This window comes from Ursus maritimus, unplaced genomic scaffold (genome assembly GCF_017311325.1).
Source record: "Ursus maritimus isolate PB19 unplaced genomic scaffold, ASM1731132v1 scaffold_2, whole genome shotgun sequence".
Lineage (NCBI taxonomy): Eukaryota > Metazoa > Chordata > Mammalia > Carnivora > Ursidae > Ursus > Ursus maritimus.
In genome coordinates this window covers 42,811,795-42,875,878 of record NW_024424452.1, presented here as the reverse complement: position 1 = coordinate 42,875,878, position 64,084 = coordinate 42,811,795, and the positions used below count along the sequence as shown (strand labels likewise).

The 64,084-nt window shown below is 41.1% G+C and overlaps 5 protein-coding genes across 5 annotated transcripts; 2 read left to right on the top strand and 3 right to left on the bottom strand.

Annotated features, from left to right (window-relative positions):
• Window positions 1-2,338: 2,338 nt before the first annotated feature.
• LOC103672134 (olfactory receptor 10R2-like) lies at window positions 2,339-6,304 on the bottom strand. The gene is made up of 3 exons (XM_008700802.1): window positions 6,301-6,304; window positions 5,724-5,742; window positions 2,339-3,281 (listed from the first exon to the last, which is right to left on the bottom strand). The coding sequence occupies exons 1-3, from the start codon at window positions 6,302-6,304 to the stop codon at window positions 2,339-2,341; spliced, it is 966 nt and encodes a 321-aa protein (XP_008699024.1).
• Window positions 6,305-18,148: 11,844 nt separating this feature from the next.
• Window positions 18,149-19,159, bottom strand: LOC103672135 (olfactory receptor 10R2-like). The gene has a single exon (XM_008700803.1). It carries the CDS (start codon window positions 19,088-19,090, stop codon window positions 18,149-18,151), a length of 942 nt encoding a protein of 313 aa, XP_008699025.1. The 5' UTR covers window positions 19,091-19,159.
• A 7,580-nt stretch (window positions 19,160-26,739) lies between these two features.
• Window positions 26,740-27,761, bottom strand: LOC103672136 (olfactory receptor 10K1). The gene has a single exon (XM_008700804.2). It carries the CDS (start codon window positions 27,759-27,761, stop codon window positions 26,820-26,822), a length of 942 nt encoding a protein of 313 aa, XP_008699026.2. The 3' UTR covers window positions 26,740-26,819.
• Window positions 27,762-40,007: 12,246 nt separating this feature from the next.
• On the top strand, window positions 40,008-40,994 carry LOC103672076 (olfactory receptor 10T2-like). The gene has a single exon (XM_008700739.1). It carries the CDS (start codon window positions 40,050-40,052, stop codon window positions 40,992-40,994), a length of 945 nt encoding a protein of 314 aa, XP_008698961.1. The 5' UTR covers window positions 40,008-40,049.
• Window positions 40,995-55,309: 14,315 nt separating this feature from the next.
• On the top strand, window positions 55,310-56,589 carry LOC121103684 (olfactory receptor 10K2-like). Its single transcript, XM_040634570.1, has one exon. The coding sequence runs from the start codon at window positions 55,446-55,448 to the stop codon at window positions 56,388-56,390; it is 945 nt and encodes a 314-aa protein (XP_040490504.1). The 5' UTR covers window positions 55,310-55,445; the 3' UTR covers window positions 56,391-56,589.
• The last annotated feature ends 7,495 nt before the right edge of the window (window positions 56,590-64,084 follow it).

Here is a 64,084-nt window from a genome sequence, read left to right as displayed (position 1 = left end):
TTTTGCAAAGAATAGGCTGATATTTTTTCAGAAAAAAAAAATGTAAAAATTTTACATTTGAAGATGTTGGTTATCAGCTTATTGCAATAATCCGATTTATTATAAAATTTTCTCCAGCCGCGTTTAACTTCAAAGGGAATGAGGGAGAAGTTAGATCGCTGGGGTTTTAAGGTTGAGGTGTTGCCCTACAACACTTATCTCTTCTTTTATTATATAAACAACCATTTTAAAAGGACAAGTGAAACTCTGAGGAGAGTCATCGGGAGGGCTGGCTTGACGTTCTGACCGCAGAGTCAGGAAAAGTAGTGTGAGAAGCGAGGGGAGTCTCGTAGGGGAGAGACTGTCTTCTCTAGATCATCTCTGGATCTGGAAACCTGACCCTCTGCACCCTTCCTGCCCACTTAGTCTCGTCATAGTGGGGCTTTGTTGGACGCGAGGAGAAAGCGAAGTCCTGAACAACAAAGCACAGAACATGACCTTTAAGAGCGGTTACCAAGAACGCCATTGTTATGGGGCATCATGACCACGACAGTGACTTGGAAGGTCTATGAGGGGGGAACAGTGAGGGACTGGACAGGGAACAAACTGTGGCACCGGACTCTGTGACAATAGAGAGGACTTCTCAAGCGCCTCAAAAGATTCCCTGACACACTTCAGAAAGCCATGCCCAATTTCCCTCAGGCTCCCGCTCCCACTGTCTGACCACCAGGAGATTGCCGGAGCCCCGTGGCAGCCCGGGGAATCCCTACCGTGTCACAAATCATCTTGTCTTCTTGCCCACCGACCTGACCTCGTCTCCCAGGGTGTACTTGTGGAAGGGAGGGGCTATTTCTTTCTAGAACTCACAGATGCTGGGGAAGGGCACGCCCTCTGTGATTTTGGGGGAGCAGATGTCAAATGGGAGTGGTCCTCAACAGAACTTCTGGAGATGGAGAAAGTGACTCTGTTTTGTAGAGCACTCGAGATGAAGGTGGAAAACCTCTGAGCACGTGAACCATCACAACGGGCACTTGGCAGGCACGTGGGTCCAGCCCAGTGCTCTTTGCCAGTGAGCATAGATCAGTATTGGAATCCACGTAGCCACTGTTCATTGTGTTTCTACGTGATACATATACTGTTTAGCCTCCAGTTCTAGAAGAAGGAACAGAGCGCAGTTACTAGAGATAACCAGGAGGCTCAAGGTCGTAAGTGAAGTATGAACAGAGCTGGATATTCTAGCCTCAAGTCAAAGGCAGAGACTTAAGGGGAAAAATACCAAAAATGAGATCGCCTTAGAGAATAATACAACGAAACTAAACTAACCAAAATAGGCTTCGTAAGATTAGGACTGTGGATATACAACATAAAATCCTTTAGTCTAAGGGACATAGAAGTTAGGGAAGAGCATGCATGTGACAGAAATTACCAGGCAATAGGAGGGAAAAAAATCGAAGCTGTATTAACAAAAAATTGACTTCCAGCACAACATAGATGACTATCTTGTCACCTGGAATGTTGCACCCATTTCCTGGTGACCCATTTGAAGAATACTATTAACAAAATGGGAAATATCTTGAAAATAATTCAGAGAATGATGACCAGGATTTTGAGGGGTCTATGGACTCTGAGTTATCATGAAGGTCAAAGGAGTCATGCTGAGTTAAAGGTTCTGCAAAGGAAAATGCATTACCCTCTTCAAATGTTTGAGCTGCTTCTGTGTAAGTGAAATATTAGACATAAGATATGCATCTCCAGAGATAATAACTAGGGCCAAAAGGAGGAAGAGACATAATGGTGGGACTTGATAACACTTAGGGATGCCCCTAGGTAGCCGTCAGTCAGAGGCAGGGGTACTGCAGGTGGGACTCTATAATGAGAATGCGATTGGAAGTGATAGCCTTGGAACCTTTCCAACATCAATGGCTCATGGTTTTAGTAATAATTTTCAGTTAGATTTTATTTCATTTTACCCATGGTTTTTTGTGAAGGACCCCGCTATGGTTTTCCTAAATCACTGAGAAGTTGTGATGGCTGAATTACCTTTCCTAACATACTACCTATCGTTCCTGGAATAGAATAAAAGCATTCTTATTTACTCAGAGTACACCTGTTTCCAGTTCTGAAAAATCAAAATACTTGTGCAACTTTAAAGGTATTTGAGACTTGTATCTGATTGACAATCAACCCAAATTCACGGCTGCACTCCACAATGTCTATCAAAATAATACCCTGGGGCAGCTTGCACTGGGAGGCGATACCATGCTCTGTGAATGGAAGGCGACAGTATTATCAGCTTTATAATTATTGTTACATCCTCAGAAAGGAAGTTCTAGTAGACACAATGTGTTCTCACAGAGCTTTAGGATAAAAATCTTCTTCTGGCAATCACTTTCCGTATGGCTGTCTGGACATCTTTGTTCCTGAGGCTATAAACCATTGGGTTCAACAATGGAGTCACAACTGTGTAGGTCACTGTCACAAGCCTGTCTTTGTTAGATGAGAACTTGGCTGAGGGCCGCAGGTAGACAGAGGAGGCACAGCCGTAGTGGACAATGACCACAGTGAGGTGGGACGCACAAGTGGAGAAGGCTTTCCGCTTGCCCTCAGCAGATGGGATCTTCAGAATGGTATGGACAATGAAGCCATAAGAGATGCAGATGAAAGTCAGGGGGACCAGGAGTGCTAGAACTCCACCCAAGAAGATGACCAGCTCGTTGATGTAGGTTTCCGTACAGGCAAGCTGGATAACTGGTGAAATGTCACAGAAGTAGTGGTTGATTTTATTGGGACCACAAAAAGGGAGTTCAAAAACTAAGAGGGAGCCTGTCAGTGAGAACAAAAAGCCAATCACAGCACAAGTGGCTGCCAGTTGTCCACATACCTGCCAGCTCATTAGGACAGGGTACTGAAGCGGATGACAGATGGCAGCATAGCGGTCATAACCCATGACCCCTAGCAGCATGCAATTAGTGATAGCAAAACCAAAGAAGAAAAACATCTGGGTGGCACAGTTAATAAATGAGATTGTTCTGAGCAGAGACAACAGATTGATGAGCATCTTGGGCAGGATGACAAAGGTGTAGCAAGTCTCAGAGATGGAGAGGATCCCCAGGAAGAAATACATAGGTACATGAAGGCTGCGATCCAGGCGAATGACAGTGACAATGGTGATGTTCCCACTCAGAATAATCAGATACAGGCACAGAAACACAGCAAAGAGGATGAGCTGGATTTCTCCAAGGTTGGAGAACCCCAGCAACAGGAACTCTGTGACAGAGGAGAAGTTAGCTTGCATCACTTGGTCCCCAAGACTGACCTACAGAGAACAGGAAGGAAGGAATAGACTTTATTTACCCTAAAGATGCAGGTAGTTCATCCCACTCTGGTTGAGGAGCAGCAAGTAGAAGAGGAAAGGCAGATGCTGGCAGGAATGGCCTGTTGATCATGTCAATTTATGGAGCTGTTTCAAAACAGAGTGCACCTGTTTCCAGTGACATTTCTGCATCTCTTATAGTGCTGAGGTCTAGGTAATTCTTTCACACTGCCTGTTTCGAATAGCAATTAGGGAATGGGAATGTTTGAAGAGTTCCCGTGTGGCAATCCAGCTCTGCCATTTTTCACCTGCACAGCCCTCCATGCCTCTGTGCTCCCATCTGTAACATAAAGATGCTCACAGCACCTCTCTCCCCAGTTCCTCATGGAAATTAAAGCACTTAACATAGCACATGCCCATTGTAGACTGTCAGTAGATGACAGCTTCTGCCACTCATGTTGTTTAATCTTCAGGAAGAGGTGGCTAGCTCTTCTGATGTTTTCTTTTGGATGGGCTGGAAGCGTACTTCCACCTCCGATTTTTTTTTTAACTATATAATTTTATTTTTACAAAACTACCGAACTAACATTCAAACCCAACTCCTATTTGTGCATATTTTTGGTGATAATAATAATGCGTCGATGTCAGTTTATCTTTTGATTAAATCCCACAACCTGTTTGACCCCCTGGAGAGAGGGGAGTTGGAAGGAGCCTTAGTGCACTGAAGTAGCTCTAGAATGATCTCAGGTTCTCACAGTCAGGCTGGTCATTGGTTTTACCACCTACATAACACTCCCCAGGAAGAGCAACCAGATTTAGAGTTCTGCTATAATCGTAGTTTAAAACTTCGGACAGAAATCCATCCAACCCATGTAGACCTCTCCTCAGTACAAGCCATTATATCTCTGCACATTTTCCCTGGAATTCCAACAGAGCTCACCGCTGCATTGGACACACCTGATCTTGAGGGGTTCAGCTCCTGCAATTTTTCCCCACTAATTGATGGGCAGATCCTTTCCCCTCAATTCAATCAAAATCAAGTTTGAATTTAATAAAGTAATAAACAAACATCCCAAACAACCAAATAATTGAAGAAAATGAAAACACAGTATGGATTACAAAATGAAATTCCTTAGCTAATGTGGCTCAGTTTGAGAGACCAACTGACTACTGAGCCCACACCTTCGGGGTGAAGTTCTTTCACCCACACCAGCTCTGAGCGATGCCACTTTAGGTTCCCTTGCCTTTCCGAGAAGGCTGGTAGCAGAAGTATCAGTTTTATTTTTCTGTCTATGACTCTGGCTCTTCACAATCCTCTCTGCATCTCTTGATGGCTAACGAAAGCGCAGCGCCAGGCTCTTCCCCGAGGAATGGCGTTCATTTACCTCCTCAGTTCCCATCTCTAAGGCTTATGCCGTAGATTCTTTGCACAATATGTGGATAATGAGATCTAAAGACAGTGGAAGGTCTGTAAGGAAAAACATCTCAGTTAGACCCTCCTTTTACCCTTTTTTCTCCTATGACACTTTTCCTGGCACACCATTGTCACCAGAGAATAGTTTCATGGGACATTTGACAATGGAAGTTGAATGAACTAAATGTGGAGAGCTCACTCTTGACAGGGAGTCATAGGTACTTGCCCTTTCTTTTTCAATTACCCAGGGAAGACTTCTGAAAGAACCAGTCTTTCAGGGATGGTGGATAGAGAAGGAAGCCATTCCGTGAGCTCTGGGAAACAATATTTTATGTCATTGGTTTGAAGCCGTCCCTGTGCCTGTTACAGCTCTGTTGGTGATGCCCTGTTTTATTTTATCTCACCAAAGCCCTATAGTATCCTCCATGTTTTTAAGCTGCCATAGACATGTGCAACTTGCTATCCTCACATGCTCTTTGTAACCATCACTAACGAGAATAGAGCTCATGGGTTAATTAGAACATTTCTAAAATTATCAGGCATGACTCGCACTTGTCTATCCGTGGACCCAAACACTATCTTCACTTAATTTCTCACATAAAATAACCCAACAGGGGCTATTTCTCTTTGTGCCCTTAGCACATGGCTATTAGAATTCAGTGACACCCAGAGATCTAATCAAATGAGATTAAAACATTAATGTTACTACAATCATTTCTGTCCTGAAATGGCTTTTTTCTGTTCCCTTCTATGGCTGACATGTCAATGCCCCAAACTGTGGATTCCTACCTCCTCTGCTGAGAATTCTGAGAAGTATCCCCTAAAGCATCATTGAAAAACTTTTCTTTGGTCTCTTATTAGCTGTGGTGCCAACATGCTGGGTTATATTTATACTTCCCAAAACTCCAGGGAACCATTGTTGCAATATTATCTTTGGCATAGTTCCAATCCCTTCAATGAGGAGAGAGGATGCAGGAAACACCATGGACCCCAAATCTCACAGGTCAAATTGGATAGAAAGGGAACAGGAAGAAAACTGGTGTGGCAATTAGTTGGCGATTAGTTCCAGGTTGCCTGGTAGCTCATTAGGAGCTGAAAGCTGTTGCAGATTAAGGAAAGAGACTTGAATGTCAGAACCCATACTGTAGGAGGCGACACAGGGCTATCTCTTCCGAGGTCTTTCATGTGCAGAAGAAGCCCTTTCTATCCTTGGGTTTCTGCAGGACAAATCAAGTCTTATTCTATCATTGCAGAAGAAGAAACAAAGTTCCCCCTGTTAGTCTAGGTTCATCTGAACCCCACCAATTTTGCACTGAGGAGAGGGCGTGGGAACATAGTGTGAGGGAAGGGGACAAGTGTGACGTCTTAGCTGGCAGAACTGAGACCTGGGAGAACAGCAGTGATGAGCAGATTTGAGGGCTGAAGGGAAGGGTGGAGTGTTTGCGTGCAGGTCACAGACCTGATTCTCTGCTTTTCCCTAGCTTCCTAGAGATGACAAGATCTCCAACCAATGTCTGCCCCAAGAGTAGGGATTAGGGCTCAAACCTGTGGGTAGCACCCTCCAGGGCTTGGCGAGTCCTTCAGTGATCCTCACTCATGCCTGCAATTCTCTGAGCGTCTGTCCCAAGACGAACGAGAATGGCTGTGGTGCTGGAGAAAAACCAATGAAGTGCCCCTTCTGCATCTGTGTGCCACTGTTCCCCTGTCCTGCACTGGAAAGGAGGGTAAAAGTCACACTCCTCTGTTGCTGGACTCAGCCAACACAATTTCCAGAACCGCAAGTTCCCTGGAAATTGTTATGCTTCCTCTTCAGTGAAAGAATATAAAAATCCCACCTTCTGTACCTTCCCTCATGAGTCATGAGTGACTCACACGAGGATGTGAAAGAGGACTGAAGGCACTTGGCAGCAAGGTCTGCCCCCATGGCACTGTTTGCTGTACGTCCTGGAGTGGCTCCAGGCAGAGATGTTCCTTTTGGCAATCCCTAGCAGCCGCCTGCAGAGCAGCAGAAACTCCCAAATGAGCTCAGCCTGACTCAGAGTCTTTTTCTTTGCAGTTATATCACTTTCAGAGACTACCAGCAGAGATCTGACAATAGCTACTGCTGCTTCCAGCAATTGTCAAATGTGCACGTGAGTCCTCAAGAGCCGCTGGATCCCAGGGTTTCTGGGACATCTGGTCACCTCAGCGCATCTTCCAGAGTAAACATTTCCGCCCAGGGTGCTGACCTGTCCTCAGCCTCGCTGCTGCCCAGCACCTGTTCAAAGACCCCTAAGGTTTCCGAGCGAGAAGAAATCTGAAAATACTGCAGTTAGTCACATTTCTAGAATCACATTTTGACACACTTATAGATTTAGGACCTGCCTCTTATTTCCTTCTCAGGCATGGAAAGATACTTTCTAGGAAGTTAAAAATAACCGTTGTTTTTTATTAGAGTTTAAACTCAAGTTTCCAGTAAACTTAGATGAAACATAATTCCATCTCAAATATTTCAATATAGTTCATGCATGAAAGTGAAGAAATAGCCCTGGACATGCTTCAATTCCACATTCAGAGAAAAGCATGTAAACTAAACTCAAATTGAGACACTTTGTCTCGAGTAAAGGTTTGTTTGTAAATACTGCATGTCATCCCCAAAGCGGCAGGTCCATACAGCTGTAGGGGTGGCTTTCTTGCCCAGGAGACATTGTAATCAGGCACCACTCCCAAGTATGAACAATGTGAACATAGGAAGCGTAGGTTCTAGTTATATTTTCCAGCAACTGCTAAAGGAAACGAATTCTGATTTCCATATTTACATTTTTTAGGGTTCTATGAGATGAAAGCTCTCAAGAAACTTCATTTCCTTTGGTCCGCTCTCTGCCCCAGAAAATGAGGAAGAGAAGAAAAAATTAACAGTATTGCATTGTATTAAAGTAAAAGAAAAATACATTAGGTGAAAAAAAAGAAGGTAGTGTATATCAAAGGTACCATTTAAAATCTTTTTAAAATATGGAATCTCTGAGAAGAAAACTGAAAACAAAAATTTCTAATACATAAAATTATAAACAGTTTTGAGATGAAAAAGAAATTTCTGTATTTGATATAATGAAAGTGGCAGTTAGAGGATACTTAAACTTTAAAACTACAAGTTAATATAAAAACTAACAAGATATGATGGTTAATTTTTTTTTCATAGGAACTTGACTGGGCCACGTGGTGCCCAGGTATTTGCTTGTATATTATTCTGGGTGTGTCTGTGAGGGTTTTCTGGATGAGATTAATATTTAAATTAATAAACTGAGAAAAGCAGATTGCACTCCCTTATGTGGGTGGGCCTCATCCAATCGGGTGAAGGTCTGAATAGAACAAAAAGGCTGAGTAGGACAGGTTTCTCTCTCTCAGCCTGTCTTGGAGCTAGGACATTTGTCTTCTCCTGCCCTAGCCTCTGCACATGGACTGGAACTTAACATCACTGGCTCTTCTCGTTCTCAGGTGTTCAGACTTGTACTGGAATTACACCATTGGTTCTTCTAGATTTCCAGTCTGCCGGCTGAAGATCTTGGGGCTTGTCAGCCAAATCCTTGCTTGAGCCAAGTCCTTATATCTATCCATCTATCCATCTATCTATCTATCCATCTATCCATCCATCCATCTATCATGTATCTATCCAGCTGATGCGTCTGTATGATCTACCTATATAAGATATTTAGATATTCTACTGGTTAAAATTACACTATAAAAAGACGACTGTTACATTAGCACCTTTGGTTTACAAGTGAAAGAAGTATGGTGCAATTTAGCATGACAAAAGCTTAAACAACTGGGAAGTTCAGGACAAATCTGATCAGATATGGCTCAATTCAGTAACATGTATTACAACATTACACTGAGTCTTGGCTCAGAGGTCAACCTCTGAGAACTGTCCTCATCCCTAATTTACTTCTCCCTAACATGTCTCACAACTTTCTGTGCAGTTACGATTATTTTTTCCTCTACATACCTGTTTTCCACTCCGTGGGGATCTTTCTCCCTGCTTTGCTAAATATATAAGCCCCACTCTAGGATATTGCCTGATATGTAATAGACATTCAATAACTATTTGTTGAGTGAATGAATGTTTATTGAATAAGTCTTTTCCTCTTTCTCTCTCTCACTTGACCTAGCTTCACTCTTTGTGCTAGATTTCTTTCTCCACAAGCTGGCTTTATCCAAATAATGGGATAAAAATGGAAATGAAAGTCTTAAACCTCCATTCTTAGTGACGCAATTCAAAAGACTGAGAGATTCAGTCCACACAGCTAGGTACGCAATATAATCAAGATTCCTCCTAGAGAGAAGACAAGGTGGAGCACTGTGTGGTTGACTTCACAGGCCTTTTTACCCAACCCTATACTGATGGATGGAGAGGGTAGGGTTTGTATCTCAAGTGAAACACTTGAAATGGTTCCTAGATAAATTATGTCTTATTCTACACAAAAAGTGAAAAAAATCCAACTTATACTGGATTCAATACATAAAAAGGAAGAGGAATCCATCACCCCTTTATCTGAACATACATCAGCACATCAAGAGATTAGCTGCAGGCACACTGTGAGCCACAGACTGTGATGTCATCAGACCATGAAGTCATCAGACCATGATGTCATTGGACCATGATGTCATCAGAGCTCAGACAGTTTTTCTAGCTCTCTTCTATTTCAGTTTCACCCTCTACCTACAGTTTTCTTCATGGTACTGAAAACAGGAAGAAAAACTGAGGTCATCTTTTTTTTTACATTGCTCATCCAGAGAAACAAAATGGTAAGGATTTGAGTATATTGTAGGAATTAGACTCAGTTTCTGCTCCCAAGTGTTGTATTGAGAGAAAGCAGTGTAATTGTGACAGCAGCAGCATTTCCTTGGCTAGAGATTTCAGCTATTGTCCTGTGTTCTTGAATCAATAATTCCAGTGACAGACTCTTTTTTTTAATTTTTTAATTTTTATTTTTTTATAATAATATTTTTTATTATATTACGTTAGTCACCATACAGTACATCCCTGGTTTTTGATGTAAAGTTCCACGATTCATTAGTTGCATATAACACCCAGTGACAGACTCTTGATCCTTTCAAACTTTCCAATAATTTATAGTTACTTGAATTAAATTGAAAAATACTTATATAATTTCCTGTTTCCTGTATTAATTTCCAACTGAATCAATGATTAAGTAGTTAATTAGGGAAAAATACTAAATAAAATATTCTATTTAAATCATGGGGTTAAAAGTTTCATAAAAGTAAAGGGGAGTAGAAATTCTACTTCTGGTCTCACTGAGTAAGTGCCTAGATCAACCCTCCTGAAGATAACTACTACAAAATCTGGAAAACAAACAAACAAACACAAAGGGCAGCTATATGAAGGGACTAAGATAGGATGACAGCAGGCAGCTCTAGTGTGTAGTCAACACCTGGAAGAAGGTAAGTACACAGGATAAGCTCTTTGATACAACTTCCAGTTTTAATGAAGGCCAGAGTCAGCATTGTTTGTAAAAAGATTAAAACTCAAAAAGGAAACCAACAGGCTTTCTGGCACAAAGAACCAGGAAATAGAGTTTAAGGTGACCGGAATGCTGACAGGTGAGGATAGAATCCTGGAAATGGAACAGCCAGAGAGAGAGATTCATTCTACATGTATGTTCTGCCCCAATGTCTGCCGATCCCTGAAGCATGTCTGTGTGGGCAAGACCCAAAGCAGCCCAGAGTGTGAAAGACTTAAACAGACATTTGAACCACCACCCAAGGGAACAAATTTTCAGTTTTAGTTCAACCAAGTTACTTGCCTACTAAAGCTAAAAACACCAACAATTGTCAAATTCTTATAACAGAGTCTCTACGACATATTATTTACCAAGTCACACTTCAATCCAAAATTATTTTACATAAACAGAACCAGAAAAATATGGCCATTCTCAGGAAAGGAGGCAGCCAATGGAGACTTAATGCGATGGAATTCGATGTTGAAATTGGGAGGCCAAGATTTTAAAACAGCTGTGGCAACTGTGTCCAATGATATCAAGTAAAATGTGCTTGCAACGGGTATATGCCATGGGACGTATAACAAGTCTCAGAGGAGAAATAGAAACTACAGAAAAAGAACCTCCCCCCCAAAAAAAAGATAGAAGTGAAAATACATTATCTGAAAAAAAACCAAAACTGCATCATTTAAGACTGAGGTTGTGTTGAGGATGATAAGCAACTGGTAGCTCTCACACGTGGCTATGGAGAGAGTGAGATGGCAAGTGCTTTGCCGAATTGTCGGGGAGACTCTTAGAAAGTTGACATCTATTTACTACACGACTCCTCAATTCCACACCTAGATATTTGCTAACAGAATGAAAAAACGCCGTGCATTATGGAAAGAGGTGCACACGAATGTTTGTGAGGCTCTGTACCTACGGGCTAAAAACAGTTACATGCCCACCGCCGGGTGCCTGCAGAGACACGCTGCCGTGGTACTTACACAACGGAACAAAAAGAATGGATTCCAAGGTCACGCACAGCGTGGATAAATTTCAAAAATATGGTCAACGGAAGAGGCCAAAAAGCAAAAATTACATACTACGTGATTCTATTCATTTGGAATTCTAGTGTTGTCAAAGCAGTGGCCGTCTAGGGGACTGATCGGGAGGGGGCATGTGGACAATTTCAGGGTGATGGAAATGTTTTATATCGATCATGGTGGCAAGTACATGGGTATACATATTTGTCACAACACAGAAGACCATACACTTAAAGTGGATGTCTTTTATGATATATAAACTATGTCTTGATCTCTTCGGGTAAGAGAGGAAACATAAATGAACCCAACGCCACATATGAAAGCTAATGCTGGAAAGCTGCTAGAAGCAAATGTGAGAGGAGCTTTCCTTCACCCTGGTTTAGGAAAATGTTTCTTAGACAAGACCCAAGAAGCACTAAACAAACACAAAAAATAGATTTACGAGTAAATTTAATCAAAATTAAAAAGCTCACTCTCATTATTAAGAAAACAGAAATGCGAGCTACGGACTTGGGGAGAATATTCACAATACATGTATCTTACAAACAACTTTAATACAGTATTTATAAATAAGTCCTAGAATCCAACAATTAAAAAGCAGTCTTATTAAAATAGGTAGAAGAGTAGAACAATTTGCTAAAAAGACATATGAAGAATCAATAAGAAAATGAAAAAGAAAGCATTCAACAATTAGGTATCACGGTAATACAAAATAAAACTAAATGAGAGACTACTTACCCCACCAGAATGAGTAATATATTTAGAAAACAAAAACAAAAACAAAAACAAAAGCAAAACAAAACACCTGGCATTACCAAAAGCTGGGAAGAATTTGAAGCAACTGGAGGGAGTATCATGTGGCACGACTGCTTTGAAAAACACTGGGCAGCATCTTATAGAATTAAATATATATCTTCCCAGACACAAGAGAGGAATAAAAGCAAATGTCCACAAAACACCTTTAAAAATTATGTTCATGGCAGATGTAATCATAATAGCCAATAAAAGGCAACAACCCAAATGTCTATCAACAGATAAATACGTAAGGATATTTTTGCATATTCATACAAGAGAAGCCCGTGCAGCAATGAAAGAACAGAATGCCGTGCGACTCATTTTTCAGTAATCATAAAGAAGGAAATCCTGCCATTTGCAGCAGCGTGGATGGAACTTGAGGACATTACGCTTAACAAAATAAGTCAGACAGAGAAAGGTAAATACTGTATGACCTCACTTATGTGTGGAGTGCCAAAGAGCTGAACTCGTAACCACAGGGAGTAGGATGGTGGTTGCTGGGGGAGGAGGGCGGGGAGCGTGGGAGATGCTGGTCAAAGGGCACACACTTGTGGTTGTAAGATGAGTAAGTTCGGGGGTCTAAGGTAGAGCGTGATGACCTTAGTTAACAACACTGTTGTATTATTGAAAGTGGCCAAGAGAGTAGATCTTAAATGTTCTCCCCGCACGTACACAAAAGATAATTGGTGAGGAGATGCAGATGTTAGCTGACCTGGCTGCGGTGATCACTGCACAATACACGCGTATATCATTGTTACGTTACACACTGTTATCTTACACAATGCTATATGCCGGTATATCTCAATAAAGCCAGAAAACAAGAGAAATCAATACTGTGTTGTCTCAAGGCAGGAAGCCAGCTGGAAAGTGGCACGGAATAATATTTGGGGTGATAGAACTGTTTTATTGTTTGATTGCTGTGGTGATTAAGTAGGTGAATGTATTTGCAAAAACTCACAAATAACTTACACTTAAAATACTTGAATTTTATTTATGTAAATTATTTCTCAATTTAAAAATGTTAAGGGAGAAGTGAATGCAATAGGGAAGTTAAATTCCCCATGGCCACATTTTAAAGAATTGAATCAACAAAACATAAGAAACTCAAAATACGATATTAAAAATTGTGAAAGAGAAAGCAGAGGAAATTCTGATTATTCTTCTGATGGTCCTAGCATCGGAAGAACAAGAAGAAACAATGGTCAATGGTAAGAACCTAAACATCAGTTGGCCAACCTGAGGACATCATCCAAGACGGGGAAAGCGTACGGTCTCCGTTAACAGTAGGATAAGAGAAGCACAAGAGGAGATCCAGCTCCAAGGCTAGGGGTGAATGGTGGCCCAGCCTCCCCTCTGTGAGGGCAGGGAAGCCAGTCTCATACAGATTAGTTCAGACAAATGACACTCAGCTCACCCACAGTTATTACACGGGAAAACCCAGCAGAACAAGACCCTCGTTGGAATTCGCGGTTTGCCTTTGTAGTGACAATCCGGATGCAGTTTCTCCCCCACATAAAGGCTCACTACCCAGTGGGGGCCGTCCTATGGGTGGGGGAGGCTTCAGCTGTCTGTCCCTCCAGGCATTTCATTGGCAACATGGACACCTCACCCTAAGTCACAGTCTTTCCCACGGCGACCCACACCCAAACGTTGACTGATGTGGGTTCATAAAGGTCTGGCCATCTTGGCCCAACACAGGGCCCCTCTGAATGGTCATTGTACCACTGAGCTCACTCCCAGGGCGGCTGATGCTGACCCCGGGAGTCCCTCCAGCATGACCATCTTCTCTGCCCAAGACTGCCGTCCCACGGGTGTGAATCCCATGCATTTACTACTAAACACCCTACATGCCACGCCCTCTCAGAGTGGGCTTCCTGGAGAGCTCACCTTGAAAGAGCCTGGAAGATTCGTCCATGAAACAGATGGAAACGCCTACCCAGTATTTCAGAATGAGCCGAAAGGAATTAAAGAAGTGATAGAATGTGCAAAATACTAGCAAAGATCAGAATTTAAAAGATTTCAGTTATGGGGCGCCTGGGTGGCACAGCGGTTGAGCATCTGCCTTCAGCTCAGGGCGTGATCCCGTTGTCGGATCGAGCCCCACGTCAGGCTCTTCTGCCATGAGCCTGCTTCTTCCTCTCCCGCTCCCCCTGCTTGTGTTCCCTCTCTCGCTGGCTGTCTCTATCTCTGTCGAATAAATAAATAAAATCTTTTAAAAAAAATAAATAAATAAAAGATTTCAGTTATGAGTGATTAGAGGAAGAGTAGTCTTGGAAAGCGAAGGAATAGATCAGGAAGCCTCTAGAAATGAACAAAAAACCACTTCACAAATGAAGTCTAAACTTGGGAGTGCATATGCCAGAATAGACGTGATGGACAAGGCCATCAACAGGAAAAGCAGATATGAAAGAGGGAGGACTAGAGATAGGATGAAAATAATTCTAGAGAAGGCATCCTCCAGAATTCCATCCTTACCAGGTTAGAAGGCAGCCAAGCACCGAGGCATGACATGAGAAGCACAGGAGCTGTCTCTGCTGGACAACACCGAGCAGCGAGGTGTTTACGATATTCCAGTTTTGACCCAGTTAGGTTCATTCTGTGAAAATTCATTGCTGTGCCAATCACGATTTGTACACTTTTCTGTTGGTGGGTTTTGCTTCCATAGAAAGTGGACCTGATACACTGTCCTTTCATGAATGCAATTTCTTTTATATGAAGGTATTCACGATAATATGTTCTCTGCATTTTTATATTTCCTCTGAAAATATTTTGCTCTTGTGTCTTGACCTCCGTGTTTCACATTCAAGCCTTCTTCAAATGTCTAACAAGCCTTGGATGTTCAAATATATTCCGGACTGTGGCGCTGAAAAGCTTGCTAGAAGCTCTCTGTGCGTGGGTGTACCTAAGACTGGTGGGCTCCCTGTAGGAGGAGAGCCAGGCAGAGCAAAGTCACTCATTTTGTTGAGGTCACTCCTAAATTCCAGTCACCTCTGGTGGAAAGAGATTGTCCTGTTTCCTAAGGGACTTGTTTAAGGGGGCTGTCACCTTCTGGGAGCCGAGGTGGGGAGAAGCCAGTGAACTTCTGTGCTGCCAGCAGGCTCACGCTCACACTCACCCCTGCTTCAAGCACAGCTCCTGCTGTGCCGCCTGCTCCAGAAAGGAAACCCCCAGGCTCCCCCCGGTTGGAAGAAATAGAACGCAGCGCTATCAGACGAGAGTCTGTGGTCTGGTCTCTGAGCTCTTTGCTATCAACTTGGGATGAGATGGGTACGAATGCAACATAATGAGCAGCTGTTACAGAACGTGACGTTACTGAGACATCCCATCAGTGCACACACACCTTTTATAGAGAGAATAGGATATCAGAGGTTTTTCCTTTCATTTCTCTAATACTTTATTTATTTGTTTTTTAATTAAAGTTTTAGGCAGTGAACATACAGTGCAATATTGGTTTCTGGAGTAGAACCCAGTGATTCCTCACTTGCATACAACACCCAGGGCTCATCACAACAGGTGCCCTCCTTAATGCCCATCCCCCATCTAGCCCATCCCCCACCCACCTCCCTCCATCAACCCTCAGTGTGTTCTCTATCCTTAGGAGTCTCTTATGGCTTGTTTCCCTCTCTCCTTTTTCTCTTTTCCTCCTTCCCACATGTTCATCTGTTTTCTTTCTTGCATTCCACATATGACTGAGATCATACGGTATTTGTCTTTCTCTGACTTATTTCACTTAGCATTTTTATTGTACGTTACCGAAGTATTGGCTTAGGATGAAATGGGAAAATAGAAGAAAGGTCCTTCCTGCAGGTGATCCGAGCAGCGCCGACTCAGAAGTTGTGCTCCTCCCTGAGACGTTAACCAACCTTGCTCTTCTCCGCAGCCCTGGGGAGGCTCGAGTGTGAGAGGATGTCCAGCCACAGCTCTGTGCTAGGACCTGGTTTGCTTTTGGTGGGTGGGTTTCCCACCTTGTGCAGGTTTCCCACCGTTCAGCTCTGTCCCTTCTGGTTAGAATCATTTTTTTTTTTTTTTTTGCCTCTATAACTTTTTACTTCTTATCCTTACTGTGCGTTATCCTCTCCTGTTTGCTTCTTGTTGAGTGCTTTTGCGTTCATTATTTTAGTGGGTTTTGGAATAAACTATATGTGTGGAATCTCAAAAAGTTTATTTAGCGTTTAAAAAATAGATTTCATAACAAAATTCATCAATCAGTATTGCTAGAAGTAAAATTGTGAAGTATTTGAAATGAGCCCAATGAAACCATGACAAAACATGCGCACACAAAACAAATCAGGATCTCACATACTGAGATGGTTTAATCACAAAATTAAGATACTCTCCATAATATGATATTATGTTAATCTAAATAAAAGTATTTCATAGGGAAGAAATTTGGAAAAAAAATAAAATGCAATGAATTCTAAAAACAGAACTCGTAACAGTCACATTCTGTCACTAACACACACGCAAAACTATAAATAAATAACAGAAATTATTTAAACAGTAGCAAGGAAATATCTTTAACAAATAGACAAATACTTGTTCCTAAAAAATATTTGGGCAATAAATGACCATTGCAAACATGTTAGGGAGGAAATAAAAAAAGAACAGAATGAATTAATGGAGATGGCCCATGGCGTGCTTACAGAGATACGCAGTGCTTTAAATGCCTTAATTATTTAACGACTACGAATGAAAATAATATAAAAAGACTTAACCCAAAACCTGAAAAATGGGAGATAAAAATAGAAATAGAGGTAATAATTTTTAAATATAAGAGCATTATTGACGATTATACACTTTAATTTGAAAATCTAAATAAACTTAACAAGAGAGAATGCGGCTACATTTTACTTAGAAATAGAGTCACATGTGAAATATGAACTTCACTTTCATTCATTACGCTTCAAAGAGAATATTCATGTGCTCAGCGTGTCCAGAGTGCCATATACAAGAAGACGAGGTGTCTGAAATTCAGGTCATGTAGGTAATGGGGAAAGTCTCCGTGTGGTAACACCTCAAACACCTGTGAGCCAAGATGGGAGTCAGTGTATGATGTGAGAGACAGAGAGCGTGAAAATCAGAGGAAGGCAAGTATCTGCTAGAACAAGGGGAGCAACACGTACCGGGTCAGCACAGGATGCGTTCCCTGGGAGGTATTGAGGAAGGACCAGATGTACAGGGGACATGTGGGACAAGATGGCCACCAGAGTCATTCTCTCTCAAAGCACAGAGTCTGATGACAACTTTGAAACTGGGTAGGTCCCTCTCCTTAACGGATTCAGTGTGGAATGCCATGGAAACCTCTCCTCCAGCTTTTTTCCGGGGACTGGATGGTAGATTTTTTCCCACTCATTCAGGTAGCGTATCTTCTATGTTACAAACAAGCGGTTCAAAGGGGTAGTCAGAAAAGGCACCTGGAAATACCATTTTAGAGAACTGGAAGAATAAAAGGTCCTTGCAAAGATGTGCAAAGCCTTGATTAATACGAGCTTACACTCTGTGCAGTTGTACATTTGACATGTGCTTTCTGTCATCTTATCCATTAGATACAAACAAAAACTGTGAAATAGAAAAGGAAAATTATACTATCTTTATTTTCCATATTTTAAAAGTTCAGGTTCAGAGAACAATCGTGACTTTCTTAAAGTCAGGACTTAACCGGTGTCGGGCTGAAACTCTCGAATTCCTAGAGCAGTAAATGATTTCCCCACCATGTCACGCCCCTGTGTCTGAGCCCCCTTCAGCCTCGAGCACCTTCTTTTAAGCTGGACATAACCTTAAGCCAAGAGTACAGTCAGAACTTTGGGGCAAACAAACTGAAGCTAGAGCAAGAGATAAAGGTTTTTAAGAGCCTTTGGAGAACTATAAGTCATGAGGAGGAAAGGAGGAGGAGGAGAGCTAACCTTTAGTGACAGACACTGTGCAGTCTCCTTTAATCTTTACAACAGCCTGGAGAGGAACGTACTATCATGCCTGCTTTGATAACAGAACATTTAGATCCTGCGACATCAAAGAACTCATCCAAGGCCACACACTCATACCGACGATATTACCGGAAACTATTATGACTTGAACACTTAGTGACACATTTGGCCCAAATGTGTGTGTACCGTTGAAAACGTTTTAACTATAAAGTCTTAAGAGAAACCGCAGTCTTTCCAATCATTTTCCGAATGGCCACCTGTACGTCTTTGTTCCTAAGGCTGTATACCATTGGGTTTAACAGGGGGGTGATGACCGTATAGGTCACTGTCACCAGCCTGTCTTTGCCTGATGAATATTTGGCTGAGGGCCGCAGGTAGACAGAAGACGCACAGCCGTAGTGGACAATGACCACAATAAGATGGGACGCACAAGTGGAGAAGGCTTTCTGCTTGCCCTCAGCAGATGGGATCTTCAGGATGGTACGGACAATGAAGCCATAAGAGATGCAGATGAAGATCAAGGGCACAATGAGCACCAAGAGGCCACAGATGAAGATGATCAGCTCATTGATGTAGGTTTCAGCACAGGCGAGTCGGATAACCGGTGAGATGTCACAAAAGTAGTGGTTGACCTTGTTGGACCCACAAAAAGGGAGGCTGAAGACCAAAGTTGTTCCCACCAGAGATATTAGGAAGCCACTAAAAATACACATTGCTGCCAGCTGTCCGCACACCCTCCAGTTCATGAGAACGGGGTAGCGCAAAGGCTGGCAGATGGCGGTGTAGCGGTCATAACCCATAACTCCCAGAAGCAGGCAGTTGGTGACAGCAAAGCCGAGGAAGAAGAACATCTGGGTGGCACAGCCCATGAAGGAGAGTGTCCTGAGGACAGAGAGCAGGTTGATAAGCATCTTGGGCAGGATAACGATTGTGTAGAAGACTTCAGAGGTTGAAAGGACACAAAGAAAGAAGTACATGGGTGTGTGGAGGCTGTGGTCCAGGCGGATGACGGAGATGATGGTGAGGTTTCCACTCAGGATGATCAGATACAGGCAGAGAAAGAGCACGAAGAGGACAGGCTGCAATTCACCGAAGCTGGAGAAACCCAGCAGTAGGAACTCAGTGACCTGGGAAGAATTGGCCATGGAGAATGGATGCCACAGAACAAAGCCAGTGTGATCAGTTCCAGGGACCTCTGGGATGGAGGAGTCAGAGAGACTAACCCTTCATAATGTAGCCAGCACCAGTCTGGTGTGAATGAGAAACAACTGGAAAGAAAGAGAAAAAAGGATTCTAAATTAACCAAAAATTATCCTAAATTAATACGTACCCACGGTGCTGTTTCTCTGCCAATGATTTTAGCAGTGAATTTGGGGTAAGTGTTCCCACGAAGGCACAATATTGGCTCACATAAAGCCTATCCTTTCGCCCCCCACCCCACTCCACTCTTGCAGACTTACATACTCTCCACTTACTTCTTTGGTAATCTAATATTCAAAAGAAACTTTATGTTATGATTTTCCGTGGTCACAGTTTTATCCACACTGCTACTACGTATATTCCATTAGCAATAGCACCAATGTCTGAGGGTCTACCTCTCACCCACTTTTAATACATTCATCATCTAGGGAAACCCTCTTTGTCTGTCTTTGTGTTGCTGGCTTCTGAGAATACAGTTCCTTTTCATTACTGTTAACCCCATTTCCATGCAGTCATCCATTAAAGGTTAATTTGGTTTAGAACTACTGCTTCTGTCTTAGAACTAGTTTTATGATTCCTCTCCACACCCTTGTAGGACAGTAAGCCTGAGTCCACCTGCAGAAAACACATGGCTGGAAGAATGTAGTTTTGAGTCAGCATTTGCTGGTTGCCCATTGGGTTGCACATCTTCTCCTTGATATACCTGACTTGGAGACTCAACGGACCATCTTTCCCAGGATCTGTATCTGAATTCTTGAGCAGGGAGGCTCAGATACTTTCCTTAATGCTTCTAATAAGTAATTGTCGCTGGTGCTAGATTATATATATTTTAAATCAAAACGTTCTTGTCTTCTCCCACCCCTTGCCCAGATCTGTTTCTTCTCGATAAAAAGTTTCGAAATCCTCCTCATCATATGAGCTCTAAATTCCTGAGACATGTATAAACACATGATTTTTCTCATCCTCCATATGCAATCTAGTTTTGTTCTACAATCCTTCCAGGATCATTTCTTCTCTTTGGTAAGAAATTAGCTCTTGTCTGGACTTCTCCAAGAGCATGACAGACAGACTGCCTGGATTATATCTCATTCCACTCTAAACCGTCCTCCACTATGGCTACAGAGTTTTCCTTTACAGGACAAATCCTAACCTTATTAACAGAACTAAATGACCCTTAATTATGTATAGAGTTAAAGCGATCATACTCTGTGTCTCACACTTCTCCCAAACGTACCTTTCCACACATAACTGCCACTCTACGTTCCTTCACATGCGCTTTCGTGTTGAGGAACTTTGAACAACCATGTCCTTTTTTTAGTCAACCTCCTAAATCTGGAAATCATCCATGCTTTGTTTGTGGTTGCTGTTCTTTTCTTCTTTTAATGTGACATTCTTTAAATTTAAATCAAATTATTCAGTTAAAGTAGCATGTACACATTGACTCCTCTCTACAACTTCCTGTTTGAGCTTTATTGCCACTTTCTCTTGGTTTCCTCGGCAAATGCCAGAATCTCAGTTGTCACTAGCATTATGCGGTTGTCTTTGACCTCACGACGTGTCAATTACCAGACATACAGCAGTGTCTAGTATATACCAGGCGCTTGAAAGCTTGTTGAAAAAAATAATAAACCCATAATCCCAGGGTTTCTTCCAAATTATTTCAGAATACCCAGGGGGTTTGATTTCAGGGGTTGTCCAAACTTGTTCCCTTAATATTCATTTGACATATAATATTAACCCTCTGCTTTAACATTTTGGGATTAAAAAAAAAATCTCTCCAATGTCATTCTCTAAATGCAGAGACAAAAGATTCATTAAAAATTGCTGTTTTTCCAATTATCACAATGTTTCCTCCATTATCTCAACTAGACAAACTTTTAAATTTTAACTTAATTGCACTGCTAGTCTTAAAGACGTTTGCAAATAACAAAACTTCTATCATTGTTTGCTCTTTTGCTTCGACAGAGGGATAGCGAAATTTTAAAATGGGACTACAATCAGGAGCTTTCGCTCCTATTTTAGTATCTTTGAATTGCCCATCTCTAAACTTTATAAGTAAGGAATACGCACCGCGCTTTTGACTGGAACAGAGTCTCCACTGGCGCTCTACCTGAGAAGACATCTCCAGCTTTCCAGTGTCCTGGTCTCCATCCTTTGAGTTTGTTCTTTTATACGACTGTCCCCAGACAAGGCAGTGACCTGTTATCCAGGGAGGGTTGGGGTTTGTTTGGAAAGGAAAGAAAGACCATGTTACTGGGTGACCATTCTGTCACCGTCCCCCACAGCACTCACAAGACATCACCTAATTTTTCAGAGTCATCCTTGGAACCTATGAAGGAACTGAAATTTGATAATAAATTCCTTATTAAAAAACAAAAAAACCCAAAAACCTTTGGTTCTCCTTAAACCTGGTTGAGGATGCTGCATAAAATATTTGGTGAACAGAAGAATTTGGAAGGGAAGACGTTACAGGTATAGAGAAAAGCTTTGGGAAAATAAGGAGAAGGGATAAATAAAAAGGAGAATTGGGTAATTTAATTATCTTCTTAACAGTGGAATCAAAACCACACCTTACGCCAGTTAGAATGGCAAAAATTGACAAGGCAAGAAACAACAATTGCTGGAGAGGATGTGGAGAAAGGGGATCCCTCTTACATTGTTGGTGGGAATGCAAGCTGGTACAGCCACTCTGGAAAACAGTGTGGAGGTCCCTTAAAAAGTTAAAAATTGAGCTACCCTATGATCCAGCCACTGCACTACTGGGTATTTACCCCAAAGATACAGACGTAGTGAAGAGAAGGGCCCTATGCACCCCAATGTTCATAGCAACACTGTCCACAATAGCTAAATTGTGGAAGGAGCCGAGATGCCCTTCAACAGATGACTGGATTAAGAAGTTGTGGTCCATTTATACAATGGAATATTATTCAGCTATCAAAAAGAACGATTTCTCAACATTTGCTGCAACATGGACGGCACTGGAGGAGATAATGCTAAGTGAAGTAAGTCAAGCAGAGAAAGACAATTATCATATGGATTCTCTCATCTATGGAACATAAGAACTAGGATGATCGGTAGGAGAAGAAAGGGATAAAGAAAGGGGTAAAGAAAGGGGGGGTAATCAAAAGGGGGAATGAAGCATGAGAGACTATGGACTCTGAGAAACAAACTGCGGGCTTCAGAGGAGGGAGTGGGGGAATGGGATAGGCTGGTGATGGGTAGTAAGGAGGGCATGTATTGCATGGTGCACTGGGTGTTATACGCAACTAATGAATCATGGAAATTTACATAAAAAAGCAGGGATGTACTGTATGGTGACTAACATAATATAATTTAAAAAAAAAGAAACAGGGGCGCCTGGGTGGCACAGCGGTTAAGCACCTGCCTTCGGCTCAGGGCGTGATCCCGGCGTTATGGGATCGAGCCCCACATCAGGCTCCTCTGCTATGAGCCTGCTTCTTCCTCTCGCACTCCCCCTGCTGTGTTCCCTCTCTCGCTGGCTGTCTCTATCTCTGTTGAATAAATAAATAAAATCTTTAAAAAAAAAAAAAAGAAACAAGTGGAAACAGTGACAGAGAGGGGGGAGGGAGAGAGAAGAAAAAAGAGATGGAGAGAGGGAGGCAAAGTGAGAGGGACAGAGAGAGGGAGAGAAGGAGTAAAAGAGGGAGAGAGGGAAAGAGGGAGGGAGAGAGAGAGGGAGAAAGAGAGAGAAGGAGGGAGAGAGACAGATGGAGAGATAGAAAGAGAGAGAGGAGGAGGAATTTTCAGTCTCTAATACTCTCTGGCCTTTATCTGGGGCCCACCCGTCAGTCACATTTTTTTTTTTTTTTAAAGACAACAGTTAGTGAACTTTCTCTAATCTGTACAGGGAGCGTTTGCTGTTTCTACTATATTTAACATTTAGTATATTTCAGGATTGTTTCCTGTGTTTTTACCAAAATACTCAGCCTCTTATGTCCCAATTATGTTGTCCTGATTGTCTCTCCAGTAGACTTGAAAACCTCAGGAATAAAGACCATACCTTATTCCACATGAATCCTCAAAACTTAACCCAGTATTTAAATTAATGATATACAAGTGCTTGATGAATAAATACATTGAATAGTCCATTAGTTAATTAATAATGAACCGAATTAGTTCCTTGTACAGCCTCTGGGTTCCCTGTGCACCACCCTGTGCTTCTCAGTGAGAACACTGCGTATGTTCTCTCTCATTTCATGTTCTCTATAAATTTCATGTTCTTCCTTTATGTTTTATTATTATTTATTTATTTTTAAAAGGGGAAAGAGGAAGAGGGATAGAGTGAGAGAGAATCAGAAACAGACTCCCTGCTAGGTGTGGAGCCTGACACAGGATTCAATCCCACAACCTTGAGATCATGACCTAAGCCAAAATCAAGAGTCAGATGCTTCAGTGACTGAGCCACCCATGTGCCCACTTTCTTTCTAAATCGAATGCTATGCCCCTCCTATGAAACAATCAAACTGACTCTGTGGCCCTGCTTTCTTGTTGACCTCCATCTCTTTCCCCACCATTTCCACCACCCAGTTGTCCTTTCTGACATTTGATCACATTTCCCACTACTGATCATGGCGGGGGAGAGTAAGTCACTGACTCACGAGAAAACTCAACAATTCGAATTTCGACATACAAGAAATGACTGGATTGTCACTAGTCTTCTCAATAAAGAAATCAGTCCCTAAATAAAAATAAAAAATTTATAGTCCTTCAAATCAGAGTGCTAGTGCCCAGTGACATGCAGGCCTCTTCATCCTCAGACACTTCCTCGAAAGTTCTGTGAAGTTTTCTAGGTAAAAATTGCCAGAATTGTCTTCCTTGTCATAAGGTACCAGAGTTCTTCTTTCATTTTCCGTCAACTGCCTGAACCAATATAAGGAAACTGTCAGCATGACTCCACAGAAAAATATCACCTGTGCCTCTTCTCCACGTGCAGTGTAGCTAATGCCTCAATGAGCGTCACCAAGGGTGTTTTTCCTTTCTGCATCGGCATGGCCTCAATGCCTTGTTGGTAATTGAGATCCCCACCTCCACAGGGAGCTAATTACCACATGGTGCCCAATGCTTGTCCGTAATTTCCCCAATTAGCAAGTAGAACTATGGAAGTACGCTAAGAGAATTTGTTGGTCAAAGAGAAGGCCTTTTCTAATACACCATGGGGATTCATTGGTTTCCTCTTCAAAATTCTCTGGGGACTCATAGAAAGGGGAATGTTTTCTGGACACGATTTGTTGAAACAAACATCAATGGAAGGACCTCTTTTGAGTTTCCCTACCTAATGACTCTAAATTTTCATTCTCAGGTTGGAGGAAACCGTAAAGTTTGCATTCTCATTTCTGACATCTGTAAGAGGGGAAGAAAGGTGTGAACAAAGGACAGAGTATTAGAATGGCGGAGGCAGCATAAGTGTTTCAGACTCATGGGAAACATACTTGCTCCTAGAATATAATGTGAGCATGATTCGTATTTGTTCAATAAATAAATAAACAAGGTAAGTTTGGGTTATGAAGAAAAATGTGGGGGTGCCCTGGTATAGGCAGGTTTTAGCTGAGACGTCTCCTTTGGTAGAACGTCCTCCCATTTTCAGATTGCATCTTTATTCCCTCTCCCAGTGAGTCCAGACACATGGGCTGGAAATAGGGCAAATGCTAGGCCCTGATGGAAATGATTCCAAAAAACTAAAATATAGAGATGGGACATGATGCCCCGCACTCACGAACCAAACAAGCAAGGGAAGAATCTTGATATTTGACAGTTTAACATTCAGACCGGGAGTATTCAATGAACAACAAAAGACAGTAACAAAAAAAAAAACCAAAACACTTTTAATGTTCACAATTACAGTTCACAATGAAATTAGAATAGATGTGAATTTGCATCCCCCCAAAAAACACAGGTGCAACCTTCATAAGAAAAAAACTATAAAATGTTCACAAGGAGACACACTAATAATGGATAACTTTCATAAACCACTCTGCCCAAATGAAAATATCTCTAAGAATTTTGAAAGCTTAAGCAACAAAATAGTGAAGTATATCTGATAGGTATTTATTGGAATTTGTGTTCTAATGAGAGTACACATATTCTTATCAAGGCACATGAAGTATGTATGAATATTGGCTGTGTATTAAATCACAATAAAAACTTGAACCAAGGTCACAAAGTCATAAAAATACAAACAATATTCCCAATCCTAGTGTAATACCCTATCCAATGAATAACAAAATATACAGGCTCTCCCACTAAAGATTTTTAATATCTGTGAAATAATTGTTGGGTCAAGAGGAAATACAAAGCAAAATGAAATAAGTTCCAGGAAATAATATCAATTACACTCCATGTAGCAGAATATGTGGGTTAAGTTTAAAGCAGAGATGAGAGGAAATTTCACAGATTAATTATATATATATATATGTATATATATATACATATATATATAATTAACACATGTGTTTATACATATGACTTAAAAATGAAAGTACGTAGAAAGCATCAGTAAGTTAAATGGAACAACAAATTAAAGGAAAATTCAAAGGAAAAATAATACAAATAAAATACAAATAAATACAAATAATAAAAGTTGAATAATACAAAAAAAATTAAAAACAATGGTATGGGGAAAACACTAGAATGCATCTGTTCATTCATACTTATGTTAAGTTCTTTGACAACAATAGACAAAGCAAACTACCACTATATCAACAAAAAAAAAGTGAAGATAACTATACATAGTATAAAATGACACAGGAAATAATCATTTCTAAGAAATTTTCAAATATCAGAATATTTTGTACAAATTATACAAAGAATTTTAAAAGTCTAGAATAAATGAATAATTTTGTAGAACACTAAATTCCATATATGATTGACTAAAAATTAAAGTGGCTATAGGGGTCATTTTTCTTAGAAGAAATAGAGGATATTACCACAGGGCCATGCCTCAGAAAAGGCACTGTGACTGTATTATTTCACAGAATTTCAACAAATATTCAAACATGAAATGATCTCAACCCAACATACAATGGTAACTCAATAAATACTTTCAAGATATAGAGAAAAACCCATTTGAATCTTCAACTCACATAATGTTAAAAAATCTTTTGGGTATGTGAATACAATGCAAAAAACTTAAATGCTTAGAAAAAAATATATCACTAAAGGAAAAAATTGGAAATGAAACTTAGAGATAATGACAAATCCTCACAGTAGTAATAACCAATGATTTGATTGTATAAAGTGAAATATTTACTTGCAACAAAAGCACAATTAAAGATATTAGAAAAGAAACAATTAGAAAATTTCTCAAAAATTATCAAAATGTTGGGGCACTTGGGTGCTCAGTAGATTGTCTGACTCTTGCTTTTGGATTAGGTGATGATCTCAGGGTTGTTGGTTCAAGCCCCACATCAGACTCCAGGCTCAGGATGGAGTCTGCTTGTCCCTCTCCCTCTGCTTCTCCTTCCCCCCACCTCTCAAATAAATAAATGAAATTGTAAAAAATTATTGAAATCTTAAAAAAAACTTATGGGCAGCTGAAAGATAAAATAACTAAACTCTAAAGTAGAAAATGCATATAGGCGTACAATTGATAAATAAAAGGCACATAAAAAGCATACAATTCACTGAATAGTTAAAATTTAATATTAATGAATTAATTTAGTTAATAGGATATGAAGTCTGGCCCATTACTCTTCGAAGGGCTGACTTGAACTCCTTATTCCTCAGACTGTAAATCATTGGATTGAACAGTGGTGTGAGGATGGTGTAGGACACAGATATGAGGGTGTCTTGACTTGAAGAGTAGCTGGACTTGGGCCTTAAGTAGATGAAAGAGGCACAACCATAATGAACAGTTACCACAATGAGATGGGAGGCACAGGTGGAGAAGGCCTTGTACCTGCCGGTGGAGGATGGGATCTTCAAAATGGCAGAGATGATGTGGATGTAAGAGACCAGGATAAGTAGCAGGGGAATGACCAAGACAAACACCCCAATCATGAATATGACCAACTGACTGAGGCGCGAATGATGGGATGCCACCTTGAGGACAGGGGCTATGTCGCAGAAGTAGTGATGGAGCTGGTTGGAAGAGCGGAAGGGCAAATGAAATACCATGGAGGTGATAATCTGTGCAATAGTAAAGCCACAGGCACAGGCAGCAGCCACTAGTCCCACACACACACGGTGTCCCATGAGCTCCGTGTAGCGCAGAGGGTTACAGATGGCCACGTAGCGGTCATAACCCATGGCCGCCAGCAGGAAGGAGTGAGAGCAGCCAAGGAAGAGGAAGGTGAACATCTGGATGGCACAGCCCAGGAAGGAGATGGTCTTCTTCTGGGCCAGCAGGTCCACCAGCATCTTGGGTACAATGACGAAGGTGTAGCAGGTCTCAGAGCAGGAGAGGACGGCAAGGAAGAAGTACATGGGGGTGTGAAGGGCTCTGTCCAGCACGATGGTGGAAATGATGATGGCATTGGTGCCCAGAGTGAACAGGTAGAGGGGCAGGAAGGCAATGAAGAGCAGCCGCTGCAGCCCGGCCAGAGAAGAGAAGCCAAGGAAGGTGAACTCCCTCACCAGGCTCTCATTGCCCCACTCCATGCAGAGCACCCCCAGGAGAGTCAGAGACAGAGACAGAGGCCCGGATCCGGGAAGGAGAGTAGAAATTATGGGAAAATCAGCACAAAGTCTGGAGGCAGGCAAGTCCTTCATTCCCCCTCAGAAAGGTCTGCTAAGAAAAGAATTAAGGCTAAATATACAACAGAGGATCTGACGGCCATTTAGGCGGCTTTCTTTAAGACCAAGTCCACGGTATCTCTCTACCAAGGGTTAAGGATCTGTCTCATTGGTTTTACCTGTATCTTACTTAGGGATTATCGTGTTTGTCCTTTCACTGGCATCCCAAGGAAACTAGCTCTCCAAGTGAAAAAATATGTTTAATTCCAGCCATCCGAGCATGATCCGATTGTGGAATGAAGGAATGAGTTGTGTTTGGACACAACATGTGAACCTCAGTTTGTCCAATCATAAAATGGGAACGGAGAGGAAGAGTTCCCCAGCAAACGTGTGTGGCAAATTGTGTTTGTTGATGACGTCTTATATTCTAAAGAACATCGTATACTCATGTCAATTATTCATTACAACAATCTTATGGCAGTAACCAAACAATAAGGGAAAAATCACCTTCGGTGTTAGTTCTGACAGACTGTCCACGAGAGTAATTAGGGACACTCTTGGAGGCTCCACACTCTGAGCCTTGCCAAGAGTGAGACAGAAGACAACACTGGTTTAAAGAAGAATGTCCCCTATTCCAGGAAGAGAAAGTCACCAGGGTGGTAGGAAAGAGATTCATTCCTTTTGTGGCATTTGCAGTTCACCTCCCTTTTCCCATTTTCTGTGCCTCAGAGAAACTCAGAGAGCAGAGTTTTCCAAAAATGGCTAAGAGCACGTCACAGAGCATGAGAAAGAATGGGACAGTTGGTCAGCTTTCCAGGTACCGGTTCCATGCCATAAATCAGACTTTATGTCTTTTATACATTGTTATGTCAATAAGATTATTATAATCACAATATAAGATACCTTTTGAATATTCTGCTACTAAACACAGTCTGCAAGCTGCTAGAAAGGACCATTACTAAAGTCATTTTTAGGACTAATATCAGATAATTTTTTCATGGGTGTTTCCCAATTGTCCAAGACTAGGAAGTAAAGAAAGTGTTCTCTGTGAGCAAAATCACCTATCGTATATCAGTTGCATACAGTTTTTATTTACACACTTTTCAATATATTTATATACTTGCATATCAATTTCTGTTACGTTATCATTTGCATCTGCTACCAGAATTGGAGTTTTTGGGTTCTTCTAGACAATAGTAAATGCTAGATTTCTAGATTCTAAGGTAAATGATGATAAACTTCTATCTATCCCTAGAACTTGGGATAATGAATTTTCATTCTTTCCTACTTGCTAGATACTGGTCCGAAACTTAAATAGATAGGATTATTCATTTATTTGAAGTTAATATGAAGATACTCAAATTGGCTGGTATTAAAGCTCTTTAACAAATAATAGGGATTTTTCATTCCATAACTGTCAAAATAGTTCTGTTAAATATAAAGTATATATTTACCATGTCTATTCCCATTATGTAAATATGTATGGGTATAATAGCTGTATGTTTTCTATATTTAGAAAAAAAAATCAATGAGACAGTGTGCATACATAACACCCTCACCAGGACAAACGGATTTCTGTATTAAGACACTAATAAAATCTAAATTTGTACTCATTGCTTGTTCTTGTCTTAGCACTTTCCAAAGATTTTTCTGTATCTCTATTCACCTAATGCACATCCAATTCCCACCATATCCTCACTCCACTGAGTATAACATGGGGATTAGGCCACAAAGGCTGGAATTCTCTCAATTCTGAAGGACTACATGTATCTACCCAAATACAAAATAATAGTATAAGTTATTTGTCACTCAGACCCATGAAATAGCTGAGTTCGGTTAAGTGGAATTTTTTTTACATACTATTAATATAAGTAGAATTTTTTTACATATTATTAATATAAGGAATTTTTTTTACATACTATTAATATAAGCCCATAATCTAATGGATTGTGTTATTGGTGTATTTGGCCCTTTTGTGGTGTCTGGGAACCCAGAAGCACAGTCCATCTGAGGAGGCAGCCCTCATCTGCTCAAGAAAACATCAGAGACCACTACAGTGTGTTAAATCTGTACTCTGCATAGAAAGATAGAAGAGCAGAAAAATTAAAAAGATCTTCTGGCCAAATACCCACAGGCTATAAAAGTAAGGTAAAAGATGCCTCCATTTGACATGAGAAGATCTCTATGTTAAGTAGCTTTGTGTAACTTTGAGCAAGACACTTCATTGAAGTCACACATAAAGTAAGGACAGTCCATATCCTTCCTTTAAAATTAAAGGGGCAAGGGGAAGCAACAAGTGTAATAAACTGGCCAGATGCATGGGAAAGTACTTAGGCAGCTCCTTGAACACTCTCTTGCAGAAGGAGTTTTGACTTAGGGCCAGAGTGGAGTACTGACCCCAAGAGTCTTTTCAACTCAGGGAGTCCAAGATTCTCTAAACGATGATCCCTGATGTGCCCTTATATTCTAGACCCTATGCATGGCATTCAGGTTACAATTCTAGGAGATGACACTTGCATACCTTATTTTTCTGACTCCTTAGATGCCCCATTGGGATATTATGTAATCTGGATTTAAATAGTGACTCAGCATAGGAGGGTCCTGGGTACCTCCAAAAAGGGGGCAAATCTACATATTTTTCAGATGCAAAACTTTTGAGATATCCAGATAGTTATCTTAAGGAAAGCATCAATCAATAAACTGAGCGATGTTACGTAGGCAGCCTCAAAGAGTAAAGAAACAAAATTTTTATCTTCTTAGATACACAAGAGAAAGCTGAACTTGCCCTATTAAAATGGACTCTGAGCACTGGATGTCAATTATAGCAAAAACCACTCACCCATGAGTACATGGCAGAGAGAGAAGTGGAGATTCAAGATCTGTTTCTTTTAATCCATGAGTCAACCAGTCGGAAAGAAAAGAAAAGAAAATCTATCTGGGAACCAAACTGACCCAGTGTGATCATTGTGAAAATTCATAGAACTCTATGGACCACACCTAATCACTCCTAGGACCTCGAGTTAAAAGTAGCCCCTCATTCTCCTTCTCAACGCTGCCACGTACTGAGACAGCCATCACCGATCTGCTTGAGGAGCTGGCTGTTCACAAGCGCTACCCATCACTCAGGTGCACACCCCACAAAGCCCCGGACTACATCAATATCCCTGCTATTCAGTAAGTACCTACATCGCTCTCCTCCTTTCCATTCAGACAGAAGGAGCTATTCAGTATGTGGGGTCCCTTGACAAGTAGATTCTAAGCCAAAGATCGGAAACTGAAGAAATGACACCAGAAGAGAGTGAACCTGCCCTGAAGTAGAAGCTCTCATCTGCATCAATAGAGGAAGCCTCTGCCACCCATGAAGATCATGGGCCCCTCCAGCCAAAGTCAGTGTGTGTAGAAGTTCTGGTGACCAGCGTGCAGTGTGGTTATTAGAAGCAAGCACTGTGATCGTTGGGCTCCTGAGGCGAGATCTACTACTGGGGACATTGTCTTGGGGTTAATTAGTAGTCAAGTCTATTTTGGAGAATTAATGTCACCAGGTTCTCAAAGGTAGCCTTTTCTGAGGAACCTGGGGAGAAGGAGCCAGGAGCGTAATTAGCCCGAGTCTGCATTGGAAGTTGAGTCCACGTGTGGTGGCTTCTGCAGGAGAAATCACCACAATTGAAACTGTATTCTACAGACCATGTGGGAATTTTTCATTGAATTTTAAGTCAGGGTAAGAGTGTATCTGTCTAGTGATTCTCAACTTTAGTGTTTCTAAGAGTCAAAAGAGGGCTTAATTACAAATTCATCTTCACAGGTTCTTGTCCAGAGAACTTCTCATTAGGGACATCGAGATACTCTGCCCAAACCTAAATTTTCTCAAGCATCATCAGTCTAGTTGAGCTCTATCATTAAACTGCTTGTTGTCTACGAATGGTTTTTAGTAGATTGACTAAACATCAAGTTCTCACTTTCAATCAAGTGAATCCAAAATGAGTAAATCCAGTCCAATCCCAGTATGAATTGTGAAGGCAAACTGACAACCAAATTTCTAAGGTTTACATGGAAGAATTAAGAGAATTTTGACAAAGATGGGTCGTATAGAGGCTCACTCTTCCAAGGAGTAAGACGCTCAGTAATAGAAAACACATGGTGGGAACAAGGAGAGACGAACAGTCCAGAGAGACAGAGAGGCAGGCTCAGAAATGCATCTGTGTATTTTTGGCAACAGAAGCGACCTCACACGTCAGTAAGAAACCTGTGATTATTTAGTGAATAATACTGGGAAACGGGCTCCCTTCCGGCGATGTATCCCATCCCTCAATGGAGGTATCCTGGTAGATAAAGAAATGGCTTCCGGAAGGCTCAGCAGAAGCACCGAGTGTGTGACCACCCCTGAGGGAGCCCCATGAATCTACTCCATCCTCCAAGCAAGGTACTGCGCCCACTCTCCAGCACCAAGGTCAGGTGCGTCTGGGAATCAGTGTGGGAGGAGTTAGACACCGCTCCTTCCATTACACCCTGAATGACGGACACGCGTAAGGTTGAGCTTCGTCGTTTAGAGGCATTATTTCTCAAAGGAGTGTTGCCCTTGCCAGGAAGCACAAAACTGGAAATTGAGACTTGCCCGTGGCCACTTGAGCTACTTTGTTCTACTGTGCACGTGATCTGCAGGCAGAAAGGGGCTCGTTACACTGGCTAGGGTCATTGTTCCTACTATTTTGTGATTGCTACAGAATTGACTTTATTTTTCTGAAAACATTTCCTTGATGTCAAAATGTAAATTTAGCTTATAGGTAGATCATTTTTGTGAGTATCCTTTAGCGTGAGGAACACAGCTCAATCTGTCAATGAATATGTCGACTTCTGAAAGGTACACGTATTCTAAGTTTTGAGGTTTTCAGTTCCAGAGTTTACATAGCATTTTTTTCCATCTAAGTATATTGACTTTCTTGATGACAGAGCCATTAGTTTTTTTCCTCTTTAAAACATTTTTAATCCATTTTCATTTTTTATTTTAAAATGTTTTCCAACTTCACAAAGTTGTACATATTTAAGGCATATAATGTGATGTTTGATATATGTGTGTATTGTGAAGTGATTACCACAATAAAACTAATTATCATACCAATCGCATCACCTAGTTATGAACTATGTGTGAGGGGAGAACACTTGTGTTCAACTGGCTCAGCAAATTTGCAATATACAATACAGAGTTATTACCTATAGTCACCATGCTCTACATTAGACCTTTGGGAATTATCCGTCTATGGTAACCAACCTTTGTTCCCTTGTTCCCACTGGCTGCCATCACGGCATTTCCCCTCCCTCCAGCCCCTGGCTGCCACCATTCTAGTCTCTGCTTTTATGAATTTGACTTTTTTAGATTCCACATCATTGTGTGGTTTTTTGGTGAATGGCTTATTTCACTCAACACAATGTCCTCCAGATTCATCCTTGTTGTCACAAATGGGATAATTTCCTTCCTTCTCATTATATTTTTTAATGTGTTTTTATTATGTTAGTCACCATACAGTACATCCCTGGTTTTTGTTGTAAAGTTCGATGATTCATTAGTTGTGTATAACACCCAGTGCACCATGCAATACGTGCCCTCCTTACTACCCATCACCAGCCTATCCCATTCCCCCGCCCCCTCCCCTCTGAAGCCCTCAGTTTGTTTCTCAGAGTCCATAGTCTCTCATGCTTCATTCCCTCTTCTGATCACCCCCCTTTCTTTATCCTTTTCGTCTCCTACAGATCTTCCTAGTTCTTATGTTCCATAGATGAGAGAAACCATTATAGAGTAATATTCCATTAGACATATATATATATACTTATACAGATATTTTGTACATATTATTAATATATATATTATATATGTATATAAGAATACATTTTCTTCACCTAATCATGCATCAATGATTATAATTTAGCTGTGGACTTTTCATATATGGCCTTTATTGTGTCAAAGCAAATTCCTATCGACTCAATTTGTTAAGAGTTTTAATCATGAATGGATGTTGTATGTTGTCAAATGCTTTTTTTGCATTTTTCTTCCCACGATGTTTTTTTTTCCTCACTCCTTCTGTTAGCGCAGTCTACCACATTGATTTGTATACCTTGAACTGTCTTTGTATCTTAAGGACAAGTCTCAATTGATCCTAATATGTAATAATTTCAATGTCTTATTTTATTATTATTATATTTATTTTCATATTCTTTATATTATTATATATTTTATTATTGATTATATTGATTATGTTATTGAATATTGAATATATTATATTATTGATTATGTTGATTATTATATTGATCCTAATATGTAGTAATTTCAAAGTCTTATTTTATATTTATTATATTATGTATACTATTATGTATTTATGATGATGATGTGATGATACTATTCCCAGTATCGTGCTGAGGACTCTTGCGTTTGTGTTTAGCAGTAATTTTGGCCGATTGTATTTCTGTGCTGTCTCTGGCTTCAGTGTTAGGGTAATGTTACCCTCATGATATGAGTCTGAAAACCTTCTCTCTTCTATTTTTTGGAAGTTTAAAAGATTGGTGTTAATTCTTTGCATGTTTGGTAGAAAATTCACCCGTGAAACTATCTGGTCCTGGGCTTTTATTTGTTGGGCCATTTTTGATTCCTGATAAATCTCTTTATTTGTAATTGGTCTTTTCAAGCTTTCTATTTCTTCTTGATACACTTTTGGATTACATGTTTCTAGGAACTTATGCATTTCTTCTAGATTATCCACTTCGTAGTTGTACAGTTGCTCATAATAGTCCCTTATTATGTTTTCTGATTCTGAGGCACACATTGATATTTCTCTTCTATCATTCGTTATTTTATTTATTTGAGTCTTCTCCCTTTGTTTTCCAATTAGTCCAGTGGAGGTTTTATCAAGATTGTTTTGATTTTGGTTTTCAAAAGAAGTAGCATTCATTGTTGTTGATCTTTCTTTTGTGTTCCTTTTCTAGTATCTATTTATTTCCTCTCAAATGCTTATTTTTGCACTCTTTCTGCTAACCGTGGGCTTAGTTTTTGCTTTTTGTTCTTGTTCCTGAAGGTGTCATGTTAGGTTGTTTGTTTGAGATCATTCTTCTTTAGGCATTTATGGCTATAAGCTTTCCTCTTAATGCTGCTTTTCCTGCATCCCATACATCTTAGTATGTTGTATTTTCCTTTTTGTTTGTCTCAAGATATTTTTTAAATTCCCTTTTGATTTCCTCCTTGACCCAATGATTGTGAGTGTGCATTGTTAAGTTTCCACATGTTGGTGAATTTTCCCATTTTCTTACTGTTACTGATTTCTGGTTTCATTCCATTGTCGTCAGAAAAAATACTTGGAATGATTTTGCTCTTGAATTTGCTAAGACTTGTTTTGTGACCTAACAGGGGATCTATCCTGGAGGATGTTCCATGTGCACTTGAAAAGCAAGTGCATTCTTCTAGAATTGGGTTGGAAGTTCTGTGCATGTCTGTTAGATCCATTTGTTCCACACCTTTGTTCCATTCATCTGTTTCTTTGCCAAGTTTCTGTCTGAATGATCCTTTCATGGAGAGTGGGATACTGAAGTCTCCTACTATTAATGGATTTCTGTCTGTTTCCTTTCCGATCTGTCAATAGTTGTTTCATATATTTAGGGGCTTTGATGTAAGATGCACGTATAATTATATTGTTCTACCTTCCTGTTGAATTGACACTTTGAACTCAAAAGGTTCCACCTAGTCTTTCGTTTTATTAAAATACTTTCTACATCGAAAACTAACCTTATGGAGATTTAATTTACATACCTTAAAATGTTTTCAATTTAAATATACAATGGAACTTTACATCAAAAACTAGGGGGGTACTGTATGGTGACTAACATAATATAATAACAAATATTATTATAAAAAATAAATAAATGTACAGTTTGGTGAGATCTGAAAAATGTATAAATCCAAAAGACATCCACGCAATCGAGTTACAGGACATTTCTACAACCCCTACAGCTCCCTTTAATACTTTTGTGGTCAGTCCCCCCATCCCCAGTCCCCAGAAAAACACGGATCTTGCATTTTGTTCATAAAGTTTTGTCTTTTCCATAATTTCATATAAATGCAATCAAACAATATGTTCATTTTTGTATCTTGGTACTTTCCAGGATCCGAGCTGCAGGACAGAAGCGAGCAGCAGGGCAGCCTGCACGGTACAATCCTCTGCCCCTCGATCTAAATGACCTACCGATTTAAACAATTCTTTACAGTATCTGTGTCCTCCTCGTCAGAAATGAGACCAACACTGACAAGACTCTATTTCTAGGAGCCCAGAGCAGACTTCTATCAATAAGAACCTTATATTTCTCAGAGTTAAAAATTAAAAATCAGAAGGGGGAATGAAGCATGAGAGCCGATGAACTCTGAGAAACAAACTGAGAGCTTCAGAGGGGAGCGGGGTGAGTGTATGGGATAGGCTGGTGATGGGTAGTAAGGAGGGCACATATCACATGGTGCACTGGGTGTTATACGCAACTAATGAATCATTGAACTTTACATCAAAAACCAGGGATGTACTGTATGGTGACTAACATAATAAAAAAATAAAATAAAATAAATAAAATCTTTAAAAATAAATAAATAAAATTGAGAATGAAGAAACCAAAAAAAAAAAAATGAAAACTCAAGAAAGACATCTGTGATTTCTTCCCTCCTTCCAGAGCACAAAAAAATTGACTCCTTCAGGAAGAGGCATCCGATGGAAGGGAGAGATGTGTAAGGGGAATTTGAGGAGCGTGAGAGCCACTGTTTGGACCCTGAGCATGGGTAACGCTGTAGTATCCTCCGTGGGCCTTGGTCTTGGCCCTCCTTGTCTTATTTCTGCATCTCCCCTTCTAAACACCACACTCTTTTCAGACAAAGGGCTGTAGTGGTAAACATGCTAAGAGGAAATGGAATCACCAAGGTCAGGTATTCCCAGACCCCACCCCAAATACTTCTATGCAGAGGATCCTGGGTAAATCCAATGATAGACACCTGTCCATGCACCTCATGTGTATGTGGCCCGTGAACCACCACCATCATGGGCTGTGTCATTCCCCTCTTTGTGAAGCCCTCCCCACAGAACCATCCCCAGAATTCCTGGAACGACACTGGTACTCAACGCATAATGATTAAACTGATGGATTCATGGATGCAGAGGGGAACATCTGAATTAATTCATGTCTTTGAAAAGATGACTCTAACAGGGGAATGTAGAAAAGTTTACAATTTGTGCCCCCTTGGAATGCAAGCATAGCAAAGATGTATGAAGCAGGAGAGCTACAGAAAATAATTATCTGTTGTATTCAACTACCAACGTGAAAAAGAAGGAAACTATGACATTTGTCAAAGAAGGCATTTATGTAATCCCTTAAAACAGTTAACCTAGACGCAGAATCTATAGGGCCAATGATAGAGGGAGAGACAGCTCATTACTTCATTCAGCAAATGGAACCTTGAGCTAAAATGAATGACCTGTGAAAAAAATCATTTCACCCTCTGCACAGATCAAGTAAAGTACAGAATTGACTTCACTCTTTTTATCTCAAGTTTTTCTTGCCCAGAATCCAAAAACTACTTCCCCCCAAGGCCTCAATCCCCTGGAGTAGCTACTTGTATAAGACCCAGGGATTTCCCCGGCACCCCTGCCACCGGGCACACAGGGCTGGTGAGAATCGGGCTGTCCACTGAGCTCTAGTCCATGCAGCAATCAGAGCTCTCTTTCCTCTTGAAAGGCTCATAGCCCCCCAACCTCCCCCAATTAATTCTGCAAAGAAAATACTGCTCGATGTTCTTACGAAGGTTGCCTGTTTGTCTCCCCTTTACACTGTGACAGGACACAGAAGGAAACCTGGGACTGGGCAGGAACTCTGCCTCTAAATGTAAGTGTTTCCCTTGCATGGTGGCCGAAGCCGCAGGCTGTCCTCTTCGCAGTGTCCTCTGTCAATCCCTCTACAAACGTCCTGGCGCCAAGGAAAGCCTCAGAGGCAGAACAACTGGTGGACCCCGTGCACAGGTGCAGTGGGTCAGAGCATCGGGATCCAGGGGGCAACTCGGGGAAAAGAGACAAGATGGTCCAGTGAGCAAGCTCTGCCATCTGAATATGGAGAGAGCAAAGGGAGAGAAGGTTCAGAGTGTAAAACAGCCAACTGTTTCTAAGACAGACCTGAACCAGGAAATAGGACAGGACAGATGTGTCCTTCAGCAGAAGGAAAGCTTTGGTGACACAGCGAAGGTGGAAGAAGGAGAGGTGAGGGGGTCGCCTGCCTTATGGGGTCACACAGAGCAAGGACACACCGATCCGTTTCCTCAGGCTCGGGTATGTAAGCACACAGTGCAGAGACTATCTCAACAGTAGGACCCGGGTTAGCGAGCAGACAGCCCAGGACGGGAGAGTTGTAGGTATTTGGGACACAGTCTCACCTCTGCCACTATAACGCTACGCAACCGAGAACTTGATCCCTTAGGTCTCTGGGCCTCAGCGTCCTAACTGGTGAGTGAGGCAGGTGGGCGAGCTACGGCTAGTAGGTTCTGAGTACTCACTCCGAGTCGGGGACCTAATTGTGAACATTTGGTGCTCATGGAATGGTTTCTGCTCATATTATCGCCATTTCAGATGGAAGCCTGAGGCACAAAGAAGTGATTTCCACAGTCATAAAGCTGGTCAGTGTCAGAGTCATGGTCCCAGCCTCACAGTCTAGCTTCTTTGTCCCTGCCGGCCTTGCTCTGCGTCGGTTCCAGCACATGGTCCTGGAGCAAACGGACAGAGAAGTTGACACACAGAGTAATCAAAGCCTTACAGCTACTCAGAGAAGCCTTTCAGGAGATCAGTATCAAGCTGGGGTTTGTAGCCGGGATAGATGTTAACTGTGGGGGGCACAGAACGGTAGGAAAGGAAATGAACGTTAATTGTAAAGTCAGAGGACGGAAATAGTGATGTGTGATTGCCACTTGTCTACAGCAGAGACCAGAAGGGGGCCGTAAGGCTCGGGAGTAAAGCACCTGAGGGGAGGATGAGGACAGAGACTTCCCGAAATAATGTCATGAGAAATAATTGAGAGAACTGAGAGTGTTGGTCAGGAGGAAAATGAGACCCCTTAAGGGATATGATCACTTCTCCAATAACTAAAGGGCTGGCTCTGATGAAAAGAACCCCTTGCAGTTGTCGGCAGGGGAGTCTTCCAGAGCTAGGGCAGGGCGCGTCAAGGAGGCATATCTGCTTCATCTCTGAATACGAAGGTTCTCGACAATCGAGACATGTAGCAAGAGAGCAGCCTGTGCTGTGTCTCAGGATTTCTTATACCTGGATCTTGACTGTGGGGACTAGACATAAATCCCAGGCTTATATAAAAAGTTCACAGAATTGAGTCCAAATTGAAGAAGGAGATTCCTGAGCTTCTGCTAATATAAAGACTGTCTGGTTGTCTCAGTCTATTAGGAAGGTTTCAGCACTACTTGCTCTCAGATCAAATGACAGATTTTCCCAAAGATAATGGGGAGAGTTGTTCTTATAACATTCCAGAATAGAGGAGGCCTCATCACCCTCTGCACTAAGTCGGAGCTCTACTTAGCCACTTATTCCCAAATTCCCGTGTGATCATGACAAGGAAAACCCTGATATGTGGGATCATTCTACGCCTGTGCCAAAGGCTTCACAACTGATTATTATTAATAAATCTCCACACTTTTAAATAATAATAATAATAAAATACTTCATTACATGTAAGCAAACACTATTTGAGTCAAACTTAGGAGGGGCTGGATAGAACCCTTTTCATTGGTTTTCGTTGTTTTCTGAATCAGTTTGTCATAAGAATGCTTTTCAGGCAAGCGATTTTTGACGGCTGTTGCTCTCATGTGGGTTAAATAAATGGCTTGACATTTTTTCTCTCTTTTTCCTTTTCCATAAAATGACAGGATTAGGTGAGATGAGCTCTAAGTCACTACTTGATTTAGCAGACTGTGTATGAACCTTCCGGTGTCCTTGAATTGGACCATATCTTCTTAGGTCACTTCTCCTGCCTCCTGCTTCCCCCATCCTATGACCACTGTGCTTAAGAGCTTGCTACTCGTTTTTTCAAACTAATATTTTCAGCTTTGTGCAGAAACACAAATGTGGCCTCTTTGGGGCTTTTCCCTTTTGTCAAATTCTTTCTGTTCACGATTTCAGGATGTGTGAATCCGACTCCCGCTGACCAATGAGGAGGCAGAACCAGAGCATGATCACTGAGTTCATCCTTATAGGCTTCTCAAACCTGGGGCATCTGCAGGTACCTCTCTTCTTCACCTTCCTCCTGGTTTACCTGGCCACTCTGATGGCCAATGCCACCATCATGACTGTCATTCGTCTGGACAGGACTTTGCACACCCCTATGTACTTCTTTCTCTTTGTCCTCTCCTGCTCTGAAACCTGCTACACCTTGGCCATTGTACCAAAAATGCTGACCAACCTGCTTTCCACGAGTCACACTATTTCTTTCTCTGGCTGTGCCGCTCAGCTCTTCTTCTTCGTGGGCCTGGCTTGTACCAACTGTTTTCTAATTGCCGCCATGGGCTACGATCGCTACGTTGCCATCTGCGACCCTCTGAACTACACTCTTGTTGTCAGCCGAGCCACCTGTGTGCTGCTAGTTCTGGCCTCCAGCTGCTGTGGCTTCCTGATCTCTGTGGTTGTCAATGTCCTGGTGTTCAGTGTGCCCTTCTGCGCCTCCAATCAGATCAACCACTTCTTCTGTGATATTTCCCCGGTCATAAAACTAGGCTGCTCTGACACGAGCCTGAAGGAGATGGTCATCTTCTTCCTCAGCATTCTCGTCTTGCTGGTTCCCTTTGTGCTGATCTTCATCTCCTACGTCTTCATCGTCTCCGCCATCCTCAAGATCGCATCAGCTGAGGGACAGCGGAAGGCCTTTGCCACCTGTGCCTCCCACCTCACGGTGGTCATCGTGCACTATGGCTGCGCCTCCTTCATCTACCTCAGGCCCACGTCCCTATACTCCTCAGATAAGGACCGGCTCGTGGCAGTGACCTACACGGTGATCACCCCACTGCTCAATCCCCTTGTCTACACACTGAGAAATAAAGAAGTGAAGAGCGCTCTGAGTAAGGTTCTCGGCAGGTACTCATTCCCCAAAACTGTGTGAGTGACTTGGCAAGTCGGGAGCATTATATTCAAGGTAGAAATGAGGACTTTCATTTATATTGGTTATTTTATTGGGAAGCCTTTCTTTGTGCTTAGCCTATAACTGCTCTGGAGGTTATCCCAGTTGGTCCCCAGAAAGTTATGTGAATATGGAAACTCTCAAGCACTCAAGTGATGCTATCTTCATGCACTGGAAATGTAGGTTTTCTCAGCTGACACCAGAAATGATGCGTTATCCTTCTGAGAATGCCTAGCCCCTGAGACTCTTCTCACACTGAAGGACACCGTGGAGAAGGACTTTTAAGTTTCTGAATGCTTGTCTCTATATTTTGAAGTTTACAAAGAAATATTTCTAATAAGTAAATTCTAGATAAAAAGAATGAATTCACTTATAGATAAATGAGGAGAGAATTCAAGTTCTAAAAGGCTGATGGTAGAGAAGAAAATATAGATTGCGGACTCACAGAAACCTGGGTTTGAATCTTGGTTTGGATCATTTTCCAGTCCAATGCTATAAGCCAGGGTTCGTCTCTCTTGCGGTCAGCAATCCCCTGTGTAACATGAGACTCCCAATACCTCCTCAGTGGGGCATTTTAAGAGCTCAGTAAATTAGTAGATGCAAAGCAATGCCATGCTTGTCTTGGAAGGCACAGGCATTACAATGTATCGTTCCCTTTCGCCCCACCTACCTCTTCCTTCTTCCTTCCATAAACTAGGATTGTAGTAAATGCCAGATATAGTGGGAAAGTAAGTTGACTAATTACGAGCTCTCTTGATGCACCTGCTACTGCTCCAGCAGGGGCAAAGGAGTAAAGTAAGTGCTGTCGCGAAGAGGGACATGCAGCCTTCTTTCTTTCGACCGCGTTGTGAGAAGTGACCAAATTTCGCTCACCTCCATCAGTACCTCATACATATTCCACTGAGGTTACTGTGAGTTTTGTTAAAGGCGTGTTTCAAGAAAACAATTGCATTGTATATAATAATTTCCTAAATATTCATTTCTCAGCCTTTCACTTGAGCGCACACTAGGCTTTCAAAAAAAAATCTTTGTTCAATCAATAAATGACGATCAAAGGCAGTTTGTTGAGATCTTCTGACTTACCTGTAAACATAAATTATCACAACACTGAATGGATTTTTTTCTGGATCTTCAGTGGTGCATTTTTTTTTTTTTTTTTAGAGAGAGAGAGAGAATGTGTGAGTAGGGTGGGAGGGCCAGATGGAGAGAAAGAGGGAGAATCTTAAGCAGGCTCCATGCCAAGTGTAGAGCCTGCAGTGGGGCTTGATTTCATGACCCGAAGACCATGATCTGAGCCAAAATCAAGAGTTGGATGCTTACCCAACTTAGCCACCCAACAACATTTCAGTGGTAACTTTAATATTGATTTCATGAGATATCGAATAAAGATTTATTTTATATGATCAACTCAGAATATGTTTTGTACTGTTATTCTTTTATCTAACGAATAATTATTTCGCATCTGTCACTCCATAGGCACAGTGAGGGTAACTAAGACAGAGAGGTGAGAAACACTGCAGACTAAAAGAATTATAATGCAGTGTGATAAGTAATTACTTGGAATACAATGGCTTATATGAGTGAAGATCTACCTCAATCTTAGAGAAATCAAAAAAGACTTTGTGGGGTAAGTAATATTGAAATTGAGATTTGAAAAATAAGTAAAAACTGAGGAAGTAGATAGTGGTGAAGAGTGTTTTGGGCAGGTGCACGGACTCAGAGAAGGATTGCATAGCTTAGATGAGTATATTTATGTGTTCCTTGTGCCTGAAAATAGAAATCTAGGTGATAATATAAGGCAGAAATAGAATCCTATTAGGTAGAACTTTCGGGTTAAATTAAGACAACCAGATTGAACCCAATTATATTAACAAATGGGGTTTATCCAAAAGTGGCTTCACTTGACATATTTTACAGTTCAAAATTACTATACGTATGGCAAAACAGGATAGATGAAGTGATAGATTTATTGATTATGTTAGATCGGTAGATAGAAGAGATGGGAATATATACAGGACATAAATTAGATATATATAATTTTATTCATTTTATAGACAATTATATATACAATTTACTTCGAAATTTGATTTACATGTTTAAGACGTGATTGTCTTGAGAGGTGCAGAAAAATTCAAACAGTTAACGCAATTATAAATAAAAACGTATAAAACTAAAAATAGTAGACTTTTCTAACTGATAGCATACCTTTAAAAAATTGAGAGCAAATATTGTGCTTAATAATAAAATAGGGGAATGCCCCTTTGATAGCAAGAATAAAATAATGACGTCCACTCTCTATGTAACACTGTACTAGAGGTCTTTCCTTTTGTAAGGGAAACAAATAAAATAATGGTAGTTTGAATGGAAGAAATTAAACTATGGTCATTGAAAATATTCTTAGGGACATAGAAATCACACAGGAATATACAGATAAAAATGAAAATTAGTAAATGAACATATTTACAAGGTTGCCTGATACAAAGTCAATAATAAAAAAATAAATTATATTTCTTTGAATCAGCAGAAAAGAAAATCCCTATGTCTAGGAATATGGAATACAGAAATGCAAAAGAACAAGTAAAGTCATTGGTTTTTGATGTAGTGTTCCAGGCTTCATTGTTTGTGCATAACACCCAGTGCTCCATGCAATACGTGCTCTCCTTAATACCCATCACCAGGCTAACCCATCCCCTCACTCCCTTCCCTCTGAAACCCTCAGTTTGTTTTCAGGAGTCCATAGTCTGTCATGGTTCATCTCCCCCTCTGATTTCCCACCCTTCATTTTTCCCTTCCTTCTCTCCTCCCTGCTATCCCTTATATTCCACATATAAGTGAAACCATATGATAATTGTCCTTCTCTGCTTGACCTGTTTCACTTAGGATAATCCCCTCCAGTTCCATCCATGTTGATGCAAATGGTGGATATTCATCCCTTCTGATGGCTGAGTAATATTTCACTGTATATATGAACCACATCTTCTTTATCAATTCATCTGTTAAAGGACACCTCGGCTCCTTCCACAGTTTGGCTATTGTGGACATTCCTGCTATGAACATTGGGGTGTACGAGCCCCTTCTTTTCACTCCATCTGTATCTTTGGGGTAAGTACCCAGTAATGCAATTGCTGGGTCATAGGGCAGCTATATTTTTAACTTTTATGGAAACTCCACACTGTTTCCCAGAGTGGCTGTACCAGCTTGCATTTCCAACAACAGTGGAAGAGGGGTCCCCTTTCTCCACATCCTCTCCAACATTTGCTGTTTCCTGCCTTGTCAATTTTTGCATTTCTAGCTGGCGTAAGGTGGTACCTCAATGCGGTTTTGATTTGAATTTCCCTGATGGCTAATGATATCGTGCGTCCCAGTAATTACTGAAGACTACTGTAGTTGACAATAGCACTACCCTACAGAAAAACAGTGTGGAAAAATACATTTCTCTAGGACAAAATTTTCATTTTGTACTTATCAACTTCTTTATACACAACTCAGATCATGAAGGAAAGCCCTGTTGTAGTCTTAGAAAATGATACACTGCCTTTATTTTTCACAGTTTTTATATCTAGGTGTTGACTTCACTCTTAACTTCCGTTCAAACTTCACTTTCGTTAGCTTATAAGCAGTACTTTGTTGAGGAGCAGGATTGTAAAATGCATGAAAATATGTATCCAACAAGTTATAAATAAATAAATACAAACCTAAAAATAAAGACAAGTCAAAGTAATCTTAAAAAAACACTAGGCTAGAGGACGTACATTTCCAATTACCAATCATATAATTAAGTTACAGTAAAAAAAAAAAAAAGGTAGTAAAATGCTGGTGCAAAAATATACACCGTGAACAATGGAAGACAAAAGATCACTCAGAAATAATCCAATATACATATATGCATCTGGTTATGGCAAAGCTGACACTGAGTTCGAGTGCATTCTCTCGTATCTGGAATGAAAGAAAATCTTTACAGAAATAGGGCAGGATCAATGGATATCCACAGGAGAAAATGGAGAATCTACCTCTATCTCATATCATACACGTAATCAATTCCAGATGGATATTAGAACTAAATGTTTAAGGTCAAGTAGTACATTTTCTAGAATCGTGAAACATTTATGCTCCTGTAGGTGGGAGGGCTGGGGATGGGCCACATGGGAGAAAGGGAGTGGGAGGTGCCACGCCGGCATCTGTGGTGTGAAGGGCAAAGAGAGACAGTGAGTGGGCAGGGATGCTTCCTTCTGTCATCCTTCACCCACGAGGCCTTGAAGAGGTTGTTGAGAGGGAACAGCACTGGGGGGGGTTTCTGGACAGTCTTAGTCCAGGCTCATGACCTGGGTGGGCTGAGACCAAGTAAATAAATCCACGTTTTCCATTTAGGCTGTAAGTCTGAGATTTTAGGTGGGATATGGTCACATTGCTTTGCAGACCATGTTCCATTCTGCTTAGATATCCAATAATTATTTCTGGCTTTATTAATATGATCAGTCCTTCTATTTTGGAAATCACATCCCCCACATGTTTTGTATCTGTGAACTACATGACTCTTAACTGTTTTCATTGTCTTTTGAATTACGCAGTGTAAACTGTGCTGTGAAACTTTGAGACTAAATTTAATACATATATCTGACCTCAGGGTATACATTTCTATACCTACTTCCAAAGGACTCCTTAATGACTCCTCCCCAATTCACCTTACTTTATTTTTCCTTTCCTTTTGCTCTAATTTCTTATATGTTAATATATTTATACTTGCCTGCACAGCACATACCTAAATCATCTCTAATCCATCCCAGAAGGTGACACGGGCTTATAATTAAAGATTGTTTGGGTTACAAATTAAAAGTAATCCAACTCAAACTGGTATTAATGAAAACTAAAGCTGAAAAGTCCAGTGTTGCAATAGTTTTGGGTGCAGGCTGATGTAACAGTTCCAACAGTCATCCTCACACAGTCTTTGAGATGCGTTTCAAAGCTCTGCTTCTTCAATCTTGGCTTCGTTTTTAGCCTAAACTCTACAGTCTCTGACAACTCCAGCTCACACAATCCAGTCCAAAGGAAGAGAGAATTCGCTTCTTCAAATGTGAAAACAAAAGTTAAGACACTGAATCTTGCTCTTCCTGGTTGTCCAGACCTGGATCCCATGCCCATCCTGAACCAAACCCTGAAGTCAGAGGAGAGCCAGGGGCTGACTGACATAGTATGTGTCACCTGCTCTTCTCTGGAACATTGAAGTGAAGCAATTGGTTGAGATTGAGGCCAAAATTTGAAAAAAAAAACAAAATGAAGGTAGTAGGAGTGGCCATTTGTAAATCTTCTCTGGAGAAATGTCTATTCAGGTCCTTTACTCTTTGTTTAATCAAGTCATTTGGTTTTTGTTTGTTGGTTTTTGTTTTGAAATGTATGAGTTCTCTATGTATTTTGAACATTAACCACTTATCAAATACATACGTTGCAAAAATTTTCTCCTACTTTGTAAATTGCATTTTCTTTTGTGGATTGTTTCTCTGCTGTGCAGAAGCTTTTTATTTTGATATAGTAGATGTTTGCTTTTGTTGCTTGTGCTTTTGGTGTCAGACCCAAAAAATTATTGCCAAGACCAATATCAAGATAACATTCCCTGTGTTTTCTTTGAGAAGTTTATAGTGTCTTATGTTTGATCTATTATTTATATATAATCTGTAATCTTCTATTTAATCTACTTTGAGTTGATTGGTGTGTATGGTATAATATATGGGTCCATGTCATTCTTTTGCATGGAGACAATCAGTTTTTTCCAACACCTTTATTGAAGAAACTGTCCTTTTCCCAAGTTGAAGACACACAAAAAGCCAACGGGTATATGAAAAATTGCTCAGCATCACTTATCATCAGGGAAATGTAAATTAAAAGCACAATGAGATATCAGCTCACATCTAGACTAAATGTTCATAAGAATGAATTTTATCGAAGCGACAAAAGATAAGTATTGGCAAGGAAGAGGAGAAAAGGGAGCTCTGGTACCCTGTTGGCAGAATTGTACTTGTTATAGCCATGATGAAAAACAGAGTAGAGTTTCCTCAAAAAACTAACAATAGAAATATCATATATTCCAGCAATCCCCACTTCTGAGTATTTACCCAGGGGATTCAAAATCAGGAGATCAAAGAGATACCTGCACTCCCATGTTCATTGCAGCACTACTCACAATAATCAAGATATGAAAACAAACTAAAGAACCACATGGAAGGATGAATGGATAAAGAAAAGGTGGTATATACATACAATGGAATATTATTCACCCTTAAAAAAGAGCAAAATCTTGTCATTTGCCACTATCCAGATGGGCCTAGAGAACATTATGGTAAGCAAAATAAACCAGTCACAGAAGGACAAATTGTACACGATGTCCATATAGCTGGAATCTAAAATAGCCAAACTCATAGAAGAGAATGGAGACAAAATAATGGTAACCATAGGCCAGGGGGAAGGAAAATGTGGAGATGTTGGTCAAGGGTATAAAAATTCAGTTATGGAAGATAAGTTCTGGAGATCTATACCACATAGTACTTCAGCTAACAATACAATATTGGGTCCTTAAAATTGGCTAAGAGGATAAATCTCATGTTTGTTATTTTGACACAAAACAATAATAAGAACAATGATAATAATAGTGATGGGAGGAAACATTGGGTGCTGGTGGATAGGTCTATGGCCTTGGTGGTGGTGATGGTTTTATGGGTGTGTACTCATCCCCAAACTCATCGAGGTGCCTACATTAAATATACACAGTTTTCACAGGTCAATAATACCTTGATAATTAGTGGAAGTGAGCGATGGGCATCAATGACAAAACAAAGTTGGGCATTCCAGTTAAATTACATTAAACTCACCCTTCTTATTTCCTACTTCTTCACGGGCATTATTCTTGTTCTGCACTATTTCTTATTCTCCCTTTTGTTCTCAGTATCATTATTTCTTCCTTTACCGGACACTTGATGAGTTCCTACTTTGTGCCCATGTCAATGTTAGGGGTTTTCAACATCCATCTAGGTATGGTTGGAACCTGATGCTGAAATTGCATCATTCATCCTGTGGCCACAAGACGAGAGGAAACCAGGAATTTTGGAGATTAGGAAATAAGTGATGGTATTTTTATGTAAACTGAGAGTTCATTTGTATCATTGGGTAAAGCTGTCTGTGACCACTCACCCACCCAACTCGCTTCCCACATTGATTTCATGTCCCCTATGCACAGCAGTATGCTATGTTTGTTTCTGGGTAGTGGAGGAGAGAGGTAGGAAAAATGCACTCAGTTTGGGTGGTGACTGTGTGTCCTTTCAGCACACTTCCACCAGGGCCTTCTCTATAAAAAGCAACATTGCTCAATCCACCCTCTCAGCCTGACAGAAAAGACTTCCCTAATTGTAAGTACAAAAGCACATTTTAAGCAAACAAACATGCTTTATAATGTAGCTATCATCATGTATTCTCTGTATAAATTTCCCTTTTGTCCCTTTGGTAATTTGTAACATCAAGAAAGCATCTTAAAATTACTCAAATTTTCTAGAATTGCTGCATGCTGCATCTGAGATTTGCTGAGAGCCCTCTGTTCCCTCAGCCCTCTTGTCTGGCCCCAATTTTGAACAATTTGGTGTTTGGTGACTTGCCTCTATTTTCCACAATCAACTCAGCTGTTAATTAAACCCAGAGCAACATCTCCATGACAATGACACTGGCATCAGGAGACCCAACAAAGAGCCGCCCACTACCAATAAATACAACGAAAGTGCCAACTCTTCTGTGGTCAGTGTTTGATGTGGGTTGTGGACTCTGGTCAATTGGCACAAAATGGCAGGAGGAAACTGGTTGCATTTGGTCGGGGTCTAAGTCCCCAGACCATCATCACATCTCAGTCCCTGAGTAGAGATCAGTATCCTCTGTCACATTTTGACGTTTCCCCTTTCTCAACCTCAGCTTGGGTTCTGTCTCCAGCAGCCTCTGTGCCTCTGTTCCTCTTAGGAAGAGGGAGGGAAGATGGGAGACCATCACTGAATAACAGACTTCCATCTGGGACTGAAGCCCTCTCCAACTGAGAAACTGGACAATGGACAGGAGGTGAGAGTAAACATCTAGCTCCCAGTGGGTTCTATGGTTTTACAGCTCAGGTAAGAGACAGAGAAGGGTGACGGGCCCATGCAGGTGCGGTGCCACTAAAACAGAGACCTCCACAAGTAAGGATGCGGTTTCCAAATGATAGTAACCAGAACTGTTTAAGCTTTAAAGTGAATTTCTGTAAAACTGTGCATACAAATTTTATGCATACCCTAAATTAACTGACTCGGCGTGCTTCCTCAATATACACTGACACTGTCTTGGTTCTAATTTAATTCAGAAGGGCACTCAACAGTATTTTTAATCAGAAAATCTTTTGTTCATTATAGCAAGGATACTTCACATGAAATCTACCCTCTTCATAAACGTGAAGTATTATGTACTTCATACCGTAGTGTTAACTACAGACACGATGCTGAAAAGCAGATGTCTAAAACGTGTTCATCTTCTGTGGCTGACACCCATACCCACTGAACAGCCCCTCTGCACTTCCCCTTCCCCTGACCCTGGCAATCCCCATTCTGCTCTATGTCTATGAGTTTGAGTCTTTCGCTTTCTCCTGTAAGTGGAATTTGCCCTTCTGTGACGGGCTTACTTCACTCAGCATCATGTCCTCCACGTTCATGTTGTTGCAAATTGCAGGATTTCTTTTTTTTTTTTTTAAGTCTGAATAACATCCCATTGTGTATATACATATACCTACAAAGACTTAAATAACAACTTTTTTCAGAGATGATCGTGGTGTGTGGCATCTAGACTATTACGGTAACTAATACAGGTCCTAGTAGTTAGTGAGGTCCCTGCAAACAATGATAGTTGACAGGTGGGAAGACACAGAAACCCAAAAGAACACAAAATCAGAGTCAGTCAGAAACACTAGCACAGGCTCATAGAGACCAGGTGAGCTCAGGAACAGAACATGGGAGTGTCTGCACAAGATGCACAAAGAAGGAGTTAGTATCTACGTAATACGCCCTTCGAGGAGGCATAATAACATTCTGAAAGACGGATACTACTCCTTTTTTTTTTAATAATAATTTTTATTATGTTACGTTAGTCACCATACAGTACATTCCAAGTGTTTGATGTGAAGTTCGATGATTCATTACTTGCGTATAACACCCAGTGCACCATGCAATACGTGCCCTCCTTACTACCCATCACCGGCCTATCCCATTCCCCCATCCCCCTCCCCTCTGAGCCCTCAGTTTGTTTCCCAGAGTCCATAGTCTCTCATAGATACCACTCTTCTGTTGCTAACACATTCTCTTGGTTGCGTTCTGGTCTTGGGGTCTTCACAGTACTCTCTGACACTCAATTTCTTCATCTCTCAGATGAGACTGCTGGGCTAGAGCTTGAAGATCTCCTATGACTATAACATTTATGACTCAGACTTTTTGGAGATCCTCCTGGGTAAGAGACAGGGCTGAGGCAGGATACCTTTCCCTGTCCTGTGAAAAGATACTGTCTTTTTCCTATTAAACCCTTTCTGAATCTGGTGGAGCGCACCCAGCAGTGTCGACGTCATGTTCTGGAAAGCATCTGCCCCCTTTTGATCCTAAATGCTAATGACAGGATTAATATTTGCATAACAATTAACCATTGCAGTAGTATTTTCGCACTCATTTTGGAGAAAGTTTGAAAGTTAAATTAGTTATCAGAGTGAACTCCATTATAAAGATGAGAAAATTGAGTCAGACACATCCACGTTCCAGAGCCAATGCATGGTGGGGTCGGAACTTGAGTCCACAGCAAAGGTGTGACTGAAATCCAGTCTTTAAGGACTTTCTTATAGAAGGAGAGTGACAGAATTCTGCCTTCCTCTTGCCAACACGTGTGTGGGTGGGCTCACGCAGACACACAGACATGAGCAATACTCCTACGGCAATCAGAAGATCTGTGATCTAGTACTCGTTCTCCTGGCTGTGTGGACTTGATGAGTGTCCTCAAATTCTTTGGGTATCAAATTTCTCATCTTTATATGAAGATAATAAAAGTAATATGTATCTCAAGGGCTCATTACGAACACCAAATGAGACAATACATATATATATTTCTTCACTCTATCCTGAATATGGTGAACTTGTAATAAATGTTAGTTCACATTATATTTCTACAAGATGGTTCTAAATTTTGGTTGGTAAACTATTCCCAAAATTCTGTTCCTTTTTTTCTTTTTTTCCTCCCTGGAAATGTCAAAAGCAATACTGACAGACTAATGGTGGGGATGAAATTCCCCCAAAGAAATAACTGAAGTAGGCTGGAGGTGGGGTTAGTTTGTGACCCTGAAGTGAAGTTTCTAGCACAGAAACTGAAGAAAGGAAAGGTCGAAAGAGTGGCTCTTGTTTCACAGACCTGTATAAACACGCATTTCCTTTGCAAATATGATGTCTCTGTGTGTTGACATAGCAAAACAGCAGAACTGGCTCCATCCTGAAGGGCAAGTCAACACTAAGGAAAGTGGTCATCAGCTCAATCACAATGTTTACACAAATAACACCAGTTATGTCCATATTTTTATCAAAATGCTTATCGGTGATATTTAAAGTTCTTCAAAGCTTTCCGGAAATCATTTGTTTTTCCCTCAAGATTTTCAGGACATTTTGCTTGTACTTCTTTCATAATGTTTACGATGGTCTGCCTTGTAATAAATAGACCTGCTGTTTGAGTTGTCTCTTCTCAGAGAAAGGAACGGCGATTTTATTCACGTTTACATTTTCAGTGCTTAGAACATAATAGAAATCATGAAACCATAAAATATGAGAGAATTATGGAACCATGTGCTCCAGTTTCAGGAGTTCAATGAATAGCTGAGTTTGATACCTAAATATATGGATCTCTAAAAACAGGTTGTACAAAATATGCATCGATAACTATAAAGCATCCGTAATGAGAAACTCCCATTTATATTCATACATGACTAAGATTAACTACAGTTTATTTTCTAAATTTGTCTCATACCGTCCCCCAACACAATAGAAAATGTAGGAAAACTCCTTTGCTTTCTCCCAGGTGTAAGTAACTACACGGATGACTCTGGCGGTAGAGCAACCAGACACCAAAGGGCTGGCGTCGTCCTTCAAGGTCTAGCGCTTGCTCTCTCCAGCACAGAGCAGGACTCTTTGGAAAACCAGATTACCTTCAGTCAGGCTTGGAGAGCCTCGGGGGAATGATAATCCCTCTTAAATGTTCCTTCCCTTGGAAAGCACAAAAATGCAGTTTCAGCAACTTGCCATGAGTTAAATGTTCATGATCTCACTGATGAAAATATTTCTGCTCCCAATCCCCACGGAACTACGATGAAGTAATGAAAGGGAAGTGTTTACTGAACAGTCACTGTTTAGCAAATGAGTATCTTTCATATATATGATTTCAATTAATTTTCACTGTAGTGCTGGGACGCAGGAATTACTTTTCTCACCATACAAATGAGACAATGGGACTTGGAGAATTTAGGATCTTACCACTAGGATATGCCAGAGTCAGGATTAAGGCCCAAATCTGTTTAAGTTCAAAACCTACTTTATTCCTACATGACTCAACTTTACTTGTGCTTATAAAGGTAAAATTGGAGCTCACGTGCATGGAAATTCATTAGTAGTCCTGAGAATTGGGGATCCTGGAGTTAGAAAGATAACAGTATACTAGTAATAAATATGCCTTCTAGGAAATAGAAACCCTTGTGTCAGGCATTGAACGAAGAACTCGGGGAGTAAGGAGGAGGGAGAGAAGGTCTGATGGGGGTGAGGGGTGATACTATGGGAACACAAAACATCAGGGGCAGGACAGCAACTGTGCTTCCCGGAACTATTTATACATCTGGACAAAAATGGCAGAAACTAAATTATGCCCAGTCTCATTATATTTTCCAAGAATGTTTTAGTTCAACATTTCTATAACAGATATAAAGAGACCCAGAAATAAGCACAGAAATATTCTTTTCCAAGGATGTACAAAAGATTTGTCTCCTCGTTGCTTTCAGTTGCAAGTGCAAATCTGTCATTCCAATCACCATATTATTTTGTAATAATCACTTCTGCAAACATCTCACCTTGAACTGTGAGGTCTTGGACGGGGTTTTATTTACATGTGGGTCCCTCACACACAGTGCCTGGCCATAATCACACTGCTTAACACTTGCTGTATAGCATCTGATATTTTTGACTTGGGGCTTCTCTGCTAAGGTAGGGTACACTGACATTAATTTTTGTTATTGGTATTAGTTAAGATAATAATTTTGAATGATATGCTTTTTTAAAAAAATGGGATAAACACAAGTCTACCTTATAATCTCTCTCCCATTTACTCATATTCCCATATGCTCTAGAGAGTAACAAATGTCCAAGGAATTGGGAATACATGGAATTCCAGTGATGCTCTCTTCGGTGCTATATTCTCATTGTAAACGGAGATTTCTCCTTTTGGTTTGAAAGATACTATATAGCTCCTCGTAGTACAGAAATCCTTAGGCATTCTTGGTCTTGTCCAATCCTCATGCCCAGGAGGAAAGAACACTGAGGATTCTCTTACTCTGCACATTCTAGGAAGGCTTCTTGACATCACGAGATAAGTAACAACATGCCACCTCAGCTTTTCTATTTGTATGATTATTATTCATTGAGAAGCTATTAGGTACTTAATATGGTTCTAAATACTGAGGAGAGTTTAGGTGAAGATACATACAATTTACATCTTCCCCTCAAGGTACAAAATCCAATGGAAAAGAGAGATGAGAAAAATGCAACACAATATTTCAAAATTAAGTAAAAAATTGACAATTAATGTATTTTATAAACTCTGAAGCAGAAACAACTCTCTATGGGGGAGATATCAAGGAAGTTTCCGAAAAAAAAGCAGATTTGGTTAAGACTTCAAAATGATGGTAAAACACTTGCAAATAAGAAATGGATATCAAGCTAGCATCAGCAAGGAGTAGAGGCAAGGAAGAAGCAATGTATCTCAATGATATGTTGCATTCCATAAAGGCTGGTGTGATCACAGATACATAGTTTGGTTTCCAAAACAAGACCTTAAAAACCACAAAGAGTTGGAATATGAAGTCATGAGTAATATTTTGAGGAGGGGAGTAATATGATATAATTTATATTACAGAAGTTTACCTGGCATCAGGGACAAGATGCATTGAAGAGATGTGGGTGGGATGGGAAGGACAGGCACAATGGGGGGTCAGTAGGAGTTAAGAGACGTGATGGAGATGGACAAGGGTCCCGGGGAAGATGAGGGTTCTCTCTGTGGGAGGAAGAACTCTGAGGTGGCCAATGGAGGATGCAGAGGTATATTTCATCCTGGAAAACGTTTTCCAGATTGGGGAACAGAAGGAAAGTTCAGAAGCAGGAGTCAGCATGATGAGAGTAGGCGAAGGTGGAGCCAATGACCACGCCAGGAAGTGTGCCCAACAGGGGCAAGGAGAATGCAGGTCCAGGTTATGGAGAGATGGAAACTAAGAGTTGAACTGTAAGTACAAGGGGAATGCAAATGAGAAGCTGCTGAGGGTCCTAAACAAAGTTGCTTCTCAATGTAGCTTGTTAAAACGATTTACTCTGCAACTGAGCGTACGGGCATGTGTGAGGACAAGCAAGCCAGAAGGCCAGGCTTGCATCATAAACAGAGTGAGGGATGAGGAATGTGAATGACAGTTGCATCCGGCAAGAGGAGATGAAGGGATAGTTGGGTCTAAGAAATGTCAAGAACCATTTGTCTGTGGTGTTAGAATGATTGTGGAGATGCAAAGTTGGACGTGCACTTGGCTGATTTTAGACACCTCTTTGTGTCTTAAAAATAAACTGGGTGGTGGGAAAATAATGAGTTTAGAACTCAAATCTTAACACTTACTCTATGATGACCAATTTCTTGTGATTCTACTAGTTTTCAGAGGTTTATCTTTTTTTTTTTTTTTTTAGATTCTGATGGCCGCAGTCTGGGCTGCGGCTTGAGGTCTACATTTTCTTTCTTTCTTTCTTTCTTTCTTTCTTTCTCTCTCTCTCTCTCTCTCTCTCTCTCTTTCTCTCTTTCTTTCTTTCTTTCTTTCTTTCTTTCTTTCTTTCTTTCTTCTTTCTTTCTTTCTTTCTTTCTTTCCTTTTAAAGATTTTATTTACTTATTTAACAGAGAGAGACAGCCAGCGAGAGAGGGAACACAAGCAGGGGGAGTGGGAGAGAAAGAAGCAGGCTCCCAGCGGAAGAGCCTGACGTGGGGCTCAATCCCAGAACTCCGGGATCACGCCCTGAGCCGAAGGCAGACGCTTAACGACTGAGCCACCCAAGCGCCCCTCAGAGGTTTATCTTGACACTATCTTCTCCTCTCTTCGATTGTCTCTGAATGACGTACCTTCCATGGAGCGGAGCAATGAGACCCTGGTGAGAGAGTTCACCTTCCTTGGCTTCTCTTCTCTGGCCGGGCTGCAGCGGCTGCTCTTCATTGCCTTCCTGCCCCTCTACCTGTTCACTCTGGGCACCAATGCCATCATCATTTCCACCATCGTGCTGGACAGAGCCCTTCACACCCCCATGTACTTCTTCCTTGCCGTCCTCTCCTGCTCTGAGACCTGCTACACCTTCGTCATTGTACCCAAGATGCTGGTGGACCTGCTGGCCCAGAAGAAGACCATCTCCTTCCTGGGCTGTGCCATCCAGATGTTCACCTTCCTCTTCCTTGGCTGCTCTCACTCCTTCCTGCTGGCGGCCATGGGTTATGACCGCTACGTGGCCATCTGTAACCCTCTGCGCTACACGGAGCTCATGGGACACCGGGTGTGTGTGGGACTAGTGGCTGCTGCCTGTGCCTGTGGCTTTACTATTGCACAGATTATCACCTCCCTGGTATTTCACCTGCCTTTCCGCTCTTCCAACCAGCTCCATCACTTCTTCTGTGACATCTCCCCTGTCCTCAAAGTGGCATCTCTCCATACCCACTTGAGTCAGATTGTCATCATCGTGCTCTGTGCATTGGTCCTGGTTACCCCCCTGTTACTGATTTTGGTATCCTATATTCACATCATCTCGGCCATAGTCCAGTTTCCTTCCACATTAGGCAGGTACAAAGCTTTCTCCACCTGTGCCTCCCACCTCATTGTTGTCACCATCCATTATGGTTGTGCCTCCTTCGTCTACTTAAGGCTCAGGTCTCCCTCCTCCTCAAGCCAAGATGCTCTCATATCCGTGTCCTACACTGTCCTCACTCCACTGTTCAACCCGCTGATTTACAGCCTCAGAAATAAAGAATTCAGGTCAGCGCTTCGTAGAGCCGTGGGAAGAACCATTTCCCTGCCACAACGTTAACCAAGATCCCATTCTTTCCAAGCACTAAAGTGCAAGGTGTACAAGGAAAAATTTCCAGAGCAGAAGTGATCAAGCAAGAGAGCACAGTTTTCAAGAACAGAGCGCATTTCCTTCATTTCCATATATAAATTCAGAAAAACGTATCTTGCTGTAATTACATCCATTGTTGCTCATTGAGGTTTTTTTCAGTTGAGGGAAAATAATGGATGGCTCTTCCAGGAACACTTGTATGTGTTCAGAATTCTGGGCTCAGGCAAATACTATTAATCAGTCTCAGCCGATGGAAAACCAACCCTGAAAAATACTGCAAGGCTCTCTCTGTTTCAGGGGCCCAGGAAGCTTCTGTCTCCATATTTCTCCTTTTCTGGATGTTTCCTGAGTCTCAGTCTTTCCACATTGGCAGACCACAATGCTTACATGACCTGACATCTGTACAGTGACTGTGACGATGTTCGCTATATCCAAGTAAAGTTCAAGCAAGAAAATTATGCAAGGAGTTATCCATTTATGTGTTTCTAATGTATCATGGGAGCTGAATTTTTTCTAACTTTCTGTGCACTGACACAAATCTAAATTTGGTTAGTGTCCCTTGAAGATATTTATAGAAGCACAGATTAAAGAGAACACCTAAAATCTCACAGCATGGCCAAGAAAGGCAGGCGAAGCTTAATCCTTCTCATTAACCATTCAGCAAATAGAAATCCCTGTGTGAAGAGCAAACAGTTTCTGTTCTCCGTGCACTGCCAGAGTCTCCTGTGCATTTGAGACCAGAATTTGTGTTAGACAGTTTTGTTTTCTTTCCTTCCTGCAGGAGTGAGAACAAACAGGGCACCCGCTCCGTGCAGACAGCTGCCTCCTGGCCGTACGCCCCCTTTCAAGATCCACTGGTCAATAAAGGTCTTCTGACTAAATCGTTTTGTTTCCACATTTCTCCCTTTTCTTCCACCAGATACTCATCGATGACATATTCCTGCCAAGGCTTGAAGCAAGAGGGAGGGGCTGGGATGTCTCATTTGGAGCCCCGTTAGTTGTGGGATGCGGAGCTCGTCTGCAAGGCCGTAAGTCAAGTGCACTTCTTCCATTTCCTTGGAGTTGAGACTCGCCAAGAGAGGGGCCTGACGAGCAGAGACTAAAGCAAAATGAATTTCTGTGGTCATCAAGTTCTCCTTTCCTTGGGCCTGTTGCTCGGCTCAGGCCCCCGGTCTATCAAGTGTTTCATGAAAAGGAAATAAACTGATAACTCCACGTGAGTCTGTTTCATGTGCTAATTCTTCAAACCCGCCGTATGGGCTGTTCTTTCAAAATGGTCCCTTGATGTGCGCTTTGGGCAGCCTGGGAAGTACGCAGGAGGATCCATATTTTATAGGTGAGAAGCTTACTGTCTGAGAATTAAAACGTCTTGCCCACTAGTGAGTAGAATTGATGCTGAGCCCACATTATCTGCTTCCTTTATTAGGGTCCCTGCAGTGCTCTCACAGGAGCTCCCATGAAGATGTTATCTTTTTCATTCATAGAGGGTAGAATGCATACGCATTCGTCTCCAGGAGCAGAACACTACGCCGGGTGACATCTTTGGAAAAGATAAACTCCTACGGATGAGACGAATGGCTTTCACCTCGTAGTGTGTCACTCATCCCCATCCTCGCATGAGAGGTACTGCGGGGTGCGAGCATGAGAAAACCTCCCCCTTTCCGTCTGCTCTTGTCCGTGACTCGTGGACACTGCGACTTGGAGTCAGATAGCAGAACACTGATAAGTGGGTAGGGTCACTGTGGAGTTAGATGACTCTCCTGACACTTCATACTTACTCTTTTCTTGTTGTTGTTGTTACCAAAGAATTCATTTGACCTTGGGCCTGATCGCATGGGTTAGAACTGAACATCCTCTCCTTCCACTTTCTTTTTTTTTTTTTTTTAAGATTTTATTTATTTATTCGACAGAGATAGAGACAGCCAGCGAGAGAGGGAACACAAGCAGGGGGAGTGGGAGAGGAAGAACCAGGCTCCTAGCGGAAGAGCCTGATGTGGGGCTCGATCCCATAACGCCGGGATCACGCCCTGAGCCGAAGGCAGACGCCCAACCGCTGTGCCACCCAGGCGCCCCCTCTCCTTCCACTTTCACACACACATACACTCCCGCACACATGCACACACACCCACACCCACACCCAACACATACATTCTCTCTCCCTCTCTCTTTCTCTCTCTCACACACACACACATACACACACCTGGTTAATTGTAGTTCTACTCTGTAGTCCTATGTGTCTTGCAGGAAAGTGGTAAGATCTTCAGATCTGGGGTTGGCTTTAGTGAGAAAGTGAAGTCCTTCGGGCCTTCAGAACGATGATAACGGGATGCTATGAATGTATGGGGGCAGGGAGTGTGGGAAATCTCTGTACCTTGGCTTAATTGTGCTATGAACCTAAGATTGCTCTAAAAAGAGCAATTTCTTTTTTTAAAAAAAGAACCAAAGACGGGGCACCTGGCTGGCTCAGTTGGTGGAACATATGACTCTTGATTCAGGGTTGTGGGTTTGAGCCCCACGTTGGGTGTAGAGATTGCTTAAACATAAAATCTTTTTTTAAAAAAAAGAAGTGAAAAGGACTTCTGGAAATAAAAATAAAGTCATTGAATTAAAAAAGAAAAAAAAAGGTATTATTTCAACTGAGTTTACAGGCGTAAATTCAGCCAGTAACAGTACATTCATGTTTGTTTGTTTGTTTCCATTCAGTATCGTGGTCCATGAATACACATGGGAAAACTAAACTAAAGCAGAATTAGGGATCAGGGAATTTCTGTGACCTTGGCACTACAGGTGGACTTGTACCTCTCAGGCTGACCTTGCGCATTCAGACTGATTTTCTAGGACCCCTCTAACACTGAGCAGGCCAACCGCTATTCAAGAAGGTGTAATTTTAAGCATAGCAACCTCAGATATCTACAGATTAGAGGAGACTGAATTATGGCGAGACAGCAGTTAAACCCACCCCACCGAGGCATTCATGCTGAGGAGAGTAAGTTTGGGCCCAGACAACGAAGATCCACCTCATGGAGTTCTGTGCCGTAGAAGTCAGTGAAAGATTATTTTAAAATGAAAAATTTTGTTTTCCTATTCATTAATTTATGACAATATTAACATTCACAAGGATCGAGAGTTGATCAGATTGACTGGGTGTTTACACTCAGAGAAAAAATTCAACACATTATTTTTTCCTAAACTCCTGATGCCTTTTCCAACTCTTTTGATGATTTTAAAGAGATACAAGTAGTTTTACACATTTTCAGAAAACCAGCCGTCATGCAATAAAAGATGAATTCTACGTGGGTCAGCTTAGTTCTGCACATCTCACCAGGACATCTTTCCTTTGAGAAGACAGTTGCTCAGGAAAGCACCCTGTGCATGTTTGCACGCATACCACCCTCCCCTTCCTCCTCTCCTGGCAGTTAAAATGTGACTGTGGCACAACTTCACCTTCTCAGTGGCTCTGAGCCCAGTGACCAGAAATACAGGCAACGCGCGTCTAACAGGACGAGAGAGATCAGGGATCCGGAAACGTCCAACTTGTAGCAGATTATTTCTATCCCTTCTGCACTGACTCAGCTGTCATGTGTTAATTCAAACTCATTCCATGCTCCATGAGATGACTTCCCATATCTTTTCCCCCAAAAACTTCTGCACTTTCTGAGGTGGTTTTCCCCACAATTCCACTGTATCTTGAACTTTCTTTTATGGAAAACTTTTTGGAATATGATTTTGCTTTTTAGCTTTGGCTTTTTCCCTCCTCTGTCTCAGTCAAGAGAGCTGCTCATTTCCCCTGATGAATCTTTACGAGCAAGGTGGAAAGAACTTGTGTCACGTGTAATGCAGTAATCTTCCCAGGGGGTATGATAACCCAGCCACAGAGCAGATGTCGTGTCTGTGCTTGGCAAGAGACCAAGAGGCGTCACTGGCAGCTATCAGTGGAGCAACAGCTCAGACTGAATTTGTGGGAGATGTGGGCTCCATGGGGTGGATGCAGGGGAGCAGAGAGAGGTGCTGGCTGCCCTGTCTGCATCCACAGGGCTCTGAAAGTTTAAGGGCAAGTCCTTAAACAGCCTTCAAATGAGGATCTTAGGAGGAAAAGGGCAGGTCTGGGATATATGTGTTCCTCCCGGAGCTCAACACAGCGGTTGAGAAGGTCGACGGAACATGTTTTCAAATATGGGAAAAATAAATTACTTACCTCACAAAACATACAGAAATACATGTAACGATTTCTAGTCAAGACCTATTAAAATAAAATTTTTACTTTATTAAAATACAAAGAAAACCCTTTTCTGAGGGATACAGAATAAAACCTGAGTAAATATAGACACACTTTGTACAAGGATCAGATGTTTCGATTCTGTAGAGTTACCAAGTAATCCTATTTCATCTTTAAGTTCAAATAAATTCCAATCAAATATCTATTTTTCTTTTTTTGTTGTTGTTTTTTAAAAAGATTTTTATTTATTATTTGAGAGAGAGAGCATGTGAGAGAAAAAGAGAGAGAACACCAGCAGGGTGCAGGGGCAGAGGGAGAGGGGGAAGCAGGCTCTCCGCTGAGCAGGGAGCCCGATGTGGGACTTGATCCCAGGACCCTAAGATCATGACCTGAGCCGCAGGCAGACACTTAACCCACTGAGCCACCAGGTGCCCCAAATATCTATTTTTCACTAGCGTGATAAATGTCCCAGCATTTCTAATGGAAGACTAATTACAGATGAAAATCCAAGGATATTCTGAAAAACAGTGGTAAGAGTTTCTCTGCCACAAAGTAAAATGCACAATGAATGACAATCATTCAATTAGTGTGATTTTAAAGAAAATTAGACCCACGGATCAAAGCATAGGATGGAAAATCCCCAAGTAATATTATTATGCAGCAAAATACTTGAGGAAGGATTATCTTAAAAGAAATGCACATCATTTAATATTACAAGGTTGCCAGTTAGATTTTATCTCACAATTTATTCTAAAAATTGATCAGCTGTTACAATATTTTTCAATATAGTAAATTTAAAAGACAATGTAAGTAAATATGTCTGATCTTGAGGAGTTCTCTAAAACATGAAAACAGAAGCAGAAACAAAGGAAATGAATTTACTGTATAGATGATTTCTATCGTATCGATTAGCTCTTAACTAAAATAAAGGACAAAATAAGCAAAAACATTTAAACACTTATAAAAATTATTACTTCTTTATAAAAATATAAATATAGAAAAAAATTAATACTATAAAAATAAAGCCAAACAATTAAACCATAAAAAAATATATGAGTGAACAAAAATTCAAAAAAAGAAAATACAGCCACTATATAAAACAAATTCTAGAAAAATGCTCAGTTATGTAAGCAACTGAATTAACACCTAGAAATAGTCATGAGGATTACGTAAGACAACACGTGCGAAGTTGTAAGTAATTTCCTGACCCCATGTCAGGTCAACAAATGGCCAGTTTTATTCATAAGTGACCGGGGATTCTTTCTTTCTTTTTTTTTTTTTTTAAAGATTTTATTTATTTATGTGACAGAGATAGAGACAGCCAGCGAGAGAGGGAACACAAGCAGGGGGAGTGGGAGAGGAAGAAGCAGGCTCATAGTGGAGGAGCCTGATGTGGGGCTCGATCCCAGAACGCCGGGATCACGCCCTGAGCCGAAGGCAGACGCTTAACCGCTGTGCCACCCAGGCGCCCCCGGGGATTCTTTCTTGCTAGCAGACACGGAAGCAGGGTTGCTGAGTGGAGAAGCGGGATCGTCCTTGTTTTAGGTAGCCAATGCCAAAGTGACTTCGGAAAAGCGTCAGCTGTCTGCCTCCCACAGCAATCCATGAGAAACAAGTCTCAGGATCCTTGCCCAACATGAAAAGTATGAGCTCTTTTACTTTTGCCAGTAAAATGGACAAAATAGGGCACCTGGGTGGCTCAGTCATTAAGCGTCTGCCTTTGGCCCAGGTCATGATCCCAGGGTCCTGGGATCAAGCCCCACATTGGGCTCCTCGCTCAGCAAGAAGTCTGCTTCTCCTTCTCCCACTCCCCCTGCTTGTGTTCCCTCTCTCGCTGTCTCTCTCTGTCAAATAAATAAATAAAATCTTAAAAAAATAAAAAAATAGACAAAATATTTTACTTTAGCTAATATTTTTCATCATTACTTATATCTTGTTCTATTGCCTTTTTCTCACCTATAGATTGACGGTTCTTGCATTTTTTTCACAATTTTTTACTATTTCCCTAGGTCGTACTTTCTTAAACTCTTTTATTTTTATTTTTTTACTTTTCTTAACTCACTGAGGGGGGCACAGTGTACAGAGTAAGAGCATGAATTCTGTAACCTTACTGTCTGGGTCCAGCTCCTCCACTTAGCAGCTGTGTGACCTTAGGCAAGTTACTTAATCTCTCTGTCCATCACTTTCCTCATGTGTTAAGCTGTGATACAGTACTATTTGTATGATGAATCGATGTGAGGATTATGTCGGATTAATAAATGTAAGGTTATAACAGTGCCTAAAGACCATGAATTCTGTATAAATGCTGTTGGAATTACTCTGTCTGTATTAACAATTTGTCCAAAGCATCACAGCATGACCCCTCCTCTCGTCTGGGGACATGAAATACAGCTTGGATCGGGTGCCGTGTCCTCACATGCATATGTCTGCCGTGTCTTTCTCAATACAGCCCTTCTTTAACTGCTCATCATAAGATTTTGTAATTTTCCCTACCGAAGTCTGGCAGACAGTTTTTTAGATTTATTTTTATTTTGAGGATTTATAAATGGTGTCTTTTTTCCCCTTAAATTCCTTGTTAGAATGTTGGGAAATGCAAGAGAGCTGTAAAACAATTTTTTTTGATCTAATAAAATTGCTAAATATTCTGACTAATTCAAATAAATTCTTTGTAAATTCTTTTGGACTCCTACACTCATAATAATGTCATTTGCAGGGGCGCCTGGGTGGCACAGCGGTTAAGCGTCTGCCTTCAGCTAGGGGCGTGATCCCGGCGTTCTGGGATCGAGCCCCACATCAGGCTCCTCTGCTAGGAGCCTGCTTCTTCCTCTCCCACTCCCCCTGCTTGTGTTCCCTCTCTCGCTGGCTGTCTCTCTCTGTCGAATAAATAAATAAAACCTTTAAAAAAAAATAATGTCATTTGCAAGAAATGAGAATTTGATTCTTCTTTCCCAATCTTTATTTCTTTTTATCCTTTTATTACATTCTCTGGAGCCTCATGTGAAATATCGAATAGAAGTGGTATTAATGGGCTATTGGTATTTATCTCAAAGGGAAAATTTCTGACATTTTACTATTTGATTTGATACGTGCTCTGGCTTCTTGGTCTATGAACCAGATTAAGAGCTAGCTTTCCATTTCTAGTTTGATACAAGTTCTTGTTATGAATGATTATTTTATTGTCCTTCTTTAATCAGTTAAGGTAGGAAATTATATTACAATTTTTCTAATGTCAAAAAAAATCTCTTGCATTTTGGAAATTAAACTCGATGGAGGCCATTTTCTCTTTTAAAATAGTGCTGATATTCGTTTTGTGCTAATGTGCATGTACGTGCGTGTGCCCGTGCATATGCGTGCATGGGTGTGTGTGTGTGTGCCCGTGCATATGCGTGCATGGGTGTGTGTGTGTGTGTGTCCGTGCATATGCGTGCATGGCTGTGTGTGTGTGTGT

What these genes read in the sequence shown, in the direction of transcription:
- LOC103672135 (XM_008700803.1), bottom strand. Translation starts at nt 19,090, where the DNA reads ATGGCCAATTCTTCCCAGGTCACTGAGTTCCTACTGCTGGGTTTCTCC.
- LOC103672136 (XM_008700804.2), bottom strand. Translation starts at nt 27,761, where the DNA reads ATGGAGTGGGGCAATGAGAGCCTGGTGAGGGAGTTCACCTTCCTTGGC.
- LOC103672076 (XM_008700739.1), top strand. Translation starts at nt 40,050, where the DNA reads ATGAGGAGGCAGAACCAGAGCATGATCACTGAGTTCATCCTTATAGGC.
- LOC121103684 (XM_040634570.1), top strand. Translation starts at nt 55,446, where the DNA reads ATGGAGCGGAGCAATGAGACCCTGGTGAGAGAGTTCACCTTCCTTGGC.